This window comes from Diadema antillarum, unplaced genomic scaffold, assembly GCF_040938485.1.
Source record: "Diadema antillarum isolate AM-2024a unplaced genomic scaffold, OU_Dant_1.0 seq00000952_RagTag, whole genome shotgun sequence".
NCBI lineage: Eukaryota > Metazoa > Echinodermata > Echinoidea > Diadematoida > Diadematidae > Diadema > Diadema antillarum.
Genome location: NW_027271800.1, coordinates 20,350 through 92,438, shown reverse-complemented (window position 1 = coordinate 92,438; position 72,089 = coordinate 20,350). Strand labels below are relative to the sequence as shown.

Below are 72,089 nucleotides of genomic sequence, written 5' to 3'. Positions count from 1 at the left end.
CACAAATTGTCTCTATTGGAATCGGTTAAAGAAATGTATAATTCCGTTCTCGTGTTAATGGTATTCCTGCTTCTGTTCTCAAAGGTTGAGACAGTTGCGTTTACCTTGTTTGATATAGTAAGTTTTGATCTATGCACATTATGTTCAACGTCATTTATTCCTTCTGTTTTTTACAGAAGGTATATCTATGTTGAAATGCCAAACGCAAGCTCCACAAAGATTTTTAATTTCTTTTATATGTGTGCCAAGTGTGCACTTTTAAATGCCTATGATAATAGCACAAAATGTATCGACACAATTCTTATTTGTGACCACATGAACTTGTCCCTTTTTTTTCTGGTATGCAGATACTCCAGTAGCCAAATTCACACCCCCTGTCATTATTCCACACCCAGTGAACACAAGCTGTTAACATGTTTCAAGTGTTTCTTATTTTCTGGTTGTAACCGTACAACCGACATTTTTGCTGTCAATGTCTGTACGTACGTAGCTACTCAAATGTGTCACATTTCTTCAAAGGGGAAAATAGTCATTCCAGTGTCTCTCCCTGCTTTTTACACAGTCTTCTTGCTGCTTGTACTGACAAACACAGGTATTTTTCTTTGTAAATCATCCCGTGAAATCCCTACCTCAAGACAAAAATTGTACTCGTACTTCAAGCTTGGTTTACGCATAATGCTTGCTCATGTTTTGTTTACAGACATTCCTTTGCCAGCTACTCAAGCATATTATATAACTCAGCCAGGTGAATGTCTCTTCTCTCTAAACAGCAAGCAGCAAACAAGTTCAAAAGCAGAGTTTTGTGTCAACAAGTTTACGCAATATACCCACTGTTCTGAAACTTTTTCACAATGGCTGAGTCAAATAGTGTGAATGATATGAATAATGGAATTGTTGTTATGTCTGCTTATGCACAAGACAAAGAGGATGTACCCGTACATGCCACAAATAGCGAAGAGGGTAATAACCCTGATATAATTAGTTTTTTTGAACTCACAAGCTCACGAACTGATACTTGATTCTGATGTAAACGACACCAGTCCTCAAATACCACCCACAGAATACCACATTGAAGACGACATAATTTCATTATCCCATTCTAATCCAAACCAATTTTTTATTTCGCACTTTAACATAAGGAGTATTAACAAAAACTTTGATCAATTCAATATGTTCGTGAATCAAGTTAAATTTGATAGTCAGGTTATCGGAATCAGTGAAACCTGGTTAAATGAAACATCACCTTCTTCGCTATTTACCATTGATGGCTTCACACTTTTGACAAAAAACAGGGCAGGTAAAAAAGGCGGCGGAGTTGGGCTTTACGTCACTCAGAATTTGAATTATGAACTCTTAGACGAATTCAATTTAATGTCTGAAGTTATTGAGAGTATTTTCATTGAAATTAGGGTTCCAAATAGAAAAAGTATTGTTGTCGGTGAAATATACAGACCTCCAAATACAAGCCCCACTGAATTTATTGAATCTTTATCCGTACTTTTAGCTGATAAATATTTGGAGAATAAAAGTTGTTTTATCATGGGTGACTTCAATTTCAACCTTTTAGACTGTCATACCAACTCCGCATGCCAAGATTTCCTCAATGTGATGTTATCCGAGTCCTTTTCACCTCTTATAAAGAAGCCCACTCGAATTTCAGATGTCACAGAAACTCTAATTGACAACATCTTTCTTAATAGTTCTTTTTCCAATATCACGTTTGGTGTAATAGTGTCTGATGTATCCGATCATTTTCCGATTTTCGCTGTTCTGCCCAATGTTAACATAAGTAATGCCTCTTTTTATTCGCCCAATTCTGGTTTTCGAGAAATGTCAGAAACTAATCTTAATAGACTTAGGGAGAGACTAGGATCCGTTAATTGGTCAATTGTTAATAACCAAAGCGATGCAAATTTAGCTTTTGAACACTTTTCACAAATATTATCATCCGCATTCAATTCCATTATACCCGTTATAGTCCGGCAGCCAAAAGTCATTTTTTGGCCGAAGTACTTTTTCTCTGATATAGTTTTTTTCTCTGTTGATTATTCATCTTTGTGGTCTCTTCAATGATATTCAGGTGGGTGTGGAGCTCTTACCCTTGGGCAATTTTGATTATTCAAAATGGCGTCCAACATGGCCGCCACACAGCCCTCAAACTAGGAAAATGTATGTAATCATGTGTTTTAAGTGCTACTATACCAATGGTTGGGTTGGAGCATTTGTCCAAAGGTCCAACAACTAAAATAAGACATTTTTTTTTACATTTGTTGCAAGACAGTTGCTATGGTAAACATTGAATAATTAGCTTAAAATCCCTAAAATGCACAATATAAATACAAAATGATATGGAATCGGGTTTGTGTTTGTGATTGTTGCATGAGGGACATGGTGACCTGAATGTTTGGCACAAAATCATAGAAACTATTTTACTTAAAGGACCTGAGTAGATGGTTGCCATGGATACTTGCTCTTTGGCTGGTTGCAGACATGATATTTAACATACGAATGTATAGTCCTGGGATATCTCAGAATGTATATGAGTAACCTGTGTATATAGGAAGCTTATCAATCCGTAAACGAAACTGACTACATCGTTGCCATGGGAACTTGCCTTTTTCTTGGTGTTATACATGTTACCATGAGAGTATCATCTGAAGAGATAATTGCCTACGATGTCTTGAAACATCATCAAATTCTATACATTAAAGAAAATTTTATGATATCAAGTAGAGGAGATGCAGGAGAATTGAGCTACTTTTTCTATTTTTGGATATGTTTCCTAATCAATCCTTGCTCACAACAAGTGTCTGTTACTAAATTGAAGTACAACTATAAACCTGTCTTGTAGCTATGAAAATTTCTTATACATGTACTGTTCTAGGTCATTGCCTAAGTTAAAAAAACTTTCTGCAGAAAAATAAATGTTAACACTCTGCAGTGTAAGGAGAGTTGAGCCATGTCTTGAGGAGAGTTGGACCACCTTTAGAAGACATGTGCTACTTGTTTGAGACTTAAACCACGATGTCAAACCATAAAGATAAGATTAAAAATCGGCTTACAAGTAGCCAGAAATAAATCTTAGCTAACAAAATCGGTTTTATCCTAAATTCAAGCATAGAAAGATATGAAAATTTAAGAAGTTAAAACACTCATAATGCACTTTATTCTTAAACATCCCCTATCAGAACCACTCATATCGTGGCTGGCGCTATGTTTTAAAAGTGAGGCGGCCCAGTTTATATTTCTGGTGCCATTTCTGGGTTTTACTGACAAGCAAAGGGGGAAGAGGGCTTAACTATTATTTTCTGATGCTACTTCCGGGGTTAATAGGCTGAATCAGCTGACAAGAAAAAAAAAGGAGAGGGGGGCCTATCCCACTTTTCTTGTGCCTCTTAAATATAAAAAAGTGTAGGGATCCTAGTGGTAAGACCCTATATATTCCTATGTATTATGCCCCCCCCCCCAAAAAAAAAAAAGCCCTCACCCCTTGTTTGCGTCGGCTCTGTGTATTACAGTGAAAAGTAAAGTTTTGCGTAATGATATTTTGCAATGGAACTTCTTCATGTTTGAGGGAGAAAGGTTTGCGGTGACAACATGTGTACGTAACCACATCGTTGCTTGGCAGAAGAGACTAGAAAGAGGAGTATTGAAGAGGCAAGCGACACATGGGAATAGTAAGGAGGGCAAAAGTGAAGAGCGGAGGATAGTAATGGGTTGGAAGTTGAAGTTGTACAAGTGGAGACGGTAGAGAAGGGAACAGAGAGAGAGTGGTAAGGAAGAATAGGGTGAGAATCAAGTAAGATATTTAAGATTCTTTAAGTTTGCTCATCCCTCCCTATGTCTTAGATACTATAATCCCTCGCATGATCAAGCAAAGTAAGAATAAGCTACAAACCTGAATCTTAAAAACTAACATGACCTAATTTAGAAACCTACATGTACTACAGAAATGAAACAAGAAAAGTAAGTCATAATATGTTATTTTTTTACAGAAAATTACAACAAACATATATTTTCTTTTTCAGAGTGTTTTTGCCTTCTACACTTGTATAATATCAACTTCGGTTAAATTAATATGCATGACTCATGAATAAAAACTACAGGCAAGTACAGTAAGATAATTAACAAAAATCATGAAACAAACTGGATTATTTCATTCTCAAGGATTGTAGTTTATTACGAACAATGTATGTATCGATGTCAATGTCATGAATGTGAAAGTTATTTCATTATAGCCTTCACCTTGTACCACATAGGAAGTCTCATTTTGAAATGTTGTTTTCACATAACACTTAATGAACGATTTTGAGGACATTTATGCAGGTTGTAATATTGCAATGTATGTTCAAATAATTTGACAAAACCATGAAATTATTTCACATTGTAATGATTTTATTTATATTACAACTTGGAAACAAATGAAACCATGCACATCCCTGCTAACAGTCGGTTTATCCACCAATAAGTATTACACAAAGATGTTAGTCTCTTGCCATCTAACTTTAATAGTGTCAAACAATTTTGTTGCAATGTATGCATGTTACTAGTATGGGATTGTCCTTGAAAGTGACATTGAGCAGTTACCATGGCAACCAGGGCATATCAACTTCATATAACAGAGGGAGGTACCGGTATGTGTAACCGATATAGGCATGTGTGGAGTAAAGACCTGAAATATGATATATCACATTTTCACATCATTGCTATACTGCAGTTCAATCCTTCGGCACTTATTCACAATTATATTCAAGTCTAGGTTGCTATGGCAACTATAAATATAAATAAAAGCTAGATTAATGGTTACTTCATTAAGACTTTCTTTGTAAGGGGTATTCAGGTAATTGATATTTTGTGCACGTCGCACAAATAACAAGCATTTTTGTGTATTTTGCATACCTTTCTAACTTTGTTTTGAGGTTTGTTCCAATTATTTGATGGTTACCATGGCAACCACACTCTGCTCAACTAAAGACATTATACTAATATTACTATTTTAGATAAGTGTTCTAATTGAAATACTAGTGTTTCAGTGACATTTTTCTGGCTTTAAGGCTTCATGGTGGCCATTTTGGACGCCATTTTGAATAATTAAAATTGCCCAAGGGTGAGAGCTCCACACCCACCTGAATATCATTGTTGAGACCCCAAAGATGAATAATCAACAACAACAAAAAAAAAAAAACTATATCAGAGAAAAAGTACTTAGCCCCCTCGGCTGCCGGACTATTAAGCCATTTACTCGTTCAAACCGTAAAAAGGTTCCAAAGAAACCATGGATTACGAAATCTCTCCTGAGGTCTATTAACCGTAAAAATGCTCTTTTCTACAAATACCGAAGTGATCCTAACAGTCGAACTCGGTCTCGGTATGTGCATTATCGCAACGTTCTTACATCATCCATACGTTTAGCCAAACGAATGTATTTTTCAAAGCAATTTATCAAGCATAAAAATGACATCAAGAGTACGTGGAAGGTGATAAATGAAGCGCTGAACACTAAAAATAACATCGAACCACCTAGGCATATTATTAATAATGATAAGTACATTGAAGATGAAGCTGATGTGGCAGAAGTATTCAATGAATACTTTGTAAGCATAGGACCTAATCTTGCCAGCAGTATTCCGCATTCAAATACTGATTTTTATTACTTTCTAAAAGACCAGAATCAGCAGTCTCTTTTTTTTTTGAACCTGTCATTGAAGAAGAAATCAAAGATATCGTGCAAAACTTGAACACTAAGAAAAGCTCTGGATGTGATGGAATCACCAATTTTCTCCTTAAAAACATCATTAATGAAATAGTTATACCATTAACACACATTTTTAATTTATCGTTATCTACTGGCATAGTTCCACAAAAAATGAAAATAGCTAAAGTAGTACCAATTTTTAAAAAAGGACAAAAAGAATCTGTGACAAATTATCGCCCTATATCTTTGTTAACTTCATTTTCAAAACTTCTTGAAAGGTTGGTATATACGCGCACACACAAATTTCTCGAAAAGTGTGAAGTTTTTTGTAACTCCCAGTTTGGTTTTAGGAAAAACCACAGTACGACCCATGCCTTACTCACTTTTATCCATAAAGTTGCTCATGCTATAGATGATGTCTCCCACACTATTGGAGTTTTTCTTGATTTTTCGAAGGCCTTCGACACAATTGACCACGATATTTTGATTTACAAGCTACGACATTATGGTATACGTGGGAAGGCTTTGGACTGGTTTCGAGATTATTTATCAAACAGAAAACAATTTGTGAGTATAAATGGCCGTGATTCTCAGTTAAAGTTAATTTCATGTGGTGTTCCACAGGGCTCCTTACTAGGCCCACTATTGTTCATTTTGTACATTAACGATCTTCCTAGTTCCTCGCCAATTCTTTCCTTTATATGTTTTGCTGACGACTCCAATCTGTTTTTTACACACAGAGATCCTTATACTCTTGTTAACACAGTGAATAAAGAACTTAAATCTGTGCAATCTTGGATATACGCCAACAAATTGTCACTTAATATTGATAAAACTCATTGTATGCTTTTTAGCAATAGTCTTAAAACCCTTCATTTTCATATTAAGTTTAATGAAATTGAATTAAATCAAGTCAGTAGTATAAAATTTTTAGGGCTTTTTATTGATAGTGATTTATCTTGGGAATCCCACGTTAGTTATTTAAGTAATATTCTTTCTAAAAATACGGGTGTTCTTAATAAACTTAAGAGTGTTTTTCCAAGTCAAATTCTGCTTAATCTTTATTCTACTTTGATTACTCCGTACCTTAATTATGGTATTCTTGTGTGGGGGAATGCAACTAGAAATCTTCTTGATATACTCTTCCGTATTCAAAAACGTGCCATCAGAAATATCAACCATGTCGGATATTTGTCCCACACGAATGATTTATTTTTGAAAAATAAAATACTGAAAATATCAGATCTGTTCAGTTACAACGTCGGCATATTTATGTACAAATTTTCTGCCAACGAGTTACCGGATGTTTTTACTAGCATGTTCAGAAAAAACTATTTGATTCATAATTATCCTACCCGCCAAAGTGACGCATTTCACCTTCCACGTACTCGGAACAATTTTCGCTAAAAAAAACGATAATGTATACGGGCCCTAGATACTGGAATGACCTCTCCCCCGAAGTAACAAGCTGCTCGTCTTTATATTCCTTTAAACGTAAATTAAAAGAGTTTTTATTGAGTGCATATTTTGCAGATACTGAACAGTCGTAATGTCTTATGTAATACTGTGGTATGTTATTGTCCAATCAAACATTTTGTCAACACGTTGCAGATCCATTTAGGGTCTTGTCATCGGGCTCTCTGAATTCATCATTAGCAATTCCACATTCTACTTCGTTTCCCTCTCTTCCTCTTTCCCTCTACCCCTCTTTAACCTTCTATGCAGAGCTTGACGGCAGGCACCAAATGGCTTAATAGTTGTACATGTTACTTTTTGTGTCTTACTGATCATATCCTGGTGAAAGTTTTAATGCAAAAATAGTTTATAGTATATATACCAAAGTAGGCTGTAAAATAATGATGGCTCGGTCACAGTAAGTTCATATTAACGTATAGTTTGTTTGTTTTTCTTCTTCTTCTTTTTCTTCTTCTTTTTATTACATAAAATTTGGCAACCTTACATCATCATTCTGGTCTTATCTTCTATCCGTTCTCCGTTTCTTTTACACAAACACTGATTACTCGGGGCTTACAGCCAAACAAGCTAGCTTTCATGTAGGTCCCGTCATACTTCTCTTTGATCAACCCCATTTCGATTTCGATTTTGACCAGTTATCATTACATGTAATTACTGTGTTATCACCATGTATATTGTTTGTTTTCTGCACATTGTTCACAAGGTAAAAGAACTTGTCTGGTTTCTGTTGTAATGTTCATAAATGAGAAGTATGAAAATAAAATGAATTGAATTGAATTGAATTGAATTTGGTATATTTTCTGAAAGAGTCATGACAGAGTTGATCAGTTCTGGAGTTTTGTCGATGGTAAAAATTTTGTACCATTCATTACCCAAACCCATCACAAGAAGGGCAAAGAAATTGTAAATAACATATACGCAGTTTCAATAGAAATGACATGAAAATTTTGCTACATTTTAGCATATGATATGATAGTTAGCATTCTAGCAAATGAAATAGAAAAGGTAATAATGCTGCTCAAATACCGAACGACTTTGGAACTAACACAGGTATGACATGTCGAAGTACAGATTTTGAATGAATGGTTTCCGAAGTTACAGTTTGTGTGTCATCTAAATCACCTATTTGAAATGTGCTTGTTTAAATATCTGCAACATGGTGACGAATCAGAAATATACGTGACGAATCTTTCATCATTTGCTTGGTTGTCCACATTTGCGTGAGATATAAGATAGAGGAGGTCAGTTGAACTCAAGAATCGCAAGTAATCTTAATGGACATTTGTAGGCTAATTTCCTATGTAAAAATAGATGCACTTAACATTAACATCACATTATTATTGGTTATCATAGCAAACAATCAATTAAGGCAGTTGTTTATTGCCTTTGTGCGGTGAATTTGCGTCCGTGAGGATTATTTCTCTTTTCAAGGAAAAAATGCGTTGTCCACAAAGCTTTTCAGCTGTCTCTGAAGGAGTGGAAAGAGAGTTAAGTTTCAATTACGCTTACCTACATGGAACAGAATGCATAAGATACCATTTATGCGTATGTAATTGTGATAACAGCTAGTGCAATTAAAAATTGTAAGAAGAAAAGCAGGGGCTTATATGCAAAATAAAAAACAAACTATCTTCTGATAATTATGATTATTGTATAGCACAGTCTACGTTTCGTGCGTGAATGTGTTTTTATTCCTACGTGTAGGACACCAGAGAGAGAGAGAGAGGGAAAAAAGTTAGTCTAACCCTGTATATACAAATATATGTAAACTTAGATATAAGAAAGAACCATGCCCTTGAGAAAAAAAAAACTTACGAGAAAACTAAACAACTGCGATAACATCAAGAATTTTTAGATTTACAATATGTATATTGTAGTTGCTCCGCGTATTGGGAGTACTAGAAATAGCAATAATAATGTCACAACAGAGGAATGCATTAAATGCCAATCTTGATTTTAATTAAAAATCCGAATTTTCGGGTGGGTGAAAATTCATTCGCACTGTCATCCCTGACGAAGGGGGAGGACCCCCGAAAATTCGGATTTTGAATTAAAATCAAGATTGGCATTTAATGTATTCCTCTGTTGTGACATTATCATTGCTATATATATATATATATATATATATATATATATATATATATATATATATATATTTTATGTATATATATATATAGATATATATATATATATATATATATATGTATATATATATATATATATATAGATATATATAGATATATATACACACACAGTATAAGATTTTGACTTAGTTCCACTTTTGTGGATTTTGAGTTGGGCGGTCACATTTAAAGCGAACAAAACGATGCACTGTATAGAGCAACTATTAAAAATCCCTCAAATGAAAATGATTTCTGAAAAGAACGCAACAAAAAACAAAGTTTACTCGGAGCGAAGAGTGCTACTTCCACTTTTGGTTGCCGAATGAGTGTGGAATTAACAAATTTGCTTTCCACGTCTTGTCCGCGCCCTAGTGGACGCCTGGTCTTAGTGGCCACGTAAAAGATAAGTTTGATTGTGCAATGATTTTCCTGACAGAAAGTTTTGCTGAATGATAGTTTTCTTCAGTTTAAAAGTCCCTGCAGTGGTAAACCGCTTCCGGGTTTGCACTTTTCCACAATGACTCATTCATCGCCGCTTTTAGGTTAACCGAAATTAAGTCGTGATATTCTGTTGTTTTTTAATTGATAGTGACTATACATCTTTATACATATTTAGTTTAGTCGATGTTAGTATTTTATGACCAAAAACTTAAAACAGAGACATTGGGTTTCTAGATGATGGGAAAGAAAAGAACGGACCGAAAAACAGAGACCCCGCTTTGTATACTTTAAATGAACGTTTATTCTTTTGATTCATAAGATTGAAAGGTAGAGTTATTCTTGAAATAATAACAAATATCACAAATTCATGTCAAACAGAAAAAAGGAGGAAATGGATTCGTTCTTTGGATTGATAGATGATAAGGCTTTCTGCAAAGGAAAGGAAAATTCACGGGTGCACGTCACGAGTTCGACACCCACGAGTCGTACAGCCCACGAGTCATAGACCTAACGAGCCATGCTGCCCATGAACTTGACACTACACGAGGCAAATAAGGCCGATGAATCAACACTAGGCAAAAACAGTCCACGAGTCCAACACTAAATAAACAAGGCCCACGAGTTCGACACTCATTACATCACGGGGCTTAACCCCCCCCCCCCCCCCCCCCCCATTCAAAGATATTAAACATGAATAACATTTCGTGAAATTGCAAATAGAGTTTTAAAGCCTGCTCCAGTTATTACAATTCCCGACCTCACGGAAAAGATAACATAAATCGACGAGAATACAATTCTCCTGTCTATTTCGAAAACCTAAAGATTCTCGCAAAATACGCCTGATATTTGTGACGTCACTGAATGGAATCAGCAAGCAAGAGCAGACTACGTCCTCTATAAAGATAATGCACAGACTGATGATGATGATGATTTTGTATAGTGTCAAATATCTGTTGTAGAAACATTCAAAGGCGCAGACTCCTGCAGAAAGTTAGCAATTAAATGCCTGGTTAAACAAAATTGAGTCTTGAGGGAGGTTTTGAAGTGCTTTACCATGTCAATTTCACGGAAAAAAAATATGGGATGAAGTTCCATAGGCGAGGAGCGATAGAAGAAAACGCCCGGTCTCAAAGGTGTAACTGTTTTCCTTGGTGAGCGTTTAATTGGTATCTATCCGGATAAATGCCATGCCAGTGCAAAATGAATCTAACGTTTGCAAAGTAAATCTTTCATTTTGAATGATCTGCTTTTAAAACATCAACAGTAACCAAATAATCTTCAAATAGAAGGTAAAATTCCATGTCTCTCAGGCACTTACCCACCCCGAACACTTCGCCAAAGGTCATTGTCAGCATTCGCTGGCCTTGCTACTGTTTGACGTCAGAAAAACCTTCGCTGATTTTTCCCGAATTCATCCAAAAGTGCTTGCATTACCGAAGAGATCGTATGAATTTTACATTCTAGCATAAACACAAAGTATAAATCTGTGCCAAATTTTAATATTCACTTTATTGTCTCGTGGGCCTTTTTGCCTAGTGTCGGACTCATGGGCATTATTTGCCTCGTGTCGAGCTCATGGGCTGTATGACCCGTGGACTTTCTTTCAATGCTTAACTCGTGGGCCGTATGACTCGTGCGTGTCATTCTCTTGGGATGATCTCAAATCAACAACTGTATTAATACTTATTGTTTTTAAATCACACTTGCCTAACAGTTTTGAGTTTCATACAGGGGCTAAAAATGTTTAAAAATGCCTTTCTTTCTTCAAGATGCCTTGAGAGAAGGTCGGAAGAAGATCATCTTAACGTTCTAACCACCCCAAGCATCTCCAAGTTATGCTGATCATAACATCCTACATAAATTACTTTGATGTTCAAAACTAACATCTGGCACGATGATTTGAATCACACGCAGTGAAGAGTGTAGATATCAGGCATGCAGATTGTTAAAGGACATGAGCCATTATTACCCTATATAAAGCAGAAAAAATTGCAGAAACAAAAGTAATGAAACTAATCATATCTATCGAGGGACGGAGTTTCTGTTGTAATGAAAAGAGAACATCTGATTGACATTTTCAAGTGGTTACTGCATTTCTTAATGCACTACTTCCTTGAAGGCCTTGGAAACATGAAGAGATATCACAATTCAACTTCGAAAGGGTAAACGCAGGGAGTGGTCGTGCAGTTGCGCAGTCTCACGTGAGCAAATCTGATTCTACTTTTTGAATGACATCAGCAGGCACAAATAAGCAGAAGTGGACACTGCTCAATTCTACATTTTACAACAAAGGGAAGGATAATAGAACAACAAATATATTGTATACCTTCATTATGCAGTAAATTAGACTGCCTCGGCGTGGGCATTCTTCTGAGAATTACTATAGTCAGATATCGTTTTTCCATATTGCTTTTCTCGCAATGGAAGGAAGAATGCAGTCCGGTTGGTTTTGGTTTGCCTGTTTCATCTTTTGCTGTCCTTTCGTGAATTCTTCAGCGCTAGACTTACAAACGACAGGTATGTATACCTAACATTTTATTCAGACTTTCAAAAGTACTAAAAGCACTACAATTTTCATTGAGATACACTGGTTAAAGTCTACAACATTTTTGTCTTATGACAGCTAAAAAGACGAAAGAACCACTAGAAATAGAACGTAGGTTAGATTGTTTTTAAAGCTTTTGCTGAATATCCGTATTCCTATAAATATTTTCATAGTGCTTTTCTCTCTCTCTTTTTTTTTTTACAAAACAAAATACCACAAGATCTGTTTATCATTGCGTTGTTGTTTTTTAATCTCCAGCTGAATTTACTTTTAACTGTTCGGGAAAGCCGCTGGAACATGAGATATGGTGTGACAGAAGCTGCGTTAAAAACGGTAATAGCTGGGTTCTACGGGCACCTCTTGGACGGCGAATTGTCTCTACCTTGGAGTCCATTAACAATAGATTCACGGCATTCAACATGATCGATGAAATGTCAAACACGAAGACTTCTGTCCTAATTCTCGGTCAAAACCAGCCTTCCTCCACTTTATCTCTTACCCATCGAGTGAAGCTATTGTTACGGTATATATACCTACCCAGTTAAATTCAAGATCAACGTAACTTGTTACGGGGGTAAGTACTGTATATTGTTATAGCGTTATTTGCATGAGTATATAAATATGAATATCTATATAATCTGTATATGATTTTTACTACTGTCGCAAATTACTTTCTCTTTTCTCTTATTCTTTTCTTGGAACGTGATCTTTCTCTCTTGTGTGTGTGTGTGTGTGTGTGTGTGTGTGACATTGAACTTTCACTCACCAAAGACCGTCATATATAGCAGTGGCTATTTCCTTTTGTAAAGTTCTTCCTTGGTGGCTATGTGAACTAAACAAATTTTGACTTTATGCATTCAATAGTATCTGTGCCTACTTCAGTGAAAACTATTGTAGAGAGAATAATATTTCTCATGAATTGCTTGCAATATAGATATTATTCAATCTTAATCCACGTTAGCAGCCTGTGTTCACGACTTTGAAAAAGTTTCTTTCAATGTTTTACCAAGGAGGTTAGATTTCCACCTGGCTAATAGTTATTAAAGCAGCTGTAAGTTTCCGAGAATAGAGGCACAAGAGCAGTTCACATGAATAAAATCATGCTTATGCCTTTCCTGTCAGAGGTTTGAAACCATTATCTTTCTGAGCAATCTCAATTAAGATTCATCTCGAACTCTAAAATATTGTAGGAGATATATTGCTTATTACTCATTAACTGAAATGAGATTTCGCCTTTATGATAAAACCGTATGATACGAAAGTAAATTCCGTCCAGAAATATACGCAAAAGTATGGATCAAACTGTGTGTGTTGTTGAAAGACGAGTGTTTGAAAGTGCAACCTTCCGGAAAACCGATTTTGTCACTTTTCCGAACTCTAAAATATTGTAGGAGATATATTGCTTATTATTCACTAACTGAAATGAGATTTCGCCTTCATGATAAAACGTATGATACGTAAGTAAATTCCGTCCAGAAATATACGCAAAAGTATGGATCAAAGCTGTGTGTGTTGTGAAAGACGAGTGTTTGAAAGTGCAACCTCCTGGAAAACCGATTTCATCACTTTTCCGCTTAATTCCGACGAATAAAACTAATATGGCATAGTCTCCAAGTACAGTTCTTTATAGAGTAGTATGTTAAGTGATTGCCCGGAAGTGCCCAGTCGAGTGATGTTTATTTTTATTTCTTCAATCTTTGCGCAATTTCTGTTAGCGCATTCCCTGGTCTTTATACCATTGTGTGTCGCTAATTTTTTATACCAAGGGATGGCGAAAAGTTATTACCATCATTAAAACTTATAAAGAGCTTCCATAGAGAAATGATGGCTGAGGCGTATCAAGGCAATTACCCCCAAAGGCAATTACCCCTGGCTAATACTTGTTAGTGATAAGGTTAGAGTAAAGATTAGGGTTAGGGTAAGGGTTTAGGGTTAGAGTTTGGATTAGGGTTAGGATTAGGTTCAGGATTAGGATTGGGGTTAGGGTCGGGGAAGGGTCCTGGGTAAGTGCCCAGGGGATAATTGCCCTAGACCCGGTTGAGGTTTATCCAGCTTGGAACATACTCGTGTGAAGCTAAAAGCCGATCTATTGTTTGCTTTTTCATATATTCCAATTCATATAATACCCATATACTTGAAATTGGGATGTTCTGCACTGTTTTTATTTTACCCTGATTTATTTGTAATGTGAGTTTTTTTTTTCTTTTTTTCTTTTTTTGCTATGCCTCCTAGATATCCTTGTATTTTCTGTAAAAAATCAGTGAAAAATAACCAAAATGCTATGTTGTGTACTCTTTGCAATTGTTGGGGTCACTTTGAATGTTCTAGCGAATCACGATCTTTTTTTGAGTCAAATGATGATTGGGCATGCAATGTATGTCTCTGGAAAATGTTGCCGTTTGGTGACTCTCTTAGCTCTTGTATTGAAGTAGAATCCACAAACACGGTCGCTGAGCCAATTGCAGTGACAACTGAAGAATTAGATAAAGTAAAGAGTAAGATTAGTAATTTACAATCTCAAAAGGGCCTAAAGATTGTTCATTTGAATTGTGCATCGTTGATGAAACATATCGATGGAGTTAGAAATTTTGCTCTTGCATCTGATATGGATATAATAACTCTCAGTGAAACTCACTTATCTCCTGTGGTTGATGATGGTGAAATTAGTATACCTGGTTACACATTATTACGGCGTGATAGAAATAGACAAGGCGGTGGCGTTGCTGTATTCATAAAAGACAATATAATTTTTGTACGTAAGGATGAATTTGATATATATGATAAGTTGGAATTGATTGTAATAGAAGTAAAACTTGAGTTGCAAAAATCGTTTTATGTAATGTGTTGGTATAGACCTCCCAATTCGAGTAATGATTTGTTTGTGGAATTTGAAAAAGTAATGATGAAAGTTGATGATTTGAAAATGTCCTATTATTTATTGGGAGATTTGAATTGTGACGTGAAGAGTATATGTATACCCTGGCACACGAGAAAACTTGTGGACATCATGGAGTCCTTTAATGCTACACAGTTCATTCATGAGCCCACAAGAGTAACTCAAAGTACTACGACAACAGTTGACCTTATATTTAGTAATAGTGACGACAAAATATGTGACAGTGGAGTAATTGAAACGTCTATTAGTGATCATTATATGATATACTGTGTTGTTGGAAGGTCCAAATGTCGTAGTATTGGGCAGCATAAATATAAAACCGGAAGAAGTTTTAAACATTTTGATGAAGAACTTTTCTTTAATGATGTTAATGATATTGATTTTGATTGTGTATTTCAATCGAACGATCCGGAAAAGGCCTGTTCTATTTTCTCTTCTGCGATCATGACTGTGGCTGATAAACATGCACCACTACGGAAAAGGCGTATTAAGCAAAGAGATTCACCTTGGATGACCGACAGTATTTTGAGATTGATGCAAGAAAGAGATAAATTGAAAGGCCGGGCCAGAAGATCTACATTAAAGTGTGACTGGGATAACTATAAGAAGAACAGAAACTTGGTTACAAGCAAAATTCGTCAAGCAAAATGCAATTTTATTTCGACTAAGATTGAAACGGCTGCTTCTAATGTGAAAAATGTATGGAAAACCCTACGATACTTAGCACCTGAAAAAAAGAAGGAAAGTCAAACCATTTTTGTTGTTCATAATGATAAGCATTTAACTGGACAAGAATTATCAGATGCATTTAACGATTATTTTTGTACCATAGGTACTAATCTACACAGTGCATCTGACTCTGCGCAGAAGGAAATAAGGTATCCCCAAACACCCCAACTGTTTACCAATAAGTTTCTTTTTGACAAGGTATTGCCCAAAGACACTGAGGAAGTACTACGGAACCTCCCATTGAATAAATCTACTGGACCAGACAATTTCCCCGCAAAGCTCCTGAAACCAATAGCCTCCATTATTGCACCGCCACTGACACACATTCTTAACCAGTCACTGCAACTTGGTATTATACCTAGTCAGTGGAAGTGCGCACGCATCACTCCAATTCACAAAGGCGGCGACAAATCAGACATTGAAAATTATCGCCCTATATCTGTTATTTCGATTTTGGGCAAAGTAATGGAAAAGGTTGTATATAATCAAGTTAATAATTTTTTGAATGAAAATAAGATATTAACAGAATGTCAATCAGGTTTTAGACCAATGCACTCAACGCAAACTGCATTATTAAACGTAACAGAAAAATGGTTGGATGCGATTGATAAAGGTAATATTGTTGGTCTTGTAACAATCGACCTCAAGAAAGCGTTCGATACAGTCGACCATTGTATATTATTGCAGAAGTTAGAAATGTATGGATTTGGCCAACATGCACTGAGGTGGTTCAGAAATTATTTTGAAGATAGAAAACAATATACGTCTGTGAATGGTTATATATCTACTGAATCTGATTTGAAATGTGGTGTACCCCAGGGCTCACTTCTAGGCCCTTTATTATTTTCTATTTTTGTTAATGATATGCCATACAAACAAAATAAACTCACCGTGAATGCAAAGAAATGTGAAGTAATGTTTCTCGGTACACATCAGCGATTGAAAAAGTGCCAAACAGTACTTAACAGTTGTCATATTTATATAGATGATAATGAAATAAAGAGAAATGAATGTTGTAAATACTTAGGTGTTATTATTGATCAGAATTTATGTTGGAAACAACATGCTGATTATGTGAAGAAAAAAGTGTTAAAGTTGTTATATCTATTTCGTAGAATAAGATTGTATATTGATAGACGCACGGCATTATTGTTTTACAAATCAATTATTCAGCCTAATTTTGACTACTGTGATGTAGTTTGGGCAAACACATACAAGTCCTATCTTAATGAATTACAAGTATTACAAAATCGGGCACTTCGGATTGTACTGAATGTGGATTATTTATTTCCTTCGCAAAATTTGTATGATGTACTTAAACTAGAAAGACTTAGTGTGCGTTGGAGAAAACACTCAGCATGCGTTATGTACCAAATAACCCATAATTTTTGTCCATCATATTTAAGCAGTATGTTTCATGTGCGTGAAACCCCATATGTAACGAGATCTGGCAAACATAAACTCAAACTCCCCCAACCCAAAACTAATTATGGTATACGATCTTTCATCTATCGTGGCGCAAAATTATGGAATGACCTAGATATAATATATGCAGAGGGTAAGACAACTGGAGAGAAGATATCGTCACTCCCGAACTGAAATCAATCGCCAGATCCTTAAGAATGAATGTCATTTCTACAGCAAGCAACTTGCCAAGGCAAAGCAAGAGTTCTACTCCGAGCAGCTTGACGACTGTGACGTTCATCAACTCTTCCAGAGGGTTGATCGTCTGACTTCAGCCAGTGCCAAAAAGGTCCTCCCATCTGATAACGACCCAAACGAATCTCTTGCCGATCGGTTTTCTGATTTCTTCACCGACAAGATCGATGACCTCGTCAAGTCATTTCAGAAATTACCCTCGGATAATCTATCTCACATCAGTTTTCAAAGCACTCAGCACTGTTTTCATGCTTTTTCACCGATAGTGCGGAGCCAAGTTCAGAAAGTTATTAGAGAGTCTCGATCAACCTCCAGTCGACGTGATCCAATTCCTACTTGGCTGCTGAAGAACTGTGTCAATGAATTAACTCCGGTTATTACATCCATTGTCAACGCTTCCCTCAAGGATGGTCATTTCCCTGATTCTCTGAAGCATGCTCATATAACTCCGATCCTGAAGTCATCTAAATTTAGTCCGGATGAACTTAAGAGCTATAGACCGGTCTCTAATCTTCCGTTCCTCGGAAAGATTATTGAAAGACTCGTGTTGTCTCAATTTCAAGATCACCTGTCTGAGCACAATCTTTACTCTGAGATGCAGTCAGGCTACCGGCCACACCACAGTTGTGAAACTGCCCTGCTAAAAGTCACAAACGATATTCTTCTCTCTCTGGACAAGGGTGAGGAGGCAGTTCTGCTGCTATTGGATTATTCGGCTGCCTTTGACACCGTGAGTCATGATGCCCTGCTTAGCCGTTTGCATGATAGATTTGGACTTAGTGACACTGCCCTTGAATGGTTCCATTCCTACCTTACTAATAGAACCCAGTCTGTCGTCGTTGGTGGTTCTGAGTCACAAATCACCTCCTCCAACTTCGGAGTTCCCCAAGGGTCTGTGATTGGCCCACTGGCCTTTACACTCTTCTCATCTCCATTAGAGGATGTCATCAAGCACCATGACATAAGGTGTATGACCTATGCAGATGATACTCAAATTTACCTTGTCTTCAAAAAGCAGCATCAGTCTACTTCTATACAAAGACTCAGTGCATGTGTCTCGGACATTAAGAGTTGGTCAATACGGAATGGTTTGAAGCTAAATGAAAGCAAAACAGAATGTATACATTTCACAAGCAGGCACAGGATTTCAAGCCCAATTAGTACAATTTCTTTAGATGATACTACTATACAATGCTGCACAGATGCAAGGAACTTGGGTGTCATATTTGATTACAATCTGTCTTTGAAAACTCATGTGAACAATGTGTGCAGATCAGCCTCATTTGCCCTACACAAAATTGGCAGCATCCGCCAATTTCTGACGAAAAAGACAACCCAGAGACTCGCTCAGGCACTAGTTATGTCTCGCATTGACTTTTGCAACAGTCTCTTGTATGGTTTGCCTGATGCGCAAATCAACAAACTGCAGAGAGTTCAAAATTCAGCTGCCAGGCTTATTGCTAAACGTCGTTCACGTGAGTCGGTTACCCCACTACTGAGAGAACTCCATATGTTAAGAATCCGCGAACGAATTAACTTCAAGATTCTTTTGTTAACTTTTAAATGTTTGCGAAATATTGCACCGGTTTATCTTCAACAGTTGATAACTGAATACCTACCCTCCCGGAACTTGCGGTCTAACAACAAATCACTTTTAATACCTCCTCCTGTCAATACACAATCTTATGGTTCTAGAGCTTTTCAGTCAGCATCACCTCAACTCTGGAACAGTTTACCTGAATGCTTGAAACAAACAGACTCAGTAGACAAATTTAAATCCATGTTAAAAACGTATTTGTTTATTGAATAGTATTATGACTGTGTTTCATGTCTTATACCGTTACTGAAACTGTACCTTCTTCTTCTTTCTTTCTTTCTTTACTTTCCTCTTCTTCCCTTTCTATTGTTTTCTTGTTCCCATAGCGCTTAGAGACATTTTATGTAATAACGCGCTATATAAATGTTGTGAATTATTATTATTATTAATATATGGTAAATTTGTTTCAGTTGAGAGTTTTAAACGTTATTTGAAGACTATTCCAATTGCATTGAATACTTTATATTATTGAGTTTATGGCATTTTGATTTGGTATAATGTATGAGATATTATTTTTGTTTAGCTCTTTTTTTCTCTCTCTCTCTTCTTTTTTCCCCCTCCTACCTCTGATTTTTTTTTGCTCCTTATTGTTTGAGTTTTTTTTTCCTTATATGTACCTCGCGTATACTTATATTTGTTTACTGTTTCAGCTAAATTTGTGTATTTCTTGTACAGTCATTCTTTTCATTTGTTGTTGTTTTTTACTACTCTCCCCTATTGAATGTTTTGTGTATTGTTATGTTGTTTTTACTTTGGTTGGACCCCTTCGAAAAACAGCAATTTGCTGAAAGGGCTATCCATCCCACAAGTGGTAAATAAATAAATACAAAATACAAAATACTTTTACTTTAATGCCTTCATATATGGGTCAGAATTTTGAACGATGTACAATTGAGCCAAAACAAGGCAAAATTTAAAAAGTAGGAAATTATCCAAATCATTCATCTTACCTGAAAGAGTATAACTGAAGCTTTAATATGAACCCAATTATACCAGGATTTTCCCACAGGAACAAGTTTTTATTCACCGCTGAAGTTTACCATGTCCAGAGTAGCGAACGTCCGTAAGGAATAGTAATGCACATACATTTGAATACCATTTAACATAGTTTCCAAAGATCTGATTCAGTTCAAAATCCTAACGAAATATCTTAAGGGACATGTGTACGTGATTGTAGAATATTAAGCTTGTACACTTAACCTGTACGTAATGGTAGACAACTGATGATTTAACTAAATTCGTCATTTCTGTGAAAATATTGCTCTTCCGCTAAACACTTTCTCCACTTTACGCGCATTTTACAGAAACTCAATATTTTCACCTCTTATTTCACTATCCTATACTTTAATCCTCACTCCCAAATAATAATATACCTTTTTAAGATGTATCTCATCTGGGCAGTCTCTATCACCCAACAAACATAGCATAGTTTTCATCACGGAGGTTCGCATGTAGCTCACGGACGTTCGGAACAAACAAGATATTGAACAATGCAGCTCTCTTGAGTTGGAAACGCATTCTACTCACAACAAACAGCAATTTCATGTCGAGACCAAACTCCTCTGCAAAATCCTGAACAGATATTACCAATTCTCCATTATATAAGCTTGTTTATCTTCTCATACTGAGGAATCAAAGAAAACGCTTTTTCCATCTCTCGTAAATGAACGTACAAACGTACGTGTAATCTCAGTGACGTAGTCCATCCTTGAGAACTAATATATTTATCAAAATTTCGCTATCATGAAGTAAATATTCAGGTCCTAAACTTCAATAAAGTCTACAATGCAAAATCTGCTTTTTATATAACGAACATGGTCACAGCTAAAATTATGACAAAGAATTGATATAGAAAAACAACAGAAATGCGCTCCGTTATAGAAATACGAAGTTTAGCTGGGAAGGGCAAACGAATACGTTAGGAAGAAATCCCTCTGTGTTTGCTCCTTGTGTTACACACTGTTACCGAGAAAAAATTGTGTTATTATATCAGTCAGAAATGATGATAGGTTCGATACTGCGAAGTTTCGTCATAATAAGACACAATAAGTCCATATATCTTGGATGGATGTTTGTGACTTCGATATTATACAATATGGTTTGTTATAACAAACCTTTTGTAGCGCGTCATTTCGGAGGCTCGTTATTCATACAGTTTGTCAATACGAAAATTGATAGAGTTCGTATAATCATGAAGCTTTTTTATTCGGTAAATGATAGGAATCTCCGAAGGTTATCCGAAAGGCTTATTAATTGGAACATGAAAACTTATGTACGCTTATTCAAATGTGGAGAAACAAGTTAATAACTAAAATCCTCCAACTTCAAAACCTCATAATAACCGTTTTCACCTAAACGAATATCAGGCCCATTCCACTTTTAGAAGAACGGACCTAAAATAATGATCCTTAATATCTATTTTTCGAAGAACATTTCTAATAACAAACCTCCTGAATTAACTACATTTTTTTTTTCATTTTGGAATAACAAACCTTTGGACATCGGAGTAACGAATCCTTGGAAGAGCGAACGTATCAAAGTGCAATCTTAAACCTATTCTTAATCATTACTTTTTTTTAAACATGTGTTTTCAAAGTAAGCACAAAAGCACAAACAAACTGACGATCTCTCTGTCTCTTAAATGTAAAATGAAAAAAAAAATCTTGGAAAAAATTACAATTGAATATTGCTTTTCATTGATGAGTATAAAACAACACCATGTGATGATAAGCGGAGGATTTGTGTGTTTTCATCAGACAATAATTGTATACTGCATGATTTTTGTTCGCTTGTGACGGCATTTCGATGAATAAAAAACATAAACAAACAAACAAAAACTTCTCCAGAGGAATTTGGTATAACGGGAGTGCACTGGCAATTCTTTTCTCTGTGTGTTGGAGCTCGATCCCTTCTCTGTTTCTCAGTCATTTTCATTCAAACGCTTCCACGTCCTTTTGAAACTTTTCCGTTTCTTATTCAACACATGCTCATTCCAGACTTCTTCCGTCATTATCCTGAATGTGATTGCGTAGCACTTTTCGGATTTGTTTTGGTTTGTTTTGTTTTGTTTTTGTTTTCTGTTTGGTCGCAGCATGTTCAGGCTATTGAGGGAATGAAAGAAAAATCGTCATGAAGAGAAAAATAAGAATGAATTAAGGCATTTAATATCATGACAATTACAGCGAACGTCCGTTATGGAGACCAAAACTGGATGTGTTCTGTTTGAGACGGCAGCTACCATACTCAAAAGATAAACACTTAGAGCACCTGTCACTAAAAAGTGGCACTGATCCTCTTTCTCCTACTATGTAATCCATTGACTTATTCAACCAACGAACATCCGTGAAAAAAACGTTTTCCGTTTGCTATTACAGGTAAATTGAGTGCTGAACGCTATTCACTTTCGGGTATGAGTGGCTCGGTGATTTGGTAATATTTTCAACTAACTTTAATCTTATGTGCAGTGATATATTTGTAATTGTCAGAAATTTCCTTTCTCGGACAGAACGTCCGTGAGCGAAACTTTCAGAACCTGTAACAGTACAAATTGTCTCCAGAACCTCATTAGAAAGAAATTTAAACGCACAGAAATTACAGATTACGCAAAATTCCATTTTCCCATAACTTTGTTTAAAGTGTTTAGCTGTTTTTGTATAATTAGAGGGAAAACAAGCGTAAAATTGTGAGTAAATTTTCAATTGTTTGTTCATCACGATCACATAACGCCTTAAACATTCTGAAAGTACTGCTCTAAACTCATTGTTTACTTTGTAAAACTATATTTGTCGCTATTCGAGCCAAAAGTTTAAAAGAATACAGGACACTTTCGGGACAAGTTATCCCTATCGGAGGGATTGCATACGTCACGGACGTTCTCTGGAATTATCACGGACGTTCGTTCTACTACTAGGGTCATGTTCCAGGACGGATAACTAATCGGCAGAGAGTACCTAGCCTTCCTAACTCTTTCAAAAATTTGAAAAGGTATTGTCGATGCAAATTATAAGAAATTTGACATCCTTATAACATATGTATTGCTCAGAGGGGGATCAGGAGGTGAATTTTCAGAGAAAATATCAATTATTTGCTTGGTTTTTGGTGAATTGCATGGTCCAAAAACTGCGGACGAACCTCAGTCCGCTCCAAAAATGGCATGCAGCTCCTCGGCAAGAGAGCCAAAGGTAAAATGCACCTTCGCCATCAAAGCAAGATGGTGTCCCACTCGAAAACGTTTTAATCATCACGGACGTTCTTTTTTTCTTGGAGGTTCGTCTAAAAATACAATTTCGGTTCCTATTTGACAAAGGATGGACAGAAACTCAAAACAAACATATCATCGTGTTGCTAGATCTTAGTTGATTACGACTCAGAACAATATCGCCAATAACGTTTCATGGGCTACGATCTTTATTAGAAAATAGCGGAAGCACGTCCGTGACGAAAACTGAGTATAATTTTGCATAAAAGAATATTACGTCCCATGTACAGCCAGCAGACGTACAATTTTTGCAGGATATGTTCATTAGGTGGAACACCAAATTTTCGTATACGTTACAGTTGGGACAACAAAGTACAATTTGCAGCAGCGATAGAAATAAAAGCATCACGGACGTTCGTCTGTTTAGGACTTTGATATTTTAATTGTTCTCTGTAGTTTTGTACGTGCTCATAAAGTTCTTATAATTTTGTGGTACATACCCATAATATGTCAGATCCAAAACATGGTCAGATAATAGATGCCACGTACCATTAAAAATGCACATCATTAGTTTGAAAAACAAAAATTATTGTGAAAATAGCGTTTTTACCGTATTTTTACGCTTTAAGTCCTTGTGAAATGAAAAATATCAGGCAAAAGTCAACCAAACCATATATTTCCTCAAAGGAAATTTACCAATCTTTGAGATGACATGAAAAAATCTGGTTTCGTAGATCATCCTGGCGTGTTCTTAGGGAAAGAATGTCATAAGGTACGAAAATTGGCAATTGTACATCGTTCAAAATTCTCACCCATATAGACATGGGTTCAAAGGGAGTTAGACAGTTGGACTCCTTCTCTTGATCCTCCTAGGTTTTATAAAATTCAAGTCGCGTAAAGGGGACAATGTTTTGTATTCAGGCATCCATTTGCCACTTTGCAGAGTGGATGCAGTAAGAATAGAGTGTGACTTACAAAACAAGTCATTTGCATGAATTAATTTTGTATCATAGCTTTGTTGACAGATCTAGAGACCTAGCAAAAAGTTTTCTGTAAGACAGTCTTTGTCTTTGCTGCTTTGAATGCACTGTCCTTGATGAGCTTAGCAAAATGAATGACATTGTTGAGTCACTTTTCATTGAGATTACTGTTCCCGGTAATAAAAACATTGTAATAGGTATTATTTACAGACCTCCAAATTCCAACAACAGAGACTTTTTATCATATCTCACTGAGGTGCTTACAAACCCTTTATTTATAAACTCAAACTCTTTTATATTCGGTGATTTCAATATTGACTTCTTAAAGCATACAACGGACAACATCTCGGGAGAATTTCTTGAGACATTCTTATCCTTTTCTTTCTAACCTCTTATTTCGAAACCGACACGCGTTTCACGTCAGTCAGCCACTCTAATTGACAATATTTTTAGTAACGTTTTAACCCTTCCAAATTCGTCGATAATCTTATCAGATATTACTGATCATTTTCCAATAATGACGCACCTTAAATTTAGCCATATTAGTAATAATTCATCCCAGCGATATTTGAGGCGTAAAGTAACCCAAGAAAATTTGTCTTCTTTTTGTGCTTCCTTGGATAATGTTAATTGGGATTGTGTGTTTGATACTGATGACATTAATTTGGCTTTGAATAATTTTTTGGAAATTTTTGATAATCATATGGATATTCACATTCCTAAAAGAAAGGATAAGCGGGGGAATTATAAAACAACTCCAAAGCTTCCATGGATTTCCAAGTCTATTTTACTTTCCATAAATAGGAAAAATAAACTGTTTTATGTATTTAAAATGAAAAAAACTGAACAAGCACGAATTAAATATACTTTGTATAAGAATACTCTCACTAAGATAATACGTATTGAAAAGAAAAAATATTATCATAAACAATTAGAGAGATATAGGTGTGATATGAAAAGTACATGGAACGTATTGAAACAAGCAATGAATATTGCAAATGAAAAGTTAAGTATTTCGAAAATGAGATTTAATGATGAAATTATTGATAATCATGTTGATATAGCAAGTGTTTTTAACATATATTTTACAACAATCGGAGAAAACCTTGGTCAAGAAATTCCCGATACTAATAAACATTTCTCTGATTTTTTAAATCGATATAATATGAATTCAATATTTTTTACCCCTACCACGAGGTACGAGATTACTGATATTGTATCTGGTTTGAAAAACAAAAAAAGTTCCGGTTATGATGACATAAGCAATATGATTTTGAAAAGTGTTATATCTTCTGTTGCGGATCCTTTGGCACATATTTTTAATTTGTCAATGTTAACGGGTGTGTTTCCGGAGCAAATGAAAGCAGCTAAAGTTATTCCCATATATAAGAATGGAGATAAGTTAGATGTTAGTAATTACAGACCTATTTCTTTATTATCTGTTTGTCCAAGATTTTAGAGAAAATTATATATAAAAGAACGATGAATTTTCTAAAGATGTGTGATGTTTTTACAAATTCGCAGTTTGGATTCCGAGAAAAGCATAGCACCTGTCACGCTTTGCTTAATTTTGTTGACAAAGTAGCACATGCTTTAGACAATCGCTCACATTTGATTGGTATCTTCCTGGACTTCTCCAAGGCCTTCGACACTATAAACCATGATATCTTACTCTACAAGTTGTCTCATTATTGTATACGTGGGAAGGCCTTGGAGTGGTTCAGGAGTTATCTAACTGATCTCAAACAATATGTATTTTTGAACAATCATAATTCTGATATGAGAGAACTGAAGTGTGGCGTGCCACAAGGTAGTTTATTGGGCCCACTATTGTTTATTGTTTACATTAAAGATTTTTGTGCTTCGTCAGATGTGTAATCGTTCATACTTTTTGCCGACGATTCAAATGTTTTTTACTCACATAAAGTAATAATATTCTTGTGCAGACAGTTAATTCCGAATTAGAAAATTTATGTGAGTGGATAAAAGCAAATAAGTTGTCTTTGAATATCCAAAAAACAAAATATATGCTTTTTAGTAACACTTTAGATAATTTAAATATGGACATTTGTTTTGGTGACGCTGTCTTAAAAGTGTTTCCCATATAAAGTTTCTCGGTGTTATAGTTGATAACAAACTTTCTTGGAAATTTCATATTGATAATGTATGCAAGAAAATTTCACGTAACATAGGTGTTATTAATAGATTAATCTGTCTATTCCTCAGCATTCGTTGTTAACATTGTATTCATCTTTGATATTGCCTTATTTAAATTATGGAATTTTGGTATGGGGAAACACGCATCAATTATTATTGGATAGGATTCTACTGTTACAAAAGAAGGCTCTTCGCATTATTTGTAATACCGTTCCATATTCACATACAGATCCTTTGTTTTTCGATAACAAGATTCTGAAAATTAAAGATTTGTTTTTATTACAATTAGGGCAGTTTATGTATACTTATAATAATAATTGCCTCCCGTTTGTATTTAACTCCATGTTTATGCGTAACCGGACATACCATAGATACCCAACTAGACAGTCAAATGAATTTCAGTTACTCTGTTAAGAACCTTGCTAGCTCAACAGACTTTTATTTATGTAGGTCCAAGATTGTGGAACTCCCTTCCTATGGATATAAAAAATGCACCTTCATTGAATTCTTTTAAAAAGAGATTGAAAATGTTTCTTTTGAAGTCTTATAATGTAACTGAATGTATCTAATTTTGTAATATTTCTGTGAGCACGATATCATCTTCTCTTCTTTCACTGTAAGGCTGCTTTCTCTCGAGGCACCAATATTATTTTTACTACCTGGTAGTATTCTATACGTGCTCTCGTCCTCTCGTCCTCACAGTTGAATCTCTTCCGCTGGAAAGCTGCTCGACAATGTGTCACTTTCGAAAACACTTGGCTGATTGTCTCTGTGGGCTTTCGCCCTTGTTGTATGCATCATTGTTGTATGCATTAGTGTACTAATGTGTTATATTCTTCCCTTTACATTTTGTAACCGTATGATAACTGGAGGCGACCCTATAGGGTACAATGGGAATCATCCTGTACCAACGTCTCCTACATGTATATTATTGAGTCGGTAATGGCATATTCACTTTTGTAAACATAAGTTATGTATGTTTGTTAATTGTTCCAGCCGAAGGGACGTTCTCCGACCCACCACATGCCTCACAAACAGGGTCCCCATTCAGCCCATAACATATACATGTACGTTTTCATTTATGACCAAAATATCAAGTTTTGTTGTTGTTGTTCTTGTTTTTTTTTTAAAACTATTGAAACTAGATCAAAGTATTCTATGCATGCCTCTGTCATGCCTCACCGAGGTTTCCATGATTACCGGTGGCCTGCATGAGGTTGCCCCGAATGCAGAATTCTGTTTATTGTTATAATGTGTTGTTGTACGTCGGGTTGACTGGGTGACTTGTTGCGGAGGGTGGAGGGGGGGGGGGGGGTGATCCATGGGTTCATTGACTTGACGTCGATGCTAGACCATAGTGTACTTACATTGATTTCTCATTGCAATTTTGATTTAAGTTTCAAACTTTATTCTTAAAATCTCTAAAGATTCTCTCTCTTCCTCTCTCTCTCTCTCTCTCTCTCTCCCTCTCTCTTTACCAACCGCGGGTTTTGCCGGTATTCAGTGGTAAAATTTACGAGAAACTTTGCTGTTCATGTCACTCTCATTACCGAAATCGTGATATTGTTCTCAGTTCAGTTATAAAGTTTACGTTTATTTTCTAAAGTTAATGTTAGAACCGATAAATTCAGAGCTGGTTTATTGCCGTTTTGATTCTATGTTGCTTTGCGTAAGGCAGATAGTTACGGTCGATTATTACTCTTCAATACTTTTTTTTTTCTTTCTTGTGTTTTTGTGTGTCTATGCTCTGCAGTCCTGCAGATCATGTCAGTAATTTTGTTTCAGTCACTCCTCCTAATGGTCAGTTACAGCACGTCACGCACCGATGCACCTCATCGTATACATCCCGTGTATACGGTGTGCACTGCACTTCCCGTTGCACCATACTTCATGATAGGCCATTACTGCGTAATGTCACTCATTGTAAATGGATTTTGATTTTGGAATAGATGACCAACAGCTAGTCAACCACACAAGCCAGTATTTCACTATCAATGAATTCAACAGTCAGTTTTTTTTCAATAAGGCAAATCAGACTTGTGCTAATTTCAGTTTAATTCACCTTAATTCAAGAAGCTTAACTAAAAATTTCGATACGTTTGAATTATTTTTAAGTTCCCTCAATGATTTTCCATTCTCCGTTATAGGAGTCACCGAAACATGGTTGCACACCAATTCCCCGGACCTATTTGGCATTGAAAATTATAATTTTATTCGTAATGACAGAAAACATGGCATAGGAGGTGGGGTTGCCATGTACGTTAATAATCATATTAGATTTAAAATTCGAACTGATTTGGGTATTCAGGGAGCAGAAAGTTCATTTATTGAAATCTTAAATGATAATGAGAAAAATATTATAGTTGGTACTATTTACCGTCCTCCACAAAATGACGTTCAATCTTTTATTGACAACTTCGACCAATGTGCTAACGAAATTTTTGGAGAAAGAAAATCCATTTTTTTGATGGGAGATTACAATATAGATTTATTACAACCTACCCATTTCCATGACATATTACTTTCCAACTCACTGCATCCCCACATCAATAAACCCACCAGAATAAATAACACCACCAACAGTAAAACATTAATAGATAATATACTGTCTAATGTTATAACTGAAACCTGTATGAACGGTATCCTTTATTCAGATATATCTGATCATTTACCGATTTTTATGATTAATGATAAATCTGTAATAACTCCAATACGTCGCCAACCCAAACAATATTTGAAAATGTATCGAAATGAAACGCCACAAAATATTGAGTCATTGAATCAAGATTTATTCGAAGAACAATGGAATGAAGTCTTTGAACTCCAAGATGTTAATTCTTCCTACGATTTTTTTTAACAAAAACTATTAGATTATTATGATAAACATATTCCTTTAACTCCCAAAGTAAATGGAAGGAAAAGAGCCCGGCAACCGTGGATTACTCAAGGTCTTATACATTCCATTCTTACTCGAAACCGTCTTTATAAAATATCTCTGAGGAAACCTACTCCTGAAAACGTGAAAAGGTATAAAACATATAGAAATAGATTAACTTCTTTGATTCGAGTTTCACGTAAATCATATATTTCAAATAAACTCGAATCTAATAAGGATGATAAAAATGCTCTTTGGCGGATTGTTAATGAAATACTCAAAAAGAAACCTACGGAATGTCCTGATAGCATTACCCATAATGATAAAGTTATTACTAATTCTGATCAAATTGCAAATATTTTTAACAATTTTTTTGTTAATGTTGGTCCTTCTTTAGCTGCATCTATTCCCATAAATGATATCAAAAATTATAAAGATTACTTACCTGAAAGTAATCAAAACTCATTGTTTTTTACTCCAATAAATGAATCAGAAATTATTGATATTGTTCGATCTCTGAAATGTAGTAATTCCTGTGGGCCTGACAAATTAAGGGTGAATTTTTTGAAAAAAATAATCTACCCCTTAGCAGCCCCTCTCACCCATATATTTAATTTATCCTTACTTAACGGTGAGTTTCCAGACTCTTTTAAAATCGCCAAAGTTATCCCCATTTATAAAAGAGAAGATCCATCACTGGTGAAAAATTATAGACCCATCTCATTGTTACCTGCAATATCGAAAATTTTAGAAAAATTAGTTTATAAGCGTCTCTCCTTGTTTATGATTGAAAATGAAATATTAAATGTGAATCAGTTTGGCTTTAGGAAAGGATTTTCTACCGATTATGCTATAATTAAATCTGTTGATAATATTATTGATGCGCTTATTAAAAAGGAGCACATAATTGGAGTTTTTATGGATCTTAGTAAAGCATTCGACACTATTGATCATGACATTTTATTTGAAAAATTACATAATTATGGCGTGAGAGGGATTACTTTGTCATGGTTTAGAAGTTATCTAAGTCATCGAAAACAATATGTTGCATTTAAATCCAGTCATTCGTTCCATTTGAACGTGTCATGTGGTGTCCCTCAGGGATCTATCCTCGGGCCCCTACTTTTTTTGATTTATATTAATGATATCATTAATTCCTCTCCTCGTTTAAACTTCATTTTATTTGCAGACGACACCAATGTTTTTTATTCCCACAAGGATATTGTAACATTGGTGGATACATTTAACATGGAATTGAGTAATATTTCGAAATGGTTTAGAAGTAATAAGCTTTCATTGAATATTGATAAAACATGTTTTATACATTTTCATACGCTTCAATCTCAACCCACCCTTCCTCAAAGTATTTCTATTGATGATATAAACATTGCTGAGAAACATTCAACCAAGTTCCTAGGAGTGACCCTAGATAACAATCTAACTTAGAATACTCATGTCCAGAATATTATAACAGCAATATCTAAGGCAACTGGTGTGTTAAGGAGAATAAAATACTTAATTAATGATCAAACTTTAATGATGTTATACAACACCTTATTTCTACCATATGTAATGTACTGTAATATTGTATGGGGCAACTGTAGCAAAACCAAATTGAACACAATTTTTCTTCTTCAGAAAAAGGCTCTTCGTATATGCACACATTCAAATTTTTTGGCTCACACTGATCCCATATTTTATCGCCTAAAAACCCTAAAGGCCCATGATATACATTCATATTTAACTGCTATATTTATGTACAAACACATTCGAAATTTATTACCATTTTTCCATAATGCCCTAGTTACTAATGATCATATTCACTCATACCCTACCCGTCGTTCCCATGATTTTCATTTAAGTAATCCAAAGCTTTTACTTGCTCAAAAGTCGATTAGATATCACGGTCCGGATACATGGAACACTCTTCCTGAAGAGTTGAAACAGTGTGCCTCCTTGTTTTCATTCAAAGCAAACTTAAAGAAGCATATTTTATCACAGTATACTTCAAATACGAATTAAGCCCGAATAATTTATATGACTTATGTTGGTCTCCCGATAGTAGCAACATCGTAAGTCATTCCCTCTTCCAGCAAACCAATTTTATCATTCCAAATCCCAGCCTATCTGCCCCTGTGCACTCTCAAGCACTCGCACGCACATTCACCACCTTCACACATCAGAGTTTATTTTCCCCTGCTATCCTCGCAGCAGAATTTGTATTGTTTACCAATTTACCTACCTACCTTTTCCTCGGGCCGGCCATCTTTTCAAGCAATGCTTACAATGGCGGCCCTCTGCATTATCATTTCCTAAATATAATATTGTTATTGTAATCCCAGCTGCATAGACATGCATACTGTAATATCATTAATTTCCTTTTATATCATTGTTTATGCAAGTCAAACGACTCTGTTTCAAATATACTTTGTATATTTCCCATGTTCACGATTATTCAGTTTATGTACAATGTATATTGATTTGCAGAAAATAAAGTATCTATCAAACAAACAATTTTTTGGATTCTCTCTCTCTCTCTTCCTCTTTTCCCTGTTTTTTGTTCCCTTTTTTTCATACTTTTGCTATCTTTTTTTTTCTCTATTCCCCACTTCCCCAGTTTCCCGCACTCTTTGTAGTTGTAAGTTTTCCCCCCATTTCCCCCCTTTCCCTCAGAGGTATCCACATGTTACAAGCTTAGTCTTTTGAGTGGGTACCTCCACTTTTTTTTCTCAGGGTGTATATAGAGTGTGTGTATCTTTATTGTACTGATCATGTAGACATGAACATGTTGTTAATCCTGTTTGGTTATATACATTTGCAACGATTCGCATGTCAAATTCATAATAATGTTTCTTGTACATTCTGTTGAAGGAAGAAAGTGAAAATAAAGTTTGAATTTGAATTTGAATTTGAATTTCTGTTGATATTCTATCTGGACAAATAGGCATTCTGTGTACCATAGGCATGTCTTCAGCTATTACACTATATAATTATAATATTCATTAGTGTGTTCTTTCATTTCCGATTAGCATTTTCAGGTTACACGCACAGCTTCCCCGGGGTAAAGTTCATCGGTCTTGATCATATCCAAAAAAAAAAAATGACAATGACGACTCTTTCGATGAATTGATGTAAATAAAACATTTGTCAAAGTAGGCATGGTAGGGAGAATTTCATTCAATGACTTTCTGTAACAAAACGCGTGATCATCATTCTCCGTGTTATCTCTAATACCCTGCAACACGTTGTGCTCATTCAATACAATAAGTGCTCGTTCAATACTCATACCATGTTTGAATGGAGCATTCCATTCAGTACTATACCAATAAACTGAAGCAATAGAGCATGAAACTACTGTTCATCAATCTTCAAGGAATACCGTCGGTGAAGCTGGTTGACGGACCCTCTCACCTGGACGGCCTTCTAGTCACCGGATCAGACAACTATGTCTGCTTTGATGGATTTACCAACGCATCTGCGAAACGGGTGTGCACAGAGCTCGGCTTTCCAGCGGCAAAGGAGTTCTCTGGTCAGATTTTGATCAGTAATCATACAGCAGCATGGAAGAGGATTGAACGCCTATCGTGTTCGAACGGTGACTATAGAATTTGGCAATGAAATTAATACTCGATGCGTACTCGAGTGTACAATACCTCTGAGTCACTGAAAGATCAAGATTATTTCGATTAAAAACACATGGTAAAATCATCACTCAATATTTGTTGAATAGTGCAATTTATTTTCATTGTTATAACTTGTTTTCTTTTAAAATTCCCGTCTTATTCGGTTATTACTCTTAACATCATTACAATTTTCCATTACATGGGTCATTTCTTGCTGACTGTTTGTAACATCGTGAGTTCTTGAAACTGACTGACAGATCGTCCTATACATAAACGTTGACAACTACGAAATGAATCAGTGTTTTTAGTAGTAGCCACGATATTCACGTCGATGTGTGCCAATCAGTCGCACCAAAAAAAAAAAAAATAATAATAATATCGACTCAAGAATTCCATTGATTTGAATAAATACGCAGTACCCGCTGCATGCTATAAGGAATACAACCAGCATTAACTGTCGGGCGGCATCTCGGCGGTCTAGTGGATAAGACGCCTGTACGGTGATCAGAAGGTCGTAACTTGAAATCCTGCCCATCCTGCAAGTATGTATGCCCATGTTTTCTTTCGTGGCTACTACTAAAAACTGATTAATTCCATGCATATATTTACGTCGATGTACATTATAGGGCAATTTGTCAATCATTAAAAATCAGTTAAAAAATCAGTCAAAACTCTACGCAAGAATTTCATTAATTTGAGTAAATCGTGAGCTCTAAATTAAGAAACTATTGAATAGCTCAATTGTCCTCGATACCAATGTACAGGATCTCTACGTTTTGATGAATGCTTATCGACAACCACCGAGTGTTCTTCAAACAGAGCTGTTAGGCTCAAATGCCGAGGTAAGACATACGGTATATACAGAATCCATGAATAATTATGCGTACACACTCTTCACTTGTGAACACACTTTTGGCTCGTGTTTTGAAAAAGAAATCGAAAAGATCGAAAAAAAAAGAATCACAATATTCATGACTTTCAGAGGATTACGTCCGGAGATTCGAGTTGTAGGGTACCATTGGCACTTGAAGTTGATGTTGCAAAATATTGGAAGGAAAAGATAGAGACACAATTTTCAGAGTTACTGTTTGAGAAAGAAAACCTCACATGGAGATCCTTAATCTTTAATCCTCCTTGAAATGTTTATCCATGTTTGTATGAATATATATTTGGTTTATGGAATTGATATATTTGTATAATGATTGTTAGTGTTAAATGTTATATTGTTGAAATCGGCGCATTATTTTCACGGGTGTCATCTGTATCATATGTTCTTACAATTGTGATTTGTAAGTTTTGATGTATACCTGCAATTATCTAAATAATTGACCTGGTTATGTATGTTATATAATTCCTTGAATAAAGAAATGATTCCACCACCCCCCCCCCCCCCCCAAAATGTAAATATATATATTTCGCAATATAATCAAACACGTTTACGTACACATTATCACGAACTTGATTTTGTTTAAACTGTGAGAAAAAAACCCTTATCATTATGCCAGTATGCAGTTACAAATCCCCTTTGTTGGATGATTCCCTGTTCCTTAAATTGAATATGCTCTTTATTTCCATTGACTGTATGTTTTCTATCTCTATTTTAATCATCTAAAGTTATTGACACCTGCATGAAAAATGATAAGGATGATATTATAAAAGCCGCACTTGCTGGTTTTCATCATCATATTTTGAAACTGCGTAGAACCCGGATTTCTCGGATGCTACAAGGATAACCAACAGGAATTTCAGGCCGTTTCTAACTTTGGATTTGGCCTTCATTCGGACGAAGAGTGTATATCTGCCTGTTTGGAAAACCTCGTAGATAATAACGTTGCTGTCATGCATCAAGAGGGATGCATATGTTTCCAGTCGGAAGTGTATACAAACGTCCTTTCTGGCGGAAGCTTTTCCCACGATTGGACATGTCCTCTCAGGACACAGCTTGAATCCGACCAATTTTATTCGTTCAACCGTGAGTATCAGAAGTATTTTTTTTTAACAGAGAGTGAAATGAATGCAGCCAAACATCAGTCAACGTAGTAGGTGTTAAGTGGTCCTGATAGTTAAAATCTGTAATGCCCACATTGTTTCGAAATGTTTATAACTTATCAAAAATGATCTTCAATATATATATATATATATATATATATATATATATGTATATATATTTCCATGGCTACTGTATTTGCTACTTCTTCAATGATCATCACAGAAGCACAAATTTGTCCACACTGATGGCATAAAATGTACTTTGTTATTGCACGTACTTGCTTTTAATTGAAATAACAAGTTATTCCAAACCTTCTGGTAAATAATACATGAGTCTTTTAATATTGTTATTTTACAAGAGTTCACTGATCAATTGATTATCACTGATTTTTTATTATCTTTGTGGATGGCATCATACATTAAGATTACAGAAACTACAAGGATTAATTATTATGTATGATATATGGGTAAGTGTATTATTCATATTTCTTAGTGATTCTATACATGGCTTGGAAAAATTGAGTCATACATTTTCCTTGTACGTGTAATAAAAGTGTGTGTGTGTGTGTGTGTTTGTGTATGTGCTGGTCTTTCTGATCTGAGATCCGCGGGTACTTCATTGTCGCGTCGGTCCAATTAAGGGACTAACAAGTGAATTATTATGTTGTAGGAAAAAAAGATATATTGTGATATATTCTCCTTCATTATTATCATGATTGCATATTAACATGGATTATATATAATTGATTATGGGAAGTTAATCCCTGCCTTCTTTATTCATTGAAAGTCTCCGTTGGGTTTTGTGATCATCCGGGGATTGTGCCTAACGGTCTTTGGGACTCGAATATCACACGCTTCGGGTCCAAGATAACTCTCGCTTGTGGCAGAGAGTTCGTCGTGAACGGGAGTGCGACAATGCAGTGTATGGGACTACCAGGGGCGGTCGACCTACTTCCCTGTTTGGAACACTTCAACTCCGTCTTGCCGTGAAGCCAGAAAGGAGACCAACGGTGTGACTTGCAAATACATCCTACAGTATAATCTTGCCTAATTTCGGATAACCACAGTATTTCAAACCAATCTCTCATCAATTAGTGTGGAACAATGACAGATGGTTGTATTAGGAACGACATTGAATTAATACTTCCACGCCTGATGGAACAATTGAACTAAGTAATGCAAATGCGTTTGTATCATTCAAGACTTATTAACTTAAAATCATACAACTCGTAATGCACAGATTAAATGATACCCTAACATGTAAACCATTGGGAAAGATTAGTCTTATCTCGGTCTTTTATGTTCATGAGAATGACTGATGCGTTTTTGAAAATGCCCCTGGATCTTTTCCCGCCTTTATTAGAAAACATACAAAAAGAGATGAAATGTATTTTTAACATTAACAAGCGATTCATGACAGATTACTACAGCGCTTTCATCACTACGTTTCAATAAGACAACGTTTTAAGTCCATGAAGTTTCTGAGTGACATTTTATGCCACGCTATGGGACGAATTCTGTTTATGTGGTTCTCACTATTTTTGTGTGTGGGTCTTTTGCTCACAGACGATGAGTGGGAAGATGTCAACATCAGCACAAAGCCCACACAAAGTATGCAAAACACGTCTAATGGTAAGTACCAAGGCTTGCAGTTATATAGCTCATCATATCCGCATGAACAAAATTTTTTGTGTTGTAACAAATGTCCTAAAGATTATGATTATGATAATTATAATAGATAATAATAGCATGCTCATGAAGCACAATCTCGACCAGCCTCAAAGCGCTTTTGAAAAACCGTGACAACAACAGCAAAGATGACGTCAAAGATGATGTCAATCACTATCGAAAATATTAATTAAAAAAATGTTCATCTTCCTCGAAATTCAGTTGTCGTTAATGTGGTATTATTTCATTTGACTGCAACGGTTGATTTGAGACATGTTAGAAAACAAAGACAATCTCATGAATTCAATAAAATGCCGACTTCTCCTTTGTGAGCACTCATACACTACAAACTGTTACTGCTGTACTTTGATCACCATGCAAATAAGTCTGATATCTGACAGATACAAGAATTGTTCTGTATATGCATGTACGTATTGTCGATCTGGAAAGTGTGAAAACTGTAATATTGCACAGAAAAGTGCTGTCACAAAAAGTACAAACTGATTAGGAGATTTCCCATCAACATGTACTAGTATACTGTCAGTATTGCCTGTGTTTTGATTAAAATGCACAGGGCATAGACCGACTATTCAAGTTCAGACGTCATTTGGAGAGACAACAGTTACTGTAACTTCTTCGTCACGTGAGTTTAGTAATTGATTCAACCCATATAGCAAGTGCTTTTTTTTACTGCATTTTCCCCTTCTCACTGGCAGTAATTTCGTCAAAACTATTTTGGTGCAATTGATCTACATTTTAGGGTAATCCTTTTGTTAACATGTTTTTATGGCAAAAGCGAACCACGGGTGACAATTTATGGTAAATTCGACATCATTTTATTTGAATTTAAATTCAAGGTATGAAAGTGCTACTGCTTTATTTATGATGACAAAAAAGTCTGATACTAAAATAATATTGGAATCAATAAAGCGTTGGCCCAGTTCTTTTTTTATATGAAAGTTTGTGAGTTGAGTTCATATCTCAATGAACACATTATAAGACGAAAGTCGCAGACAGTAAAGCAAGACAGACAGAAAGACGATGCATATTCAAAAGTCAGAATACCCATTGTCCATGAAGAAATGGCAAGTTGTAATGTGCTTTTTTTCAACAGGGACTGAAGAAAACATATTATGTCTGGCGACTTTATCAGGTCTTCGTAGTATCGTTACTGTCATAGAACACATTGCGTTGGTCGAACAGAAATGCATTTTCTTGAAAAAGCTCCAATCGTGAATATGGCCTACAAAAGCGATCAAGTACATTACGTCTGCCTATGCAAAGTAAACATTTACAGAAAATTTTGTTAATCCCTTATTCGTTTACAGTTTTGGTCAGGTTTGAATGCTCTGCCTGAATGTAAATCAGGGACTTGGGAACTGTTGTGATAAACATTTCGACTACAGTAATCACTTCAGAATCTGCTTATACGAATTTGTGTAATAATTCCCATAATTATGCTCTTTCCGTCAGGTGTGTGAACTTCTATGAGTACAACACTTCAAACCGGGCACGAATAATCTGATTTTCTGAAGTCTCTCACGATCTCATGCTATCTTAGCAGTCACTCGTCAACAGCAAAAACAATTTTTTTTTTATGTTAGTATACTGCGATAATTCAGCAAAGTGAGAAATCTTGCCAGGTTACGGAATAGAACTATTTCTCTTCATAATGATTTGATCTGATTATGAAAAACAAAAACAAACGTCATTTCTGCCTATAGTCATCATTAAAGAGAAAAAAAAAAACTGCGAGAGCAAATTCTTCCTCCATTGGCTTTCGAGGTGACGATGGAATAACTAGATGATTTATCTTCCAGATACCGAACCAGATACCGAACTTTGTGGGATGAATTTCATTACGTACATCTTGGGAACCCTTCTCGGCGTTGTTTTCGCCGATCTTGTCATGCTGTCCATGATAATGGCTTGGTGGAAACATCAAAAGAAAAGGTGACTTTTTTTAATACAAACTATTATATGGGGAAAGGGAATAGGGGTGGTTTATTTATTTAGTGGTAACAGGTCATCACAACAGTATGATTAAAGTCAATGGGAATCGAATTTCTGATTTTGTAATTCTGTCATTATAACGATATTTTTGTTACTTATTTCGCAAAATCTCACCACCAATACAACGGTGAACACTGAATAAACATACCTTATCAAGGGATCAAATAGAGGAGAAAACATCTCAGCTAGAATTTGCTGTTTTACCTATCATTGCATTCTCCTGATGATGTTTTGTAACATACTGATAATGAAAATAATCAAATCTAAACTGAAAATAAAAAGAGGAAAGCTACATCTCATTGGAATTCTAATCACATCAAAACTTTCAACAAAAAGTTCAAACTTTCTTTTGTATTAAACTATACTAGCTAATTTATGGTTACGTAGTAATAATGTCTCATAACTCTTTTATTTTTATTTTATTTTTTTAAGCGGTCTATAATTACATCTCCTCCAGTTTGACAGTATGGATTCACTCCTTAACGTTTTTCCTCTTTATTTTACATAATGTAATACAGGCGTACAGAGGCTTCTGGTCAGTCAAATGTCAACTCAAGTGAAGAGCAGTCGCAGCTGAATCCTCTGAACACTTCGACACCAGGCTCAACAGACGGCGTTGTTTTATTGCACTCTACCAGTATCGACACTTATGTTTTGCCTCAACATCCAGACAACAAATCTGGTGGCGCCATCGGTCACCGAGAAAACACGTATGAGAACTCAGCAGAGGTGATTAACGACACATAAATTCGGGTTCGCAGGTTGTGGTTTTATATGTGAAAGTGTTATATATATATATATATATATATATATATATATATATATATATCTTAAGGGGGTGAGCATTCTTCAAAAAGGAGCAGAAAGCAAGAAACCCTTCAACTTGTGTGTGTGTGTGTGTGTGTGTGTGTGTGTGTGTGTGTGTATGTGTGTATGCGTGTGTGTTTGTGAGTGTATTTCAATTCAGAGCGTGTTGGGGGCTTTGATATAGAGCAAATTCTTTTATCTCATTCCATCGAGCAAACGTAGGTGATTACAGTGCACTGCACTCTCGTTATATCGAACACGGTTATGATACAATTCCGCAAAATTATCCACTATATGTTTTGTTTTGTTTTTTAATTGTTTAACACTGTTCGTTTACAACGAAATTTCGATATTACGAAAGAAAACTGCCGGTCCCGAGGACTTCGTTATAACGGGAGTCCACTGTATATTTCAGTCAGCGGTACCTTTGATATTTTGATATGATCATGCTAAACTAATGCAACTAAGTGCCCCGAGATCTACGTCTATCTGACAATCTGTACCTGTAGTTGCTTTTAGTTTTGAATGTCAACTTAGTCCACACACAAATCGTTGACATAAGTTGACTCATTGCACTCACTAGAATAGACGGTATTTTTTGGATCTCCTTTTCTCCATAACATCATTCCTGTTTGTTTTGATATCCAATCATGTATTTTGATGATGAGGAAACATGAAAGTTTGCTGAGTAATGATATTTCCCTTTTCAGAAGCTATCCTCATATAGATATGCCTCCTGGCGATTTTTTGTGGGTTTCCTGATACAGGGTCATACGTCATCTTCAACGGACCGATCTCGTGAAACTAGACAGAGGAGCGGGAGAGGTTCAGCATACACTAGATCATGTCCTCATGACGTCATACACCAGGGTGGTAAACACGAGTGTAATAATGAGGCAGCGGATAACACGAAAGCACTATACATGGACATGTCAGGTTCAGAGAAGAAAGGGAAGAAGAAGGTAATATTTCTTCAATCCAGGCATTTTAATAAAGAGGAAGAAGATATTGATGAAGACGGCTACCTCCTTTCCAATGTCAGTCTGCACAGAGCTGCTAGATTTCAACCTGAACCAAGTGTCTCACCATGTGGTAAAGAAATCAGCATGGCGTCATCTATTCAGGCCAGAGGTGTAGATGACAAATGTGGGAAATGCCAATCGTCAATTTACCACGAAATTCCCTCAGCTTCCGAACAATCCGCGCCTATTCCAGAACCGCAGTACTGTCCTACCTACTGGAATATTGAAGGAAATGTCGAATTTGGCCCTTATGCAATGACCCGAGGGTCACGAGTGGAGCATGAGATGGATGAACATGGCTATCTCGTTTTAGAAGCAGATCCTGGTGAAAGCGTCAATGATGGCTGTGAGAGCCACAACAGCTTGTCTTCCACAAAGATAGATTTGTACGAAAACGAAATTTCCCCCCAAACAGAAGATCACTTCAATTCCACAGTGTATGAGAGTATTCCTCGCGAACCAGAACTGTAAAGATGCCTTTATACTTATTTTGCAAACCGGTAAATAATTTCACAACAGCGACGAATATAGTTGGGGATTACGATGGGTAATGTTCGTCATTCCGGATGTTCGTTATTCCGTAACACACAAATTCCCTTTGAATACATGTTTGTTATTTTAAAAATTAAATTGGGTTCCTTAATTCGAAAATTTGCGGAGTAATTCAGAAGGTTCGTTGGTCTAAAAATGATATGAAATTTGGAATTTGGAAGGTTCGTTAATCCTAACATAATAACTAATAGATTCGAATATCCGAAAATTAAATAAAGTTCAGATTTCCAATGGCTTGTTGATCATAAGGTTCGTTCGTCCGGAAATTCGTCAATCTGAAATTGAAAAACAGTTCGATATTCCAAAGGTTCGTTAATCCAAAAATAATGTAAGGTTTGTTATTCCGAAGGTTTGTTAATCCGAAAATAGTAAGAAGGTGCGCACTAACAAAACTTCTAATATATCAACTTATATTTTGGCTAAATTATCTGTGAACTATTCGTCATGGAGCGATAGGGAATCATTTAAGCTTTATAAACCTAATTACAACCATGCAGTATAACCCGGAAGTATGAGAACAAATAACTTTTTGAAGAGAGCCTTCAAAGAGGATTCGACCTTCGTCCTTAACAGGTTGAATTCAAGTGAAAAGCAAAAGTAATATCTATGAACGAACGCAAAGCAAAATAATTATAACCTGTGATGTTTATCATAATCCACTGATGAAAATTATACATTAAGCATCACTGTCATCATTCAAAACTCATTCTTTGCAATATTGGTGTTAGTGAAACATTAACTCCATTTTGTGAAAACTCATATTGGTATCGTTACTATAAGATGTGTAAGATAAACTTGATTTGTAAATACACTTGGGACTTATAGCAACAAGTGGAGTCCTTGACAGGACAAATCACATTCATGTTTATACACTGAATTAATGGATGTTATTTTGGAGTGTTTTCTCGATACGCTGCAAAGGTACATGATCTATTTGTATACCTCATTGAAGATACCTGTTTCCTACCATGACGTTTGTGTATGCACGATGATCAGGTGTGTTGGGTTATAATAACCGAAGTACATTGGTAAATGAATGCAATTTAAAATTATAGGAACGCAAGAACCTCATCATGTTTCTAGCTTGGACTAGGACATGTCATCATTCAAATAGTCTCATTTTCCACCCTACTATTAAAAAATATATATAATACAATCTAAGGTAAATTACGTCGTCAGACTTTAGTGGTATCAATGTAGACGGCACACGTATTTGCTCGTGAATTATAAAAAGGTTTTCTGGCATTTCGTTCTTCGTGCCAGACTGGACTAAGCAGATATCGCAAGTGCCTTGCTATATTTCTGAAGAAGCTGGTTTTGTGTATTAAAATAAAAAACCCAAAAAACAAAACAAAAACCCAACAACAACAAACAACCAAAAATGAGAAATATGCTTAAGAACATAAAATGTGTCACAATATTTTATAATAATGCATGATCTTTCGGATAATTCCAATGTTATTAATGTTTACCATAAGTTATCATCATTACGGTGATATCTGTGAAACAGGTTACAAGTTAACAAGTTACGGTGAAAGGGAGCAAGTGAGCTAGCATAAGAAATACGAGAAAGCAACGAACACTATTGAGAGCTTTAATAGGACCTGCGAGGGACGTTTGATAACTCAACTAACCCAGAATGTTGTATACACAATGTTCATAACTATGGTAATTGGTAATCTCAATAGGATATTGTATAAAGTAATTTCAGGTATGGATTTCACATGTAATATTGTCAAATTGAATTAAGGGCAAAGAAGTCATCGTTCTTTAGATTGAAAACAGAGGAAATAATAGTTTGTCTGATGTTATGCAGTACCGGAATTCGTGTTATCAGGAAATACCTGGCAAAATTTCATTCATGACCAGAAGACATCCAGAGCTAAAATTCCGGACTTTGAATAATGAAAGCAACGCTGGTAATAAGTAATCATTAGATGATATTGTAACAAAGATAATTAGTGTCTGCAGTGCTACTTCTTAATGTCCTATAAAGACACTGAAAATACATTGTATCATATTCGTACAATTACAAGAAGCTTAATAGCAAGAAACATTAGTTACTGATGCCGTTAGTGGAAGTACACTGTATCAAGAAGAAGAAGAAATTAGTGCAGTTTAGTGTGTAACTTCTTAGTGTAACTTAGTGGCATTTTTTGAGTTGTTGACATTGTCAGTTTTCATAGTGTTGTCTGTGCGCGTAAAGTAATTTGTGCCAAAATTAGCCCGTCTGATAGTGTTTCATTAATAGTTGTATAGATGATGTAGTGTAGATTTTTTTCCCCTCTAATCTCAAGTGTGAGAAGTTGTCTAGCAAATGCTTGGACTTTAAAGGTTATTAAATGTGCAACACTGAACAGTATTCCGAACTAACTTATTTTTGATATATTGGAACATGATATCCACATGAACTTTTGGTCAGAGGACTGCCACAAGCTTCCTGCTTCTGTTAAAAACTATGTGTCTTTACATCCACAGCCATGGTGTACTGGTGAATCTTTTCAGTTTATCAAATGTGTGTCTTAATTCCTCTTGACTTGTGACTGATATCATCTGTTTTCATTTGCACTTAGACAATGTATGGATGTGCAATATTTGTGATTGTATGGATGTGTATATGCATGCTATGCCTGTGTGTGAGAGAGTTTGTGTGCGAGTGTTTGAATGTATGTACACATACACTGTACATGGTATTGAAGGGACCTTTCAAATAATTAACATATGCAATAACAGCAATTTTTATAATTAAATATTATTGTTTGTCAGGCAAGGTCAGAATCAGCTGTTGAGTTATTGCAAGAGGTTAGAACAGCAATTATATTACAGGGAAAAGAAAAAAGAAATAATGCTGTCACCAAAAGTAGGAAATGAGGAAATGGGAAGTTTTAATATTTGGTTCATTGACATTTGCTCCTGCGACAATTGCTGCCATGACATATTTGCACGGTAAGCCAAACATAAATTCTACCCACAAACATAACCCTAACCCTAATCCTAATCCTCACATCATGCTAAACCTAAAATACTATCACAACCCAAACCCGAACCCTAAGTCCTAGGAGAAAATGAGACGGGAACAATTTTTGCATGAGCGAATTTCGTGTCACCTCATAATTTACGTAAGGGGGCATATACCATATTTTCTTTCAGATTCTGAAGACAATATACATTTTTTTAATTTTTTTGTGTGTGAATATAGCTGTCATAATCTCAATGTAAGCAGGAAGGTTTGATAAATACAATGTATCGAGTATTAACTGTGAGGTGTAGGAGATGTACGTGTATGCATGTGTGTATTGATAGGTACAGGACAAGGGTGTGTGTGTTTGTGTGTGTGTATGTGTGTGTGTGTGTGTGTGTGTGTGTGTGTGTGTGTGTGTGTGTGTGTGTCGTGGTATAAACGAATTGAAAGATGATCGACAATGTAAGTACTTGCTCGTGCCACTTTCCTAAAACAAATGTAAAAGCCTTGGGAATCGGCTAGTACGCTTTCGATTGGACATCTACGCACGCGCAGGGAGTGGCCTGCAGACGTATCATGACGTGTATTCGAGCCCTTATCTTCCTCGACGTTGATAGAGCAGGGATATTATATGTGTTCACATAACTCTACAGAGCAGGAAAGATCTCCTGGAAACGTCATCCGTTCTGCAGACATTTTCCATATCGAGGGGGAACGGGCCTGACTATCCATATCATAATATCATAAATTCAACATAATCATGCTAAAAATAAAATAACTTAAAACAAACTGGTACTACATGCATTCTGAATCTTGAATATCTCATAATTCTCAAAAATGCAAAAGTTGCTTCATCCAGATGCAGGTTCAGCTAACTCGAGATAAAAAATGTAAAGAAAATCCTTAATTTTTGTTCCTCTTTTCAACAATTTAAAAGAAAATGTGGGAAGACGTCATTTTATGCGCCAATTTTGGCTACCATCTGTAAAGGACAAGTCCACCTTCATGGGCATGTGACTGGGGCGGATCCAGGAATTCCGTAAAGGGGGAGGGGGGCGCAAACAATATTTCTGGTGCTACTTCCGGGTTTCATCTCATTTTTCCTTTTTATTTCTTTTGTTTTAACTACAAATAAAGAGGTGGCGCGCGCCCGGTGCGCCCCCCTCTGGATTTGCCACTGTGTGAATTGAGTGAACGCAGCAATATTAGTAGAGAGCATTAGTGAAAGTTTTGGGAAAATCGGGCAATTCGTTCAAAAGTTTAGAATTACCAGTTTCAATTTCATTTATAGGAATACAACTTTCAAAAAAAAATCAAATTCAATCAACATAAGAAGTTCCCATGCATTTCTGCGGGTCCTTTCTGGTTTCTCTCTGCAATACATTGGATTGCTGTACACAATTACATTTTAATTTCAAAGTTTCATTTATTCAGTTTTAGTCTACTGTATTTTGTGAATAATTTTGTCTTCCACGTTCAAATTACTTCCTTACAGTATCGATGTAACATTAAGAAAATGGCTATATCTCAAAATTTGTCTACATTCAAATTTACATTTTGATTCCATTCACACCTTCCCCGTGTCCATATCATAAGTTGTCACAGTCGGTTCAACTGTAGACCTGTTTCACCCAATGGTTTCTCCAGTGATATAGTCTTGCTATAGTTGTCCAAAGCTTCGCCCATAAATTCTGTCCGTATTCGAGATATTCATGTATACGTGTACTCTTCTCTAGCAGCGTCAGGGTCGTGTATGAATGTAATGTACATAATAAGTGTTTCAAAGAGTTATACGAGCTTTCATAGGCCCTACACAAGGCAAAAGTCCCATTTCAGAATACATTAAGTGTGCATATTCAAATAGACGAGTAACTACAAAGAATATAAGAAACAACGAAAAAGACTGTCCATATGTTGTAAAAATTTTGCCTTATTGCTTATCGTAAATTTGAATTCCTTAACCTTCTTTTAACGCCCTTTTTACATGTTTATTTGAGAAACTCATGAAATTGTATGCTGATTAAATTACATTGAATAAACCAGTTACTTTCTTGAATGCTGATCTCCGTGATCATTCAAAAATTCACTCGAACTTGAATGATCACATTTTTAAATGGAATGAAAATCTGATGAAATTAGGCGGGAAAACCTGTATTATCCCCCTGCCTTCCGAAAGTGGCAAGTCAAGTGTTTTGGGGGTTTTTTTAACGATGCGAGAAAAGTGAAAACATGTTGAAATGTCTTTATATTTTCTTCACATTGTTCTATACATGTGACATCACAAGCTGTAATAGTCTTCTCATCCTGTAGTGACAGAGCAGAAACTTTAAAAAATCATAACTTTTGAACTGACTGTCCGATTTTCCCACAACTTTCACTGATGTAATATTACTGCATTCACTCAATCCACATGAAGGTGGACTTGTCCTTTGATATTTCAAAGCCCTCAATTGTAAAAGAGCTTTATCATCCAGATTTGAATCCAGTACTCACAAAAGAAAAAAAAAAAGCAAAACAGGCGGGTTCAGCTTCTTGCACCAAGACTATCATACATTTAAAATAATCTAAAATGCATAGGCCAAAGAAATGGAAAGACAGAGAGAGAGAGAGAGAGAGAGGGGGGGGGGAAAGAAAAAGAGATAATGCTTTGTGAATTTGTTTAAGTGTCGAAAGTAGTTTTCCACCTTCAAGAATTTTGTTTATCACTCTGGTTTACATATTTCATGTTCAAAACATGCACAATTCTTTATGGAGTCGTTCAGCTTGCTGGAAGCACTTAGCCAGTAATAATGTAGTCCAAAAGTATCCCATGAATTTCAGTAACTATCACAGAAATATGATAATAGATCTGTGTTAATAACGTGACACAATGCAATATCTCAAACGACAGCGTGGGCGTTACATAACTGAAACTAATGATTGGCGTTCTCGAGTGACTGTATGCTGTGGATCCTCCTGTATCGCTTCCTTGAAAGCCCTGGCAACTTTATGAGATAATTGCAATTTCATTCTGCTCGAACGCAGTCTCATGCGCACTCAGACTTTTTAATACTCCAACGTCATCAATCAGCTCAGTACCATCAACAGTAATTATCGTTCATTCTTATTCCACGTACCGGTTGCATGTAGGGTTTCAAGGGAACATTACACCGACTTTCAGTCTTTTGAATAACAGCGTGCTGGTATTTCGGAGTTATCTGCAGTGGCTGTGCTATGATTCCCCCTTTTTCGCGATGGAAGAAAGAATGATATTCCTGGTATGGATTTCTGCTCATTTCATGTTTTGCAATCCTTCTATGAGGTCCTCAGCATTGGGAACTAATACATGTAGGTATGCCTTTCAATTTTCATTCCATCATTGACATACCTCGCACATTTCTCTCTTTCTCAGTTCTTATTGTTTGTTTGTTTGTTTGTTCATTTTCCATCTGAGAAGATGGCTGGATAGCCCATATTCAACTACGTTAAGCTGGTCTTCCATGGGGTCCAGTTGGATGTGAGGTGGGACCACTTCACCGGGTTAAGCATGTCAGTCTTTACACAAGAATGGGATGTTATATCAGATATGCTTGAACCTCTGTTCTAAAAATTCCCACGAGTAATTAGGTTCTATTAAGTTAACCTTTATCATTTTTTTTTATCTGCTACGCTTTTGAAAGAAAAACGATATATAACTTAACTAATGGGCTATTACCTCCAGGAAGACGAATGCGTTCAAAGAATTTGGTAAGAAATAGTACATGATTCGGTGCTTTAAATCATGTCACCGAACTGACATCAGCTCGAATACTTGAGGAATGTTTCATTGTTCCTTTTATTACTATTCTCATAATTCATTCATTTACGTGAACCCTTTGTTATCCTTATCATCACGCAGATTTCAGTCTAAATTGTTCGGGGATTCCAGAACGGGAGATACGGTGTAACCGAACCTGCGCTGACAACCATGATAGTTGGGTTCTGCAGGCACCCCGTGGAAGGAGAATCCTCTATACCCTCAATTCCATCAACAATAATGTGGTGGGATTCAAAAGACTTGATGAAATAGCAAACAAGGCTACTCTGAATCTGATATTGAAAGGCTCAGAGTATTCTCCCTTTTTATCCCTCACCCATCAGACGAAGCTACGGTTATGGTATATATATCTACCCTGTGGAATTCAACATGAGCGTGAAGTGTTACGGAGGTAAGTGTAGTTTGCACAGCATAAATACAACTGTTCACTGACTGTTACTTACTCCAACACTTGTTTTCCCTCCGTTATTCGAAACCTGATGTTTCCATCTGCATGACAGAACATAAAATCTAGGGATGAGTTGACAATAATTGTAAAAAAGACGTGTGGTTTAATCGTCGTGTTTTTAAAAGAGTGAAACATGAAAATCTACAGCGAGGACGCACTCCGTTGACACACATTACTGTTAAAACAATAAATTCAATCCTTAAAACGTAAAAGACGCGATGAAACAGTGACATAAAAAAAGTAAAGTGAAAGTATACAAAGTAATCGAATGCCGTGTCATATGCCTCATTTTCATCGAAGCCATACTACAATGTATCAAAATGTCATTTTATGTACAGTATACAAATATTCAGTGATTGACAAACAATTATGTGTACAACCAAAATACTGGAACGATCTCCCAGTACAAATTAAGGCACAATTTATTGAATAATTACATTGCGTATGTTCATTGAAATTTCTCTCTATCTTGTTTATTCGCGTTTTGCTGCTGTGCTTGGTTGTTGTCATTCAAATCAGTTGAGCCTCGCTGTTTGCGCTCTTTAATTTCTCCACATCAGTATACTTCTTCCTAGTGTATAGACATTGGAACTCGTTAACAGCTGGCTTTGTTGTATTCACTTTATTGCTACTAGCTGGTAAATCGTTTTTGAATTGTTAGTACATGCATGTTCTCTCTCCCTTTATAAGGCTTCCCATGTCTCTTCTGAGGACCCACATGTCGAGTGTCTGCAGTATTGTTCAAATCGTATTATCACACCATGTTGTTAACATCTCTAGAACAACTGTTCATTATACGTCTGCAGAATGTGGTTATTTTTGTTCGTTTTCACTATACATTGTATGTATTTGAGAAGAATCTGTTATTTCCCCGGGTATCCTTGCCTTTCAGTTTTGTTTTCTATATTTTGGTGCTATGTTGCACCCGTGCTCCTTATGCGTTTTTGTACCCTCTGTTCAGAATTTGGGACCTATAACGCTTGCTTTTAAGTAGGTTCCATCATTTTTCTCTAGCATTTATACAGAGAGCCAAATTTACGAAGAGTGACTGTCATTTTTTTTAATATGTTTACAATAATTTACTGTGCATCCTAGCCGGATAATTTGATTCACTTTATCTTATCATATTTGATGTACATTCCTTCATTGAAAAATATGAAAATGAATTGACTTAAATTAAATCAAATTATTTCATGGGATTGATATGGCTCAGGGAAGAGAAACATACGAAATAAAATTTGCGACAGTACTTTGTCCTGGAAGATACTCGATGGCAATTGCAATGGGGAGTATCCGGCAAATTTGACATTTTATTTTTTTTAATACTTCGTTGGTAGATATCCTGGCCATTATTCTTTAAAAGAATGCAAAACAGAAAGAGTTTATTACTGCCGTTGTACATGTGTTGTGTCGTTGCCCATGAGTGTTGTTGTGAAAGTCAATTCACATAATAGCCATTATTCTGTATCCTTATCTGTCATAATGTATTATTGTACTGTATATTGTACTCAAATTGGTGCAAATTAATGTTTATTCCAATACCGGATGAACAGAAAGCCGTCAAGTAGGCTTACCAACTATTAGTTAATAGATTGATATCTCGACATTCGCTAATAATCTCTAGAATAATAAGCGTTATTATTGATCTTTAGGTCACGTATATGAATTGCATGATGATGCCAGTTGACTCACGAAAGTTTATTCAGTTTCGTCATATTGTTCCCAAAATAATGTGGGGAGGAGAAATAAAGTAGAGTGCGATCTGCGTTAAAAACAACAACAAAAAATTATAAATCGCATTGCTTCTTCTGTTCCTTTTGAGAAACCGTTAAGGGGAAACAGCGTATAACTCGAAGAAGGGTTTAGACCATAATTCTGATAATCGTCTTCACCTTGGATGAGCTACGACGTGAACATGGTGAATGATTGCTATAGATTATTAGTTACCCCCAAACCATTTGCCAAGTAATATTTTGAACCTGGGTAATTAATTTTCAAGGGATACCAACAGTGAAGCTGGTTGATGGATCCTCTCCCATTGAAGGCCTGTTGGTCATCGAATCAGACCGATACGTCTGCTTGGATGGATTTACCCCCAAAGCAGCTGAACTGGTCTGTGAAGAGCTCGGCTTCCCGACGGCAAAGGATTATACCGGTCAGAGTTTGGCCTCAATTGCGACGACAACACGAAAAAAAGCTCAAGTGCTGTCATGTCGTGAAGGTAACAGCAGAATAATATGCATGCAGATTAGAAGCTAATTACCAATTGGAAAGGCCTATTGTCATTGCGATGGTTCGTTTTCTGAACGTGCAACAGTTTTAATTTCCCCATATTTCAAAACTCCGTAGGCTATATAATAAACTGTCTTTTGAAACTATACGCAAGTTTTCTTGCTACAGACATACACAATGATGGAAAATAATACTTACAAATGACTACGTTTTTTGACGTTGGATGACAGAACTTAATGGTATAAATGCAGCAATCAAACGTTCATTAGAATAAGATTCGTTTTCTCTACACACAAACTTATTAATGCCCAAATCATTACTGATATTGTCGATATTGTTTTGTTACTTTGTAGCTATTTTCTTTTTACATACATATTACACATGAGAACCGTTATCTGTGTATCAAACTTTTATGAGAAATACGGCGTTCAAACTTTATCGATTTCATGAACGATTTGTACAATATCAATGCACAGATTCGCTGCGTGTAATGGACTGTTTAATGACAGCAACCGAGTGTTTCTCAAACAGAATTGTTAGACTCCAATGCCGAGGTAAGAGATTCCAAATGTCATATGAAAACATTTATATATTCTTTATCATTCATAAATCATAAAGTTCAGACATTCGCAAACATATTGATATCTATTCTTATGCTTTTGCGTGACTCTACATAATTATACGTCGCATAGAAATAGTGAATTAGTGTGTTTGATGTATACGAACATAGTGTTCTTTTATACGCTAATTGTGTACGGTGGAGTGAAACTCGACACTGTTAAAAACCATAGATTCCGCTGTCAACACACACACACACACACACACACACACACACAGACACAGACACATGTACACATATATGTATGTATGTATGCATGTATGTATGTGTTTGATATTTTCAGGCGCTACATATATGTAAAGTGATTAACCTGTATTCAAACAGAAACACTTATCATTTATCAAACTGTAGTTTCAGGGATGATTTGTGACTAGCTGTTGTTAAAATATATTGGCCATAATGCACACTTCAAAGTATCAGGCATTGGAAGGTTGAAATAATCATAATATTCTGTCACTGCGTAGAGCCTGCATTTCTTGGATGCTACAAAGACAACCAACTAAACGTTCAAACAGCATTTAACACCGGATTTGGCGTTGATTCGGACGGCGAGTGCATGTCTACCTGTAGAAGAAAGCCCGAAAGCAATGGCGTTGCTGTCATGCATCAAGAATTGTGCACTTGTTTTCAGTCTGAAACGTATGCGCAGATCATTTCTGGCGGAAACTTTTCTCACAGATGGGCATGTCCACTTGCGACAGAATTTGACTCCATCAACCGACATCATTCATTTAACCGTAAGTAATTCGACAAGCAAATATTTCTTGACATCAGAGAGTGAAATAAATATAGGCAAGCATCAGTGATGATAATGACGACAGTATAATTTGTCAGCGACTGTTAATACCTGTAATATGCTTTGTCAGGTTCAAACCTTTAACATGTTTTATAACCAAAAAAAAAAAATCTTTATCATATGTATTTACTGTTATCGTATACAATCAATGTTTATAATTATGTTTACGTTCTGTGCTAGTCAGCTAGTCTTTTAATTTGGCAGATGAACAGGCATCTGAACCTTACCAAAAGAGATGCAAAAGTGAATCTGTTGATAATAGTATCTTTCTTCATAATGATTATTCCATGTAATATATCGTAATGATATGATTATTTCAAGTTTGCCCTCATGGCTCATGGGAATGCCCTATACATGTCTCCTTTACTGAAAGTCTTTGTCGGATTTTGTGATCATCCTGGGGTTGTGCCCAATGGGAGTTGGGACTCGGATATCACGAGCTTCGGGTCGAAGATAACTCTCACCTGTGACAAAGGTTACAACGTCAACGGGAGTGCGATACTGCAGTGTGTGGGACTACCAGGATGGTCGACTTACTTCCCGGTTTGGAATGCTTCAGTCCCTTCTTGCCAAGCAGTCGAAAGTAAAACAAACGGCATCTCCTGAAATTAATTTGACAATATATTATCAGTGATTATGATTTTATATTTATATTTATACTTTCCGAGTTATCGTCATCTGAGTGCGGATGATAAAAATGTGTGCCATTTGAGCCTTCACCTAAAACACACCACGTAGAACGCACCAGTGGGAATTAATACTGCCATATTTGATAGGCATGATAGGAGAAAAATTGAAATTACTAACAGTCATTCAAATGCATTGACATGAGACAATGCTTACCAACAAATTTCCCATTTCTCAGAATTATGCACAATCATATTGTATCCCGTGAAGTAATTCATTGGGAAATATCAATCTTTTTTCTTTCTTTTTTTATAATCGGTCTATCTTCTTCGTGAGCATGATACGTGCTCTGAAATGCTCACTGCATGTTTTCCTTCTCTTAATTTGATAATATGCCAAAGAGATGGGCATTTTTACCACCTGATCACTTGAGATTACGATACCACAGGCACCACTGATTTGAACTCCATGAAGTTACTGAAATTCATCCTTTCTTTGCTGTGCTTTCACACATCTTTTCATGAGTTTGTCATTGTTTTTGTGGATGGGAATGTTTGTTCACAGACGCAGAGTGGCAAGATGGCAATATCATGACGATGCCTACACAAAGTATAGAAAGCACTGCTCAGGGTATGTACTACATTGGCAAGTACGGTGTAACATAATATGAGTAAAACTTTGTGTGCAATAATAAAGTGATCGCAATGTTAACAGTAATTGATATGTGGAATTTTTCTAGAGTGTGATAAGCTTGAAGGCCCCTATGCGCTTGAATAAACATCACCACCAACAAAAGAGATGGTAATTCACTAATATGAAGTTCGTAGGCATCGAGAGTAATGACGACTATCTGCTTAAATTTCTGTTATCTGCAAAGCCTATCACTTCATTTTTTTTTTTTACTATTACAATTAATTTGGGACATACAATTACAAGACAATGACATGAATTCAATACAGTGCAGGGGCCATGTGACTGTGTGTGTGTGCGTGCGTATGTGTGTGTGTGTGTATGTGTGTGTATGTGTGTGTGTGTGTGTGTGTGTGTGTGTGTGTGTGTGTTTGGTAGGGCGATGACTGCGCCAAAGAGGGTCGAGGGTCAATTTTCTGTGTAGTGTATAATTCCCTTTGAGGGGAAGAATCTCATGGCGGAATTTTGAATTTTTTTCTTTTGATTTTTGCTATCAGGATTTCTGAGTCTTCTTCCCCTTATTTTTGTTTCGGGAGAGCCAGATTTTTTTTTTTTTTTGGGGGGGGGGGGGTGAGGGTCGGCAACCTGTGCAATGCCAACATCTCCATTATGAACATTCATGGTCAACAAATTTTCATACTTTTATTATCACCACGTACAAAAAGTCAGATATCTTACAGATAAATAAAATTATGTGATGAACGTATTTTCCCTCTTGAGAATAGGAGTTCAGGACATTATATCATCAGCATGTATACCATCAATAATTGCAGTGGGTTTATCTCAATGTACAGGGCAGACGCAGACTACCCAAGACATTACGCCATTGCGAGCGACAACTGAAACGTCTCAGTCAGGTGAGTTTAGCAATTGATTCGACCCGTAGTAAAAAAAATATGTACATATATTTCTGCTTCTAGTGTTTCCATTTTTACCTCTTAACGCATTAATTGCATACGCATAATTACATTAGGACTACTTCGCAATTATTGCCTAAAATGCATCATTTGTTTCACCACTTTGTTTAGATGGAAACACACTAGATTTGGTTCTTCATCGTTTGTTCATAGTGAATTCATCATGAATCAATGAACTGGATTCAAGTTTTGAAGTTGTTACTGTCTCAGAGAGAAGTGTTTAATTCTTATGATACAAGAATAACAAAAATGTCTATGAAGAAATGCTGCAAAGCGCCGTTCTTCAACAGGAGCCATTCATCGATTATCAGATTTTCGTGGTGATGTGACTATATCGTAACGCAAATATTCGCTGATCTAATGAAAAGGCATTTTCCTGAAAAAAAAAAGAAGCTTAATGAGGGAAAATAGGTTACAAGTGCAATGAAATTACATCTTTGTCATTGTGCAAAAGGGCCAAGTGATACTGTGAAGTATAAAGTAAGCAATATCAATGACCACAATTATTTTGTTCCCCCGTTATTCTTTTATAATTTTGGCAATTCTTAACCCGCTGCCTATAGATCAGATTTTGATGTAATATACTTAAATTACTACTTTACTATCCAAAATATTTTTCATAGTATATGTATGTTTACATAATCTGTAATTCATTTCAATATAGATGTTTTATCAAACATTATAATTACATCATGTTTTTTAGTAATTGTATCGAAATAAAATGTGACATTAGGAATACATTATATATAAACATTATGTATATTTGTGAGCACTCATACTCTACAAGCAGTTACTGTTGTACTTTAATCACTATGCAAATAAGTCTGATATCTGACAGATACAATAATTTTTCTGTATATGCATGTACGTATTGTCGATCTGGATAGTGTGAAAACTGTAATATTGCACAGAAAAATGCTGTCACAAAAAGTATAAACTGATTAGGAGATTTTCCATCAACATGTAGGCCTACTAGTATACTGTCAGTATTGCCTGTGTTTTGATTAAAATACACAGGGCATAGACGGACTATTCAAGTTCTGACGTCATTTGGAGAGACAACAGTTACTGTAAATTCTTCGTCACCTGAGTTTAGTAATTATTCAACCCATATAGCAAGTGGTTTTTTTTACTGCATTTTCCCCTTCTCACTGGCAGTAATTACGTCAAAAACTATTTTGCTGCAATTGATCTACATTTTAGGGTAACCTTTTTGTTAACGTTTTTCATGGCAAAAGCAAACCATAGGTGACTATTCATGGTAAATTTAAAATCCTTTTATTTGAAATTAAATTTAAGGTACGAACGTGCTACTGCTTTATGATGACAAAAAAGTCTGATATCAAAATAACATGGGAATCAATAAAGCGTTTGCCCAGTTCCTTTCTAATGAAAGTTTGTGAGTTGCGTTCATGTTGTTACCACCAAAATCACACTGAGAATGATCGCACAAAAGAAACAATCATCTGATGTTCAGGCGGTTTATTAACAGTGATATTGTGGGTACAGACTCGTAATCGGTTTTCACATCAGTTCAATAATGATCAATAGAAACAATTATAAATCAGTAATGGGGCCTAGAATCACTTACACGCATTACAGCCAAATCTTAAATCACAATGTCCATGTAATCCCCTGGAAATGTCCAAATACGATGTTTGATGCACAGATGAATGATCCTTGATGCACCGATGAATGATTCCTCCGACGTAAATCCAGAGGCACCGGTTACAATAATCCACGATATAGATCCAGGGCAAAGATCCAGGGTATAATATGTCCACAGCGAAACGTGCAGAATCCAAATGTTATGACGACTGCGTCCAGTCGATGCGTTGAATGATGATTCACTCAATAATGTCCAGCTAGATATCCAGCCCGTCACAGCTTTGCCGTGGCAATGTCCGTTGACATTAAAATATGGAGTCTATCTCCAATCTGGCAAATTAATTCTCTGAAGGCAAAATGTCTCCCAGGCCTTATCTCCACAAACATAGCAGGTCAGCAGGTAACACAGGAATGACTATAACAAGTCGCTTCAGAGCCAGGAGTGACGTAACTCTCAGAGCAGAGGTGTTGGGTACTCTGCCTACTGCAGAATTTCTCCGGCTTATATATGTCCGACTTATATATGTCCATTTACCCCTTTCTTGAATACAAATTTGTATTCTGTAATTTGCTCCAACCCGGGGCTACACACTAACTATAACTAGCAAGTCCAAGACTGTTCCAGAAATCCTAGCTGACTCACTGCCTAACTATGTGCATAAACTTCCTACCAAAAATAACCACCAATCACATTGGGCTACAGGGACAGTGCATCACTCAGCCAAATATGTATAAGCACTTCCTAGAACATTCTGGATTAGGTGAGATATCATCTTAGATTGAGTGAGGTATAATGTATTTCCTGTCACATGCATATACAATTGTACTGGAGCTATACCAAACAGAAAATTCTACACTAATCTGGTCAGCCTGTATGTACTATATCTATACCAAATAGAATGTTCTCAATTAATCTGGTCAACCTGTGTACATAAACATTAAAACAACCATGCATGCAGTACATCATACATGTACATAACTACTAGTGTGTACATATGTGACATCTAAACAATGAACGCATTACAAGAAGAAAGTCGCACACAGCAAAGCAAGACAGACAGAAAGACGATGCATATTCAAAAGTCAGAATACCCATTGTCCATGAAGAAACGGCAAGTTGTAATGTGTTTTTTTTTTTCTCTCTCAACAAGGACTGAAGAAAACATATTATGTCTGGCGAGTTTATCAGGTCTTCGTACAGTAGTATCGTTACTGCCATAGAACACATTTGCGTTAGTCTAACAAAAATGCATTTTCTCGAAAAAGCTCCATTCGTGAATATGGCTTACAAAAGCCAAACGTCTGCCTATGCAAAGTAAACATTTACAGTATACAGAAGATGACTGGCGGGGGAGGGAACATACCGAAAGTTCCACCCGAAGGGTTTGGATGCTATTGAGGAAGGTTATAAGTCCCGAGACGAAGTCGAGGGACTTATAGCCTCCCGAAATAGCATTTCAAACCCTGTTCCCGACAACAAAAGTCATCATTTGCTATACATGTATTATATGGGTTAGTCAAATCACCAGTACAACGCTTTCGATCGCTCGCGCCAGGGATGTGTTACACTGATGAAGTGGCAACTCTTCATAATTCATGCAAACACATGCTCGGGTTCAAAGCGTTGACGATGGGATGTCTAACATTCCACTACCCTTTTAAGTCATGCTCAGCACCGCTCTAGCTGCACGAAGTTTGGAGACAACGAATGCATTTCACTTTTCATCGAATTACGAGCTATATTTCATCGTAAAATCTAAAGTGAAATGATCGAATTGACTGAGAAGAGTTTAGGAAAGAATTCGATATTATAAACATATATTTCTAGTTTCTTCGTGATGTGCAAATCGACATGAAATGAAAATTTGGTCCTCTTAAAAACCTATGATGCGCACATTTGCGCATTTTATTTTTTAATCTTTCAATCTGGGATATTTTGATCTTTCAAATAAAGTCCTCTGCTAAAGCGTGTTCCAGCGTGCTTTTAAACTTGTTACTGTTAAAATTGTCACTTTACGCTGCATTTTGATTCGCTGCTCCAATTCAAGGCACACAAATTCATTGTTGCCATCACATTGAGAGAGAGAGCGAACCGCAGTAGGGGTAAGTCTTTCCTGGTGTGAGAGCCCTAGTTCCGATTGTTGCATGCTCTCTTTTGTCAAAGCACCTGGTTCCCACCTGTAGTTAAGCACATAACTTCTCGGCGGTGCCGCGCATGACTTCAAAGGAGAGCGGGAGTTGCATCTCCTTCTCTCACACTTTCGTACGTATTACAATAATCGGTCATCTGCTTTTTCACATTGTATGGACTAGGCAAATTTATCCTATCGATGGCGTGGAAAATATGATCGTTCAATCGTTTGGTATCGTTTGTCATTTGTTACGTGAAAATGTTTTCCCATGGGAGAACATTACAAAAATGTTCTGCCCATGGGCGAACATAACCAATGTGCCTCTATCACGTGACTGTGTTTAGCCATTCACTAACCGGTATTTGACTAACCCCATCTAATATAACATTTTGTTAATCCCTTATTCGTTTACAGTTTTGGTCAGGTCTGAATGCTCTGCCTTAAATCAGGGACTTAGGAACTGTTGTGATAAACATTATATTATTTTGTACTACAGTAATCACTACAAAATCTGCTTACGAATTTGTGTAATAATTCCCATATGCTCTTTCCGTCAAGTGCGTGAACTTCTATGAGTACAACCCTTCAAACCGGGCACGAATAATCTGATTTTCTGAAGTCTCTCATCTCATGCTATCTTAGCAGTCACTCGTCAACAGCAAAAACAATTTTTTTAATGTTAGTATACTGCGATAATTCAGCAAAGTGAGAAATCTTGCCAGGTTACAAAATAGAACTATTTCTCTTCATAATGATTTGATCTGATTATGAAAAACAAAAACAAACGTCATTTGTGCTTATAGTCATCATTAAAGAGAAAAAAAAAACTGCGAGAGAAAATTCTTCCTCCATTGACTTTCGAGGTGACGATGGAATAACTAGATGATTTATCTTCCAGATACCGAACCAGATACCGAACTTTGTGGGATGAATTTCATTACGTACATCTTGGGAACCCTTCTCGGCGTTGTTTTCGCCGTTCTTGTCATACTGTCCATGATAATGGCTTGGTGGAAACATCAAAAGAAAAGGTGACTTTTTTTAATACAAACTATTATATGGGGAAAGGGAATAGGGGTGGTTTTATTTATTTAGTGGTAACAGGTCATCACAACAGTATGATTAAAGTCAATGGGAATCGAATTTCTGATTTTGTAATTCTGTCATTATAACGATATTTTTGTTACTTATTTCGCAAAATCTCACCACCAATACAACGGTGAACACTGAATAAACATACCTTATCAAGGGATCAAATAGAGGAGAAAACATCTCAGCTAGAATTTGCTGTTTTACCTATCAGTGCATTCTCCTGATGATGTTTTGTAACATACTGATAATGAAAATAATCAAATCTAAACTGAAAATAAAAAGAGGAAAGCTACATCTCAATGGAATTCTAATCACATCAAAACTTTCAACAAAAAGTTAAAACTTTCTTTTGTATTAATTTATGGTTACGTAGTAATAATGTCTCATAACAGTTTTATTTTTATTTTATTTTTTTAAGAGGTCTATAATTACATCTCCTCCAGTTTGACAGTATGGATTCACTTCTTAACGTTTTTCCTCTTTATTTTACATAATGTAATACAGGCGTCCAGAGGCTTCTGGTCAGTCAAACGTCAACTCAAGTGAAGAGCAGTCGCAGCTGAATCCTCTGAACACTTCGACACCAGGCTCAACAGACGGTGTTGTTTCATTGCACTCTACCAGTATCGACACTTATGTTTTGCCTCAACATCCAGACAACAAATCTGGTGGCGCCATCGGTCACCGAGAAAACACGTATGAGAACTCAGCAGAGGTGATTAACGACACATAAATTCGGGTTCGCAGGTTGTGGTTTTACATGTGAAAGTGTTATATATATATATATATATATATATATATATATATATATATCTTAAGGGGGTGAGCATTCTTCAAAAAGGAACAGAAAGCAAGAAACCCCTCAACTTGTGTGTGTGTGTGTGTGTGTGTGTGTGTGTGTGTGTGTGTATGCGTGTGTGTTTGTGAGTGTATTTCAATTCAGAGCGTGTTGGGGGCTTTGATATAGAGCAAATTCTTTTATCTCATTCCATCGAGCAAACGTAGGTGATTACAGTGCACTGCACTCTCGTTATATCGAACACGGTTATGATACAATTCCGCAAAATTATCCACTATATGTTTTGTTTTGTTTTTTAATTGTTTAACACTGTTCATTTACAACGAAATTTCGATATAAAGAAAGAAAACTGCCGGTCCCGAAGACTTCGTTATAACGGGAGTCCACTGTATATTTCAGTCAGCGGTACCTTTGATATTTTGATATGATCATGCTAAACTAATGCAACTAAGTGCCCCGAGATCTACGTCTATCTGACAATCTGTACCTGTAGTTGCTTTTTAGTTTTGAATGTCAACTTAGTCCACACACAAATCGTCGACATAAGTTGACTCATTGCACTAGAAAAGACGGTATTTTTCGGATCTCCTTTTCTCTAAAGCATCATTCCTGTTTATTTTGATTTCCAATCATGTATTTTGATGATGAGGAAACATGAAAGTTTGCTGAGTAATGATATTTTCCTTTTCAGAAGCTATCCTCATATAGATATGCCTCCTGGCGATTTTTTTTGTGGGTTTCCTGATACAGGGTCATACGTCATCTTCAACGGACCGATCTCGTGAAACTAGACAGAGGAGCGGGAGAGGTTCAGCATACACTAGATCATGTCCTCATGACGTCATACACCAGGGTGGTAAACACGAGTGTAATAATGAGGTAGCGGATAACACGAAAGCACTATACATGGACATGTCAGGTTCAGAGAAGAAAGGGAAGAAGAAGGTAATATTTCTTCAATCCAGGCATTTTAATAAAGAGGAAGAAGATATTGATGAAGACGGCTACCTCCTTTCCAATGTCAGTCTGCACAGAGCTACTAGATTTCAACCTGAAGCAAGTGTGTCACCATGTGGTAAAGAAATCAGCATAGCGTCATCTATTCAGGCCAGAGGTGTAGATGACAAATGTGGGAAATGCCAATCGTCAATTTACCACGAAATTCCCTCAGCTTCCGAACAATCCGCGCCTATTCCAGAACCGCAGTACTGTCCTACCTACTGGAATATCGAAGGAAATGTCGAATTTGGCCCTTATGCAATGACCCGAGGGTCACGAGTGGAGCATGAGATGGATGAACATGGCTATCTCGTTTTAGAAGCAGATCCTGGTGAAAGCGTCAATGATGGTTGTGAGAGCCACAACAGCTTGTCTTCCACAAAGATAGATTTGTACGAAAACGAAATTTCCCCCCAAACAGAAGATGACTTCAATTTAACAGTGTATGAGAGTATTCCTCGCGAACCAGAACTGTAAAGATGCCTTTATACTTATTTTGCAAACCGGTAAATAATTTCACAACAACGACGAATATAGTTGGGGATTACGATGGGTAATGTTCGTCATTCCGGATGTTCGTTATTCCGTAACACACAAATTCCCTTTAAATACATGTTTGTTATTTTATAAATTAAATTGGGTTGCTTAATTCGAAAATTTGCGGAGTAATTCAGAAGGTTCGTTGGTCTAAAAATGATATGAAATTTGGAATTTGGAAGGTTCGTTAATCCTAACATAATAGATAATAGATTCGAATATCCGAAAATTAAATAAAGTTCAGATTTCCGATGGCTTGTTGATCATAAGGTTCGTTCGTCCGGAAATTCTTCAATCTGAAATTGAAAAACAGTTCGATATTCCAAAGGTTCGTTAATCCAAAAATAATGTAAGGTTTGTTATTCCGAAGGTTTGTTAATCCGAAAATAGTAAGAAGGTGCGCACTAACAAAACTTCTAATATATCAACTTATATTTTGGCTAAATTATCTGTGAACTATTCGTCATGGAGCGTTAGGGAATCATTTAAGCTTTATAAACCTTAATTACAACCATGCAGTATAACCCGGAAGTATGAGAACAAATGCCTTTTTGAAGAGAGCCTTCAAAGAGGATTCGACCTTCGTCCTTAACAGGTTGAATTCAAGTGAAAAGCAAAAGTAATATTTATGAACGAACGCAAAGCAAAATAATTATAACCTGTGATGTTTATCATTATCCACTGATGAAAATTATACATAAAGCATCATTGTCATCATTCAAAACTCATTCTTTGCAATATTCGTGTTAGTGACACATTAACTCCATTTTGTGAAAACTCATATTGGTATCGTTACTATAAGATGTAAGATAAACTTGTAAGATATAGCAACAAGTGGAATCCTTGACAGGACAAATCACATTCATGTTTATACACTGAATTAATGGATGTTATTTTGGAGTGTTTTCTCGATACGCTGCAAAGGTACATGATCTATCTGTATACCTCATTGAAGATACCTGTTTCGTACCAGGACGTTTGTGTATGCACGATGATCAGGTGTGTTGGGTTATAATTACCGAAGTACATTGGTAAATGAATGCAATTTAAAATTATAGGAACGCACGAACTTCATCATGTTTCTAGCTTGGACAAGGACATGTCATCATTTAAATAGTCTCATTTTTCCTTATTAAAAAATATATATAATACAATCTAAGCTATGCAAGCTTTTGCTTGCCTTGCTATATTTCTGAATAAGCTGGTTTTGTGTATTAAAAAAAACAAAAAAAACAAAAAAACAAAAACGAAAAAAAAACAACAACAACCAAAAATGAGAAATATGCTTGAGAACATAAAATGTGTCATAATATTTTATAATAATGCATGGTCTTTCGGATAATTCCAATGTTTAGTAATGTTTACTATACGTTATCATCATTACGGTGATATCTGTGAAACAAGTTACTAGTCAATAAGTTTCAGTGAAAGTGAACAAGTGAGCTGACGTAAGAAACGCGAGAAAGCAACGAAGACTATTCAGAGCTTTAGTAGGACCTGCGAGGGACGTTTGATAACTCAACTAACCCAGAATGTTGTATACACAATGTTCATAACTATGGTAATCTCAATGGGACATTGTATAAAGTAATTTCAGGTATGGATTTCACATGTAATATTGTCAAATTGAATTAAGGGCAAAGAAGTCATCGTTCTTCAGATTGAAAACAGAGGAAATAATAGTTTGTCTGATGTTATGCAGTACCGGAATTCGTGTTATCAGGAAATACCTGGCACAATTTCATTCATGACCAGAAGACATCCAGAGCTAAAATTCCGGACTTTGAATAATGAAAGCAACGCTGGTAATAAGTAATCATTAGATGATATTGTAACAAAGATAATTAGTGTCTGCAGTGCTACTTCTTAATGTCCTATAAAGACACTGAAAATACATTGTATCATATTCGTACAATTACAAGAAGCTTAATAACAAGAAACATTAGTTACTGATGCCGTTATTTAGTGGAAGTACACTGTATCAAGAAGAAGAAGAAAATAGTGCAGTTTAGTGTGTAACTTCTTAGTGTAACTTAGTGGCATTTTTTGAGTTGTTGACATTGTCAGTTTTCATAGTGTTGTCTGTGCGCTTAAAGTAATTTGTGCCGAAATTAGCCCGTCTGATAGTGTTTCATTAATAGTTGTACAGATGATGTAGTGTAGATTTTTTTCCCCTCTAATGTCAAGTGTGAGAAGTTGTCTAGCAAATGCTTGGACTTTAAAGGTTATTAAATGTGCGACACTGAACAGTATTCCGAACTAACTTATTTTTGATATATTGGAACATGATATCCAAATGAACTTTTGGTCAGAGGACTGCTACAAGCTTCCTGCTTCTATTAAAAACTATGTCTCTTTTCATCCACATCCATGGTGTACTGCTGAATCTTATTAGTTTATCAAATGTGTCTTTCCTCTTGATCTGTAACTGATGCATACATAATGTTTTTATTTGCATCCAGATGCGTGGATGTACAGCATTTGAAGCTGTATGGATGTGTATATGCATGCTACGCCTGTGTGTGTGTGTGTGTGTGTGTGTGTGTGTGTGTGTGTGTGTGTGTGTATGTGTGAGTATGTTTGAATGTGTGTATACACTGTACATGGTATTGAAGGGACCTTTGAAAGAAGTAACATGTTTAATAAGGTCAGAATCAGCTACACTGTATTCAGTTATTGCAAGAGGTTAGAACAGCAATTCAATTATGGGGAAGAGAAACAAAATGCTGTCAAAAAAGGTAGGAAATGGGAAGGTTTATAATATGGTTCATTGACATTTGCCCCTGTGACAATTGCCGCCATGAAATATTTGCACGCTAAGCTAAACACAAATTCTACCCACAAACATAACCCTAACCCTAACCCTAATCCTCACATCAAACTAAACCTAAAATACTAATATCACAACCCAAACCTGAACCCTAAGTCCTGGGAGATAATGAGACGGGAACAATTGTCGCAGGAGCGAATTTCGTGTCACCTCATGATTTACATAAGGAGGCATATACCATATTTTCCTTCAGATTCTAAAGACAATATACATTTATATATATATATATATATATATATATATATATATATATATATGATATGTATTTTTTTGTGTGTGAATAAAGCTGTCATAATCTCAATGTAAGCAGGAAGGTTTGATAAATATCAAGTATTAACTGAAGTGTAATAGATGTACGTGTGTGCATGTGTGTATTGATAGGTACAGGGTGTGTGTGTTTGTGTGTGTGTGTGTGTGAGTCGTGGTAAAAATGAATTGAAAGATGATCGACAATGTAAGTACTCGCTCGTGCCACTTTCCTAAAAGCCTTGGGAATCGGCTAGTATGCTTTCGATTGGACATCTACGCACGCGCAGGGAGTGGCCGATTAGCTGAAGAGGTCTCATGACGTGTACTCGAGCCCTTTTCTTCCTCAGCACTGACAGAGTAGGGATATTATGTGTTCACATAACTCTACAGAGCAGGAAAGATCTCCTGGAAACGTCATCCGTTCTGCAGACATTTTCCATATCGAGGGGGAACGGGCCTGACTATCCATATCTTAATATCATAAATTCAACATAATCATGCTAAAAATAAAATAACTTAAAACAAACTGGTACTACATGCATTCTGAATCTTGAATATCTCATAATTCTCAAGGATGCAAAAGTTGCTACATCCAGATACAGGTTCAGCTAACTCGAGATTAAAAATGTAAAGAAAATCTTTAATTTTTGTTTCTCCCTTTTCAACAATTTAAAAGAAAATGTGGCAAGACGTCATTTTATGCGCCAATTTGGCTACCATCTGTAAAGGACTAGTCCACCTTCATGGGCATGTGACGGGGGCGGATCCAGGAATTCCGTAAAGGGGGGGCGCAAACAATATTTTTGGTGCTACTTCCGGGTTTCATCTCATTTTTCCTTTTTATTTCTTTTGTTTTAACTACAAATAAAGAGGTGGCGCGCGCCCGGTGCGCCCCCCTTTGGATTTGCCACTGTGTGAATTGAGTGAACGCAGTAATATTAGTAGAGAACATTAGTGAAAGTTTTGGGAAAATCGGGCAATTCGTTCAAAAGTTTAGAATTACCAGTTTCAATTTCATTTATAGGAATACAACTTTCAAAAAAAAAAATCAAATTCAATCAACATAAGAAGTTCCCATGCATTTCTGCGGGTCCTTTCTGGTTTCTCTCTGCAATACATTGGATTGCTGTACACAATTACATTTTAATTTCAAACTTTCATTTATTCAGTTTTAGTCTACTGTATTTTGTGAATAATTTTGTCTTCCACGTTCAAATTACTTCCTTACAGTATCGATGTAACATTAAGAGAATGGCTATATCTCAAAATTTCTCTACATTCAAATTTACATTTTGATTCCATTCACACCTTCCCCGTGTCCATATCATAAGTTGCCACAGTCGGTTCAACTGTAGACCTGTTTCACCCAATGGTTTCTCCAGTGATATAGTCTTGCTATAGTTGTCAAAAGCTTCGCCCATAAATTCTGTCCGTATTCGAGATATTCATGTATACGTGTACTCTTCTCTAGCAGCGTCAGGGTCGTGCATGAATGTAATGTACATGATAAGTGTTTCAAAGAGTTATACGAGCTTTCATAGGCCCTACACAAGGCAAAAGTCCCATTTCAGAATACATTAAGTGTGCATATTCAAATAGACGAGTAACTACAAAGAATATAAGAAACAACGAAAAAGACAGTCCATATGTTGTAAAAATTTTGCCTTATTGCTTATCGTAAATTTGAATTCCTTAACCTTCTTCTAACGCCCTTTTTACATGTTTATTTGAGAAACTCATGAAATTGTATGCTGATTAAATTACATTGAATAAACCAGTTACTTTCTTGAATGCTGATCTCCGTGATCATTCAAAAATTCACTCGAACTTGAATGATCACATTTTTAAATGGAATGAAAATCTGATGAAATTAGGCGGGAAAACCTGTATTATCCCCCTGCCTTCTGAAAGAGGCAAGTCAAGTGTTTTGGGTTTTTTTTTTAACGATGCGAGAAAAGTGAAAATATGTTGAAATGTCTTTATATTTTCATTACATTGTTCTATACATGTGACATCACAAGCTGTAATAGTCTTCTCATCCTGCAGTGACAGAGCAGAAACTTTAAAAAATCAAAACTTTTGAACTGACTGTCCGATTTTCCCAAAACTTTCACTGATGTAATATTACTGCATTCACTCAATCCACATGAAGGTGGACTTGTCCTTTGATATTTCAAAGCCCTCAATTGTGAAAGAGCTTTATCATCCAGATTTGAATCCAGTACTCACAAAAGAAAAAAAAAAGCAAAACAGGCGGGTTCAGCTTCTTGCACCAAGACTATCATACATATAAATAATCTAAAATGCATAGGCCAAAGAAATGGAAAGACAGAGAGAGAGAGAGAGAGAGAGAGGGGGGGGGGAAGAAAAAGAGATAATGCTTTGTGAATTTGTTTAAGTGTCGAAAGTAGTTTTCCACCTTCAAGAATTTTGTTTATCACTTTGTTTTACATATTTCATGTTCAAAACATGCACAATTCTTTATGGAGTCGTTCAGCTTGCTGGAAGCACTTAGCCAGTAATAATGTAGTCCAAAAGTATCCCATAAATTTCAGTAACTATCACAGAAATATGATAATAGATCTGTGATAATAACGTGACACAATACAATATCTCAAACGATAGCGTGGGCGTTACATTACTGAAACTAATGATTGGCGTTCTCGAGTGGCTGCATGCTGTGGATCCTCCTGTATCGCTTCCTTGAAAGCCCAGACAACTTTATGAGATAATTGCAATTTCATTCTGCTCGAACGCAGTCTCATGCGCACTCAGACTTTTTAATACTCCAACGTCATCAATCAGCTCAGTACCATCAACAGTAATTATCGTTCATTCTTATTCCACGTACCGGTTGCATGTAGGGTTTCAAGGGAACATTACACCGACTTTCAGTCTTTTGAATAACAGCGTGCTGGTATTTCGGAGTTATCTGCAGTGGCTGTGCTATGATTCCCCCTTTTTCGCGATGGAGGAAAGAATGATATTCCTTGTATGGCTTTCTGCTCATTTCATGTTTTGCAATCCTTCTATGAGGTCCTCAGCATTGGGAACTAATACATGTAGGTATACCTTTCAATTTTCATTCCATCATTGACATACCTCGCACATTTTTCTCTTTCTCAGTTCTTATTGTTTGTTTGTTTGTTTGTTCATTTTCCATCTGAGAAGATGGCTGGATAGCCCATATTCAACTACGTTAAGCTGGTCTTCCATGGGGTCCAGTTGGATGTGAGGTGGGACCACTTCACCGGGTTAAGCATGTCAGTCTTTACGCAAGAATGGGATGTTATATCAGATATGCTTGAACCTCTGTTCTAAAAATTCCCACGAGTAATTAGGTTCTATTAAGTTAACCTTTATCATTTTTTTAATCTGCTACGCTATTGAAAGAAAGCAATATATAACTTAACTATTGGGCTATTACCTCCAGGAAGACGAATGCGTTCAAAGAATTTGGTAAGAAATAGTACATGAGTTGGGGCTTAAATCATGTCACCGAACTAACATCAGCTCGAGTACTAATAGAGGAATGTTTCATTGTTCATTTTATTACTATTGTCATATTGATTCATTGATTTACGTGCACTCTTTGTGATTCTTATCATCACGCAGATTTCAGTCTAAATTGTTCGGGGATTTCACTGGAACGGGAGATATGGTGTAACCGAACCTGCGCTGACAACCGTGATAGTTGGGTTCTCCTTGCACCCCTTGGAAGAAGAATCCTCTACACCCTCAATACCAACAAAAATGGATTGGTGTTATTCGAAAGACTTGATGAAATAGCAAACAAGACCTCTCGGAATCTGATAGTGAAAGACACAGAGTATTCTCCCTTTTTATCGCTCACCCATCAGACGAAGCTACAGTTATTGTATATATATCTACCCTGTGAGATTCAACATGAACGTGAAGTGTTACCAAGGTAAGTGTAGTCAGTTTCCATAGCATGAACACAACTGTTCGCTGACTGTTGCTTATATACTTCAACACTTGTTTTTCCCTCCGTTATTCGGAACCTGATGTTTCCATTTGCATGACAGGACATAAAATCTATAGGAATGAGTTGACAATAATTGTAAAAAAAGCCGTGTGATTTCAAAATGGCTGACAACGTGTTTTTTTTTTTTTTAAGTGAAACATGAAGATCTACAACGAGGACGCGCTCCGTTCAGTTGACACGCATTACTACTAAGAACAATAGATTAAAGTCTTAAAACGTAAAAGACGCGATGAAACAGTGACATAAAATAGAAGTAAAATGAAAGTACACAAAGTAATTGAATGCCGTGTCATATATGTCTACCTCATTTTAATCGAAGCCATAATACAATGTATCAAAATGTCATTTTATGTATACAGTATACAAATATTCAGTGATTGACAAACAGTTATGTATACAGGACCAAAATACTTGAACGATCTCCCAGTACAAATTAGGACACAATTTATAGGATAATTACATTGCGTAAGTCCACTGAAATTTCTTTCTATCTTCTTTATGCGCGTTTTGCTGTTATGTACTTGGTTGTTGTCATTCAAATCGTTGAGCCTCGCTGTTTGCGCTCATAAATTCCTCCAAATCAGTATACTAGTAATTTATACTTTGGAACTCGTTAACAACTGGCTTTGTTGTACTCACGTCGTTGCTACTGGCTGGTAAATCTTTTTTGAATTGTTAGTACATGCATGTTCTCTCTCCCTTATTAAAGGCTTCCCATGTTCTTCTGAGGACCCACATGTCGAGTGTTTGCAGTATTATTCAAATCGTATTATCACACCATATTGTTAACATCGCTAAAACAACTGTTCATGTATACGTCTACAGAATGTGGTTATTTGTTTGTTTTCACTATGTGTATTTGAGAACAATCTGTTATTTCCCCGGAGATCCTTGCCTTTCAGTTTTGTTTTCTATATTTTGGTCCTATATTATGTTGCACCCGTGCTCCTCATGCGTTTTTGTACCCTCTGTTCAGAATTTGGGACCTACGCTTAACAAGCTTGCTTTTAAGTAGGGCCCATCATTTTTCTTTAGCATTTATACAGAGAGCCAAATTTACGAAGAGTGACCGCCATGTTTTTTTTTCAATATGTTTACTATAATTTATTGTGCATCGTAGCCGGATAATTTGATTCACTTTATTTCATTATATTTGATGTACATTCCTTCATTGCGAAATATAAAAATGAATTGAATTAAATTAAATTGAATTATTTCATGGGATCGTTGTGGCTCAGGGGAGAGAAACATACGAAATGTTGTTTAATCATGACTTTATTCAAGTTCATGGAAGTGTTAGAATTACATAATTATATACAAAAGGACCAGGTCCACCGTTTCATTCAAAACGAATGACAGGTTAAGACAAGTTTATGGGGTACAAAAAACAATATTGGAGTTTACATTACTGCAACACAAAATATACATATCATATCACACATAAACTGTCAATTAATTGATTAAATATTAATTAATCAATCAAATATCAATGCATATACTATTTCTGCATAACAATAACAACGGTGGTATAATTATCTTCCACAATATTAATACAATTATCCTCATTATAAAATAATAAGATAAATATACAAACATATAATACATAAAACCATATTATCATCATCATCATCATCATCTCATCAAATCTTCACCAACTTATACTTGCCCCATACCCCCCCCACCACCTATTATAATAATCAAAACCCCTCTTTACAACTATATTATACATGTTATATAACCTTTTCAACATAAAACCAAAAATTATAAACAAAATATTCTACATTTTTTCAATTGCCCATTCACCCATTATTTATAATGTATAACAATAAACTCATCTCACCTTTCCGAACATATCATTTGACCTCAGATTCCTTTCCTTTCCCAACAGAAACAAAAACACACACACAAAAAAAAATCTATACGAAATCCAAACCAGCCGCAGCGGCAAACTAAACTTTCACCTACTATCCCCATCTCCTACCTGCGGCTAGCCTCCTCCTCACCACCCCCCCCCCCCCTCCCCCGGAAAAAAAAAAAAATCTACAGCCAATACCACATAATTATAAACCATAAACCCCTGCGCTCATAATCAATACATATCTATATCATTTATAATATACCTCAAACAATATTCTGAAATTATATCACATATATAACACATAAAGTTTACGAATAAAATGATTATAAACAGACGGGCAGACCGGCAAACATATTACTGTACTTCCACTTTGGCTTCAAAACGAAAACATGGTGGGTATGAATATTACGTAACTATAATTCAATCCTACAGATCTAGATGCCGTACCTCCCCCTAAACTCTACAGCCAATACCACATAATTATAAACCATAAACACCTGCGCTCATATATTATACAAACAATAAATATCTATGTCAATTATATCTCAAACAATATTCTGAAATTATATCACGTACATAACACATACAATTTACAAATAAAATGATTACGATCAGACGGACAAACCGGCAAACATATTACTGTACTTCCACTTCGGCTTCATGGTGGGTATGAATATTACATAACTATAGCTAAATCCTACGGATCTAGATGCCGTACCTCCCCCAAGCTCTCTCTTTTCTAGCATAAAATATCGAAAAAGAGGAGAGTATGGCGAGTTTAGAGAGTGTCTGAAACAATTCATTCGGACGAATCTTGGAACTTGTTGTTTTCAGAATTCGTTTTAAACGGCATTGTTACCCGGTCTATTAGACCCCTTGCACCGACTTCTATCGCATAAAATGACACTGAGTAGCTCTTATCCTGGATATCCCGCACAATTGAATTATACTTTTCTACTTTTCTTTGATGTGCATCCTCGAGGTTCATTTCAAAGGGAACAGTTAGTTCAACAATCGTGATATCTTGTTCTTCTTCCCTTAAGATAACTAAATCTGGGCGGAAACTTGTAGTGAGAATATGGGGAGGTATGGTGCCCCCGGCGATTGAGTGCCCTTCTAGATCAGTGTAAATCGTTCCGTTGGACAGATTTTCAAAAAATGTATTATACATATATACCTCAGCAGATTGTTATGTCGCCACTCGCATCTATCTAGAAAAAACTGGGCAATTTGAGAGTATATGATGCAAAGTGCCTGTGGTGCCCGGGCAGAAGACACAAATCACTAAGGCGTTTACCCCAGGTGTGCAAATTTGTGTAGGAGGGCAGAGAATCTATACATGCATTAATGATGAAACTGAGAACTCTTTTGGGGAAGTTATACATCATCGATTTCCACGTTAATTTGCGACAGTAATTTGTCTTGGAAAATACTCGATTGCTATTGCAATGGGGAGTATCCGGCAAATTTGACATTTTTTTTTTCGTTGGTAGATAGCCTGGCCATTATCCTTAAAAAACAAACAAACAGAAAGAGTTTATTAATGTCGTTGTAAACGTGTTGTGTTGTTGCCCATGAGTGTTGTTGTGAAAATCAATTCACATAATAGCCATCATTCTGTATCCGTATCTCTCATAATGTATTATTGTATTGTATATTGTACTCAAATTGATGCAAATGTTTATTCCAATACCGAATGAACAGAAAGCCGTCAAGTAGGCTTATCAACTATTAGTTAATAGATTGATATCTCGACACTCGCTAATAATCTCTAGAATAACAAGCGTTATTATTGATCTTTAGGTCACGTATGAATTGCATTTATGGATTCTATTAGTGCCAGTTGA

The 72,089-nt window shown here is 36.1% G+C and overlaps 2 protein-coding genes across 2 annotated transcripts; both read left to right on the top strand.

Moving 5' to 3' along the window:
- Positions 1–17,454: 17,454 nt before the first annotated feature.
- Positions 17,455–35,973, top strand: LOC139741760 (uncharacterized). The gene is made up of 3 exons (XM_071652344.1): positions 17,455–18,634; positions 32,745–32,900; positions 35,771–35,973. Exons 1-3 carry the CDS (start codon positions 17,455–17,457, stop codon positions 35,971–35,973), a joined length of 1,539 nt encoding a protein of 512 aa, XP_071508445.1.
- Positions 35,974–36,349: 376 nt separating this feature from the next.
- LOC139741759 (uncharacterized) lies at positions 36,350–40,964 on the top strand. Its single transcript, XM_071652342.1, has 5 exons — positions 36,350–36,615; positions 37,226–37,294; positions 38,472–38,604; positions 39,183–39,393; positions 40,239–40,964. Exons 1-5 carry the CDS (start codon positions 36,456–36,458, stop codon positions 40,962–40,964), a joined length of 1,299 nt encoding a protein of 432 aa, XP_071508443.1. The 5' UTR covers positions 36,350–36,455.
- Positions 40,965–72,089: the final 31,125 nt, after the last annotated feature.

What these genes read in the sequence shown, in the direction of transcription:
- LOC139741759 (XM_071652342.1), top strand. Translation starts at nt 36,456, where the DNA reads ATGAAGTTTCTGAGTGACATTTTATGCCACGCTATGGGACGAATTCTG. An exon ending in TGGAAACATCAAAAGAAAAG is followed by an intron (nt 38,605 to 39,182) that starts GTGACTTTTTTT and finishes AATGTAATACAG; the next exon opens with GCGTACAGAGGCTTCTGGTC. An exon ending in CGTATGAGAACTCAGCAGAG is followed by an intron (nt 39,394 to 40,238) that starts GTGATTAACGAC and finishes TTCCTGATACAG; the next exon opens with GGTCATACGTCATCTTCAAC.
- LOC139741760 (XM_071652344.1), top strand. Translation starts at nt 17,455, where the DNA reads ATGCAGAGGGTAAGACAACTGGAGAGAAGATATCGTCACTCCCGAACT. An exon ending in ATGTGTCTCGGACATTAAGA is followed by an intron (nt 18,635 to 32,744) that starts GTTGGTCAATAC and finishes TCAATCTTCAAG; the next exon opens with GAATACCGTCGGTGAAGCTG. An exon ending in AGCGGCAAAGGAGTTCTCTG is followed by an intron (nt 32,901 to 35,770) that starts GTCAGATTTTGA and finishes ATTCATTGAAAG; the next exon opens with TCTCCGTTGGGTTTTGTGAT.